At 35.1% G+C, this 65982-nt stretch overlaps 2 protein-coding genes and 1 long non-coding RNA gene across 11 annotated transcripts; 1 reads left to right on the forward strand and 2 right to left on the reverse strand.

The window, feature by feature from the left end:
* The first annotated feature begins 11867 nt into the window (after nt 1-11867).
* LOC18427164 (dual specificity protein phosphatase-like protein) lies at nt 11868-24103 on the forward strand. Of its 8 annotated transcripts, none has more exons than XR_016049401.1 (9): nt 11868-12304; nt 12591-12855; nt 13062-13218; nt 16655-16707; nt 16925-16989; nt 17098-17176; nt 17830-18081; nt 20670-20978; nt 23703-24103. XR_016049401.1 is itself a non-coding variant. In XM_088858292.1 (8 exons), the coding sequence occupies exons 3-8, from the start codon at nt 13085-13087 to the stop codon at nt 23855-23857; spliced, it is 795 nt and encodes a 264-aa protein (XP_088714418.1). In that variant the 5' UTR covers nt 11868-12304; nt 12591-12855; nt 13062-13084; the 3' UTR covers nt 23858-24103. The 8 variants fall into 8 exon arrangements, 3 of the variants coding, with proteins under 3 accessions (XP_088714418.1, XP_011620738.1, XP_088714423.1); XR_016049402.1 differs by having other exon boundaries at nt 17982-18081; XR_016049391.1 differs by having other exon boundaries at nt 12591-13218.
* Nucleotides 23523-53172, reverse strand: LOC18427165 (rhomboid-like protein 20). 2 transcript variants are annotated; one of them, XM_011622438.3, is made up of 8 exons: nt 52901-53172; nt 52651-52751; nt 51554-51694; nt 48788-48854; nt 48083-48234; nt 47842-47943; nt 29996-30106; nt 23523-24058 (listed from the first exon to the last, which is right to left on the reverse strand). In XM_011622438.3, the coding sequence occupies exons 1-8, from the start codon at nt 52923-52925 to the stop codon at nt 24047-24049; spliced, it is 711 nt and encodes a 236-aa protein (XP_011620740.1). In that variant the 5' UTR covers nt 52926-53172; the 3' UTR covers nt 23523-24046. The 2 variants fall into 2 exon arrangements, with proteins under 2 accessions (XP_011620740.1, XP_011620739.1); XM_011622437.3 differs by lacking the exon at nt 23523-24058 and adding an exon at nt 28877-29584.
* LOC148783490 (uncharacterized) lies at nt 31701-32555 on the reverse strand. Its single transcript, XR_016049406.1, has 2 exons — nt 32435-32555; nt 31701-32336 (listed from the first exon to the last, which is right to left on the reverse strand). It is a non-coding gene; the product is annotated as an uncharacterized LOC148783490 (long non-coding RNA).
* Nucleotides 53173-65982: the final 12810 nt, after the last annotated feature.

The following is a 65982-nucleotide window of genomic DNA, read 5'->3' on the forward strand; positions in this document are numbered from 1 at the left end:
TAAAATCTCTACTAAACCTTAGCCCCCAAACTTAACTTAGGCCCCTCTAATTTTTCCAACCCTTAAAATTAACTTAGGTCTAGAGAGGAGAGAGAGTACTACCTAAGGTTTTAGAGAGAGAAAATTAGAGAGAGAATTATCTAGGAGAGAGAGTGGGGCGTGTCCCTCTAGGAAAGAGAGATGATGGGAGAGAGAGAGGTTATGGGAGGGGAGAGAGAGAGGTTGTGTAAAGATTGGGGGGAGAGCACCCCTATTTATAGTGGATATTTAGGTTTAGGGTTTCTTACGGTTTTCCCATAGTTTGCCTCTTTCATGACCATTGAATCTAGACCGTTGATCAAGGTAACTTGTGGAGTGAGAGATCTGAGCTATCCATTCCTTAGATGGGCCATCAACATTAAGGAAGGTGCTTGAACCATTATCCCCCTTTCCTTAAACCATTTTCCCATCAATATATTTAAATAAAATAAATATCATGCATTTCATAAAATTGCATGATCCATGTCACATATTCCATAAGGAATGTCAAATATTATCAAGTAAATAAATACTACCAAATATAAATAAGATCAGATCAATATTTACTATCTATTCAAATTGATCATATTCCTTTAAAGCAAACTTGCTATAAAACGAATAAAGCAATGGTCAATATTTCTCTTCCAAGATTTGACCACATGCCACAAATTAAACTTACCTTAACTTAAAGTCTTGACCACAAAGCAACTAAAGAGAATCCAAAAGGGTGGGGCGTGCCACCCCTTTGTATGGGCCCCCACCCACATGCCACATGGTGGGCCCATGTGCACTTTGGGCCCCCATAGAGTTTTATAAAACAAAGTTTTAAAATTAAATAAAACAAATTAATATATATTTGAATTTTACAACTTTGTAAAATCAATAATTGTATTTTTATAAGTCCAAAAATCATAATTAAAATATTGAGAGATTCATAAAAATTCAAATAATAAAACTAAAATCATTTCAATAATAAAATAAATACATTTAAATTAATATGATGGGAAAATGATCCATATAGTTTTAGGAATTCAATCTGTAATAATGGGGTACTTCATCTTCAACTGTGGACTACAGACCACACTAGCTTTATCGAACCGACCCAGTGTTTTCCATGACCTACAGTCCAAGTAGAGGCTCATTAGCTGGTCACCAAAGTTAGGCTGATGAATCAAGGGTTCGTAATCCCAGTGTGTGGATTACATATTATCCTCTAGATACGAGTCAAGGTCACTATGACCTGATACGACCACAGCTCTATGACATATAGGGGTATCTCTCACACATACATACGCTTCACCCAAAGGTGGATATCTGGTTTTCCCGAACGATCTATCAATATGCATGCCGTGTGATGGAACATGAATAAGGTTTTGGCCCCCGTCTCAGCAGGCGTACCATCACATGCAAGGGTCACACAGTCCTTCAGCTCTCTCATTTAGGCATAAGCTCTGACTTCATCAAGGGCTAACCCAAAACCCTCATCGATCAATTCTTTATGTTCCGGTACCTTGAGTTTTCCAACCGACTGACCTGAATCGATAGTATGGTCATCGAGAAACCACACTCCTAATGAGTTTATGTTTCATTATAATAAAAGTATTTCAATATACACTCATAGGGCCTTTAAAAGCCACATAAACCCAACATCTCTCTACCAGCACGTTCTCTCTCCCTTCACCGTTTCATTCTCCTCCTCTCTTCTTCTCCTCCTGCCCCTCTCTCCTCTTATTTCCTCACCCAATCATCTCTCCTGATCTTCTCTCTTTTTCCCTTTCCAAGCTTTCTCTCTCTTCTTACTTCACTCATTTTCTTCCTCCATCTCTTTCATTGCTCCCAAAGAAAAAACTAACAAACTCAGAAGCTCCAAATAGCCAAATCAATGTGGCTCAAGAATCCCAAACAAACCCTGATGGTATGCATCTACTGTGATTTTGGTGTAGAATGTGCATTTGGCTCCAAATGGCCAAATCGGGGCTTTTGGTGTAGAAGGTGCGATTTTTTTGCACTTTTCAAATCTTATCGCTATAATTGTTTCTCTATTATTTACCCAATTTACAATGTCAAAAAACAAAGTTTGGTGAACAATGACTAACACCAACAATAACAACAATGATAAGATCAAGAAGTATTTTTTAAAACCAAATGACAAATTAGCCTTAAACTCACAATTAAAATTTTATGATGCCGTTATTAATGGATCACTTGGAAAAATCTTATGTATCACCTAGAACCACTAGCTGTCAATCAGTCATAACTGATTACAAGGGCAAAACAGCATTATATAATGCATATGAAACATGGCATTCCAACTTTACTAACAAAATGATTAGGCATTGACAAAGGGTGAAGAAAAAAATGCAACAGGGATGATCCCATCATCAAGTGAATTTATTAAATCTTATTCGAATGTGAGACAAAACAGAATGATCCTAGAATGCTGTGTAGCAACATTTCTTGAGAAACAGAAACGAAGTTTAGGAATTGAGTGGACACAAAATAAGCTATCCTTATTTTGGAAATCCCTTTCAAAATCGTGATATTCTAGTGCAGCAAGTTTTTAGCTTAAATTTAATACAAATAACTTCATAAGTTTTTGAAAATCAGCCCTGATTTGGAGCCCAGCAAAATCACAACTTCTACACCAAAAGCCCTGATTTGGCTATTTAGAACCATATGCACCTTCTACACCAAAATCACACCAAATAGAGATAAAAGAAATGTAAAAGAAAATAATTTTAGAGAGAGAAAATAATTTGGACAACCATTATAGTGATAAAAGAAATGTAAGCTTCCACTAAGTCAATAGCCATTGCAATGAAAAGATAAAAGAAAACAGAGAGAGACATGAATTTGGGCAACCATTCAACTAGTGGAATAAAAGAGCTTAAAGAGATATGGAATTGAGAAACCGTTAGAGTGATAAAATAGAAGGATTTAGAGAGAGAAACCAAAAAAAAAATTAGGTAAATAATAGAGAAACAACTATAGCGATAAGATTTGAAAAGTGCAGAAAAATCGTACCTGCTACACCAAAAGCCCTGATTTGGCTATTTAGAGCCAAATGCACCATCTACACCAAAATCACAACAAATGCCCACCATCAGAGTTTGTTTGGAGTTCTTGAGCCATATTGATTTGGCTATTTTGAGCTTCTGAGTTTGCTGGTTTTTTGTTTGGGAGCAATGAAAGAGATAGAGGAAGAAAATGAGTGAGGTAAGAAGAGAGAGAAAGCTTGGAGAGGGAAGAAGAGAGAGAGAGATGATGGGGTGAAGAAATAAGAGGAGAGAGGGACATGAGGAGAAGACGAGAGGAGGAGAGTGACGCGGTGAAGGGAGAGAGAGCGTGCTGGTAGAGAGAGAGGTAGCGGTGAGGAGAGAAGAGTTGGAGTAGAACAAATTTTTGGGGTTTTCAAATCCCATTATAAAGTAGGTGTAATCTCAACTGTTGGATTGCTCAAGGATCTATTGGCTACAATTTTGCCAACTCACCGTTCATCATGGTATAATGCAACGGTTGCATTGGATCATTGCTCATATATATATATATATATATATATATATATATATATATATATATATATATATATATATATATATATATATATATATATATATATATATATATATATATATATATATATGAGCAATGATCCAATGCAATAGTTGAATCATAGTATAATGCAATAATACATTTCCAAAAGAAATGTTAGACGCCCTGCATAAAAGATATAATAAATTTGTAAAAAAAAAAAAGCAAAATATAGGATTTTTTATATGGTTAAAAGCAACTTTAGAAGAAAAAAATATTCCAATTCCTAATTTTGAACTTAATGCATTAGAAAACCAATACCAAGTTTTCCATATGACTAAGGGAGAAGAAATACAGAGTATACACCCTCCAGAAAGGAGCCTCCAAATAAAAGGAACTTCGAAAGAAAAACCTGAAACAAAAGTTTTTCCATATAAATTAATCCCAAAAGAAAATGAACATCATAGTCATAAGATAGATGCAATACCTCATATAATTGAACAAAATAACTATACTAATTTGTATTTACAATCTATTGGTAGACAGACCAATAGGATCAAAAACATAGTAAATAAATCCAATAGTACGCATAAAATAAATGAGAAAAAGAATGTTGTTTTGTTTAAACTCCCTCCAGAAATCAATAAAGGAAGGTTCAGCTTAGAAGGAGCCAAAAAGAAGGAAGAAAACAAAGAATTGATTGACGAATTAATAAAAAAATTGTCAAAGCTTAATATAAGGGAAGATAGGAAGGGAAAAGGAATTGTGGTTGAATCAGAAGCAATGGTTTTACAAGAAGATTCAGCTATTGAAGAAATATAAAAAATGGAAGAAGCCTTCAAAGAAAACAGTTTCGATATTAACAGAATAGACTATGGTAAAAAATGGAGACCAACTTCTCATACAAGAATGTATCATACTAAGCCTACCCCTGTAGATATACAGTTTGAAGAAGATTTGATATCAAGTACTGTATCATACTCTGGTAGAACAATTGTCAATTAGAATATAGATGGTATGTCCGACCATCAAATATTAGATACTATGAAGCATATGACTATGTATGCTACAGCCTGTAAGGTAGTTGGAAACCATGACCAGGAGGTAGCTAAGGCTATTGTCTGTAGTTTTAGCGGATGGCTGAGAGGCTGGTGGGACTTTCATATGAGTGAAGCCACCAAGCAACAAATATTAAGTGCCACAAAACAATAGACAATCAAAAATAAATACAATCAAGATATACCTTAGAGTGAAAGTGATGTGGTAAATATACTCATTTATACAATAACCGTCCATTTTGTCGGAAGTACTTCCCTGTTAGATGCTAGGTCTAAAGGTCTACTATTCAATTTAAGGTGCCCAACATTATCCCAGTACAAATGGTATAAATATGTTTTCTTTTCCCGACTACTTTCTCGAGAAGACAGTAGTGCAGATCACTGGAAGGAAAAGTTTATAGGTGGACCTATTTGCTGAAAAGGTAAAAACAAGGTTAAAAAATAAGCATGGAGGAATAATCCCATATTCCCTTTACACCTTAGGAGAACTATCTGCAGAAATATGCTCAGAAGGACTTGCCCTCTGTACTGATTTAAAACTAAGAAAACAGGTTGATAAACAAAGAATGACGGGCAAGAAGGAACTAGGTGATTTTTGTGAGCAATTTGGTTATAATTCTATGCCTTCATCTGACAAACCCCATAAAATAAAATATGCACATAAAATTTATAAGTCAAGACATAAGAGTCATAATAAAGAAAAATTCACCAAGAAGTTTGCTTCAAAAAATAGTTTTAAAAGAATAAAAGGCAAAAAGAAAAATACCAGTGTGCTATAATTGTGGGAAAGTAGGACATTACAAGAATAAGTGCAAAATAAGAAAGAAAATCAGTACTTTACAAATAGAAGATAGTATTAAAAGACAATTATATCATATTTTACAAATAGATGAAGATTCCGAAACTAGTACATCTAGTTCTACTGAACCATTAGTTGGAGAGATAGAAGATGAAGATTTGATATTTAGTAGCTCAGAATCTGAGAACGATATGGAAATAGAAAATTGTTCTTGTCATACTCTTACTGAGGAAGATAATCTGATAATAGAAATAATAGATAAAATAACAGATCCAGAAGCCAAAAAAGAAGCTTTAACCCAATTCATTCAAATAGCCAAAATAAAAAAGAAACCTCCCCCTCTTATAAAACCTCAAGAAGAATATAGCACAATTATAGCACACTGATATTTTTCTTTTTCCTTTTATTCTTTTAAAACTATTTTTTAGAGCAAACTTCTCGGTGAATTTTTTTTTATTATGACTCTTATGTCCTGACTTATAAATTTTATATTTATATTTCCTTTAATGGGGTTTGTCAGATGAAGGCGTAGAATTATAGCCAAATTGCTCACAAAAATCACCTAGTTCCTTCTTGCCCGTCATTCTTTATTTATCAAGTTGTTTGCTTAGTTTTAAATCAGTACATAGGGCAAGTCCTTCTGAGCATATTTCGGCAGATAGTTCTCCTAAGGTGTAGAGGGAATATGGGATTATTCCTCCATGCTTATTTTTTAACCTTGTTTTTACCTTTTCAGCAAATAGGTATGCAGTCCACCTATAAACTTTTCCTTCCTGTGATCCGCACTACTGTCTTTCCGAGAAAGTAGTCGGGAAAAGAAAATATCTTTATACCATTTGTAGTGGGATAATGCTGGGCACCTTAAATTGGATAGTAGGTCTTCAGATCTAGCATCTAACAGGGAGGTACTTCCAACAAAATGGAGGGTTATTGTATAAATGAGTGTATTTACCGCATCACGTTCACTCTAAGGTATATCTTGATTGTATTCATTTTTTATTGTCCATTGTTTCATGGCACTTAATAGTTGTTGCTTGGTGGCTTCACTCATATGAAAGTCCCACCAGCCTCTCAGCCATCCGGTAAAACCACAGACAATAGCCTTAGCTACCTCCTAGTCATGGTTTCCAGCTACCTTACAGGCTGTAGCATACATAGTCATATGCTTCATAGTATCTAATATTTGATGGTCAAACATACCATCTATATTCCAATTGACAATTGTTCTACCAGAGTATGATACAGTACTTGATATCAAATCTTCTTCAAACCATATATCTACAGGGGTAGGCCTAGTATGATACATTCTTGTATGAGAAATTGGTCTCTATTTTTTACCATAGTCTATTTTGTTAATATCGAAACTGTTTTCTTTGAAGGCTTCTTCCATTTTTTGTATTTCTTCAATAGCTGAATCTTCTTGTAGAACCATTGCTTCTGATTCAACCATAATTCTTTTTCCCTTCCTATCTACCTTTATATTAAGCTTTGACAAATTTTTTATTAATTCGTCAATCAATTCTTTGTTTTCTTCCTTCTTCTTGGCTCCTTCTAAGCTGAACCTTCCTTTATTGATTTCTGGAAGGGGTTTAAACAAAACAACCTTCATTTTCTCGTCTGTTTTATGCGTACTATTTGATTTATTTACTATTATTTACTATGTTTTCGATCCTATTGGTCAGTCTACCAATAGATTGTAAATACAAATTAGTATAGTTATTTTGTTCAATTATATGAGGTATTACATCTATCTTATGACTATGATGTTCATTTTCTTTTGGGATTAATTTATATGAAGAAGCTTTTGTTTCAGGTTTTTCTTTCGAAGTTCCTTTTATTTAGAGGCTCCTTTCTGGAGGGTGTATACTCTTATATATATATATATATATATATATATATATATATATAAAGTTTATATAGAGCCGAGGGTTTAAACAATCAAATTAGAGTGTACATCATAAATTTCACTAGAAGAGATTGTTTTGATGTTCAAATATCTTCAAATTGATCATCTCGACATCAAGATGCATGGACATGAGAAAAAAATGGATTTCAAGTTTTGGAAATAATGCATCTTGTAATACATTTTTGGATACTCAATTTTCAAGATTTTCAAGATTTTCAAGTTTTCATAGATATACTCTATCTACACTATTTTTTAATCTTTAAATTTTATAATTAGAGATAAAAATATATTTTTCAGGCTATTACAAAGCTTTTCAATATTGAAACCACATCTCTTGACACTATTTGAAGGTGCGCTTTACTTTGATTTAGAATTTCGGCTCTAAACAAACCACTCCTATTTACAAAATATATTTAAATACAATTAAATACATAAATATTTTTAAATTTTTGGCTTGGTTCCGATTGAGTCCTATCAAGTCCCGATTCATATCCCACACTATATTTTTGGATTCGGGTCTGGGTCCGGGTCCCCGTCCAGGTCCTATGTCCTTTTGGGACCGCACCTGGACCCAGACCCGAACCCGACACGACCAATTACCGCCCTTAATAACTGCTACATCTTTGGGAGTGAATGGATGATATGCTTCCACATGACCATATAATATGGTATTAATGGCAAAGTTCAAAGTGACATTAATGTCTTCTACAAGGACCAGGAGCGAAGTGCATGAGATATTTTCATAACCAAGGTCCCTCTCTCTCTCTCAAGCACTTCTTTCTTACTTGCCTAACTTTGAACTCCAAAAAGCAAGTTTGCTCAAGTCAATATGCTCGCCATCAATCATTTAATTTTGAGATAAATCTTGATATTCATGTAAGAAAATCCCATGTTTCCTAGGAAAAATGAAAAGCTAGCACATAAGAGAACAAATGGAAAGGCCTATAGGAGCAAATTTACCTAGACAAATAAAGCTGAAGGCCAAAGTAAAAATAATCATAATAATAAATAAATAAAAATAAAATTGCTGTTTATCTTTATTGGACTTGCACGTCCCATTACCACTATTTACTTGCTACGTGGCTTAGATTGTGTTTCAAGGTGGACCCCTCCATGTTCATGAGGGACCCACTCATTCGATGCTTCAATGCTGCTAGCATTTTTGTTACAAAATAATACATAAGAAGGGTATGTGAATTTGAAAAGTTCGTGCTTGAGAATTCTTGAATGACAACAATCTCCTTTAATTTACAATTAAAAGAAGGAGAAAGTTTATATAAGGTGGTAGTCCTATGCTATAAAAGTAAGGCCCATCTCAAAAATCTACTTGAAAAAGACATTCAAGTGATCATTTAGATATCAAAATGTATAGATATTGAAAAAAAAATTTAATTTACAAAAATAGTACATATTATTTGGATTGTCTATTTTCAACTTTTAAAGTTTTTATATATTCGAGTGATATACATTATTTTAAAAAATTTAAATTTTATATTTATGAGATAAAATAGATCTTTAGGCCATCATGGAGATTTCTCCCAAAAGAACTGTTTCTTTCGGCGTGGTTTGGAAGTACGCATTACTTTGATTATTTAACGTTTGCTCCTTATACAGACTGCACCTTGAATTGAAATACACAAAATAAGATTTAAGACGAGTAATAAGTATTTTCGTACGACTCGATTTCCACTTCAAAACCTTGAATTTAGTGCTCAAAAAATAATTAGATCATATCATTGGCAAATTGAAATAAATAGTTCCCAAAAAATACAAATAAATTATTTTTAGGACTTAATTGTTTTTGTTCAACTCATGATTATGGTGGTTGAGATGATAAACCTACAAATTATTGAACTTACAAGTCATCTCCAAGATAAATTTTGAAAGGGTAGAGAAGTTGTTATAGGTGTGCTCCAAAACTTAGCTAAGCCTTATCCATCTTTTAATGATGTTATGAGAGACTAATCAGGGCTTTGTTCAAACTAACGTTTAAACATACCATACTTCCTAGTGTCAAACAGTCCATGTAAGAAATAATGAAAAATCAAGCAAACTTTGTTTCAAATATTTTATGTGGTATTTTCCCAAAGCAAAAATAGTAACAAATTTGCCTATGGCAAACATGAGAAACATAACTTCATAGAAGTACATTTCATGTTCCTTGTTCAATCTGATGAATGGTATCATACTATTCATCATATACCATATGGGAAAGTGTATGATAAGACCGTTTACTTTTAACACAAAAAGGTCACAATCACTAGTGGCAATTAGATGCAAAATAAAATCGGCAAATGTGTGATTGACTAAGTTCAAAGCCATCAGATTCCACCTTTAATGGTGAGGAGTAATTGTGACCTCCTCATATAATAGATAAATGATCTTACATTATACAATATCATTATATTATATCTATAATGCATATTAACTTAATGGAAAGTTTTTTGAGAGGCTTGTAGCCCTATCAAAATAAGCAAAGCCTCACTTCAAAACTCATTGAAAATTTTAGGTTCTGGCATCCGAAGGCCTTCAAATTGATCATCACGCCCTTGACCATTATGGTTGAGAAAAAAAATTAAGATTTCAAGCTCTAAAAATGATGTGTATTTTAACATATTATCTATAACGTCTATTTCCCCTAAGAATAAGTATTTATAGATCCACAAGATCTGTACCAATTTTTTTAGCTTCAAATTTCATAATCGGGGTTGGAAGCTAATTTTAGAGCCATTATAGAGATTTTCGATGCCCAAAGTGCTCTCTAGACAAGGATTTGAGGTGAAACTTTATTTTCATAGATCCTAAGCCTGACAAGAACTGCATCCTAACTTAATCCTATAATTCGAAAATAAACACACGTGGACATATTAAATTTGAAGCTTCAATAAAGGTGCATATTTAACAGGTTTGTAAACATTTAAAGATGGACTGTTTGAGTGATGTCTTACAAGAAATACTATTTTTAGGTTTGAAATTTACTTTTTTTTATATTCATACTTGTCACTCTTTGGATTCATAATTGCTTGGTTCAAGATGACCAACTTTATTTAAGTAGGTTAACTTTATATGGGTATCACTTGCATATGAACACATATGGACCCAATTCCCAGTTGTCAAATTTGAGTGGGTGGTTGTGATGAATTCAAGATAATATGACAAGTTAACTTCTGATCGTTTGATATTTGATTGGATAACTCATAGAATTTTATTTTTATTTTATTGTATAAATCATTTACAGTAAAATTTAAGCGTAAACAACCCTCATAGCAACTTATCTTAATATATTAATATGCCTTTTTTTAAAATGTTTTTTGTTGGTGTGCCCTAATAAGGTGTGAGCACGATACGAAGATACACAAAAGTAGAACGCTTAAGCAAAATTAACTTTATTCATGTCTAAACTAACGATTTTTAGGAAAAAGGCTCTTGCTTAATTAGTTAAGCGCTCGACAATTTGTGATGTTACATCCTCGGCTCAATTCCTATCAAAGGTAGTGGCCCTCACTCCATTGACTTACCAAGAGGAAAACGTTGAAGTAAAACTAAGTCTAAAAGAATGTGCTTGAAAGTAGTAAAAACTGTATATAAACTTATGGCTGAAGATAGAGCCCTAAATACTAAATCTAAAAGAATATGGTTGAAAGTAGAAAAAAACGTATATAATCTTATATAAACTTATGGCTGAAGACAGAGCCCTAAATACTAAATCTAAAAGAATATGGTTGAAAGTAGAAAAAAATGTATATAATCTTATAGTAGAAGATGAAGCTTTTAATGGAACATAATGACAGATCAAGATTCGTATAGGGCCTCAATTAATTGAAAAAAGACTTTGATGATGATTACGACCAAAGCTATTCTTGCCATCCATTTGAATTGGACGGCTGGGAATAAGGACATACATATTTTATGTGTGGATGACCGATATATAAAGCCCTAGATTTTTTGTAAACTTTTTCTATCAATTACACCCAAATTGAGCTGACTAACAACAAATAGCAGCCGTCCGTCCGTAACATCTCACGGTTAACGTGATATGAAATTTCCATCCAAATATTTGCTCTCAAAAAGAGAGAAAATGAAAGGAAAGAATTTTTTTAAAAAAAAGGTCCTTATTTGGGCATTTGTTACAAGTACTGGGTCATTGTGGTAAATTGAACAAAGAGAATTCCGATATTTCGGTCCGCAACGCGCCGAAACGCCCGCCTAGGCGGCTCCACCACGTGGAAGGGATGAGCCCCACCAGGATGGGCCCCACCATCAGATACAAATCGCGCTCCCCTGGGCCTTAAATGCCACGTCATCATTTTGGTCCCCACACATCGAGGCCAAGACACAAAACCGTGACAGAAAGCCCACCGCTCTTTCCAACGTGGCAACGCCCGTGTCAAGAAGGCCTCTGGTTGGAGGATACTTTACTTCGCACGAGCGGGGCTCTACCCAAACCCTATAAATACCGCGACCAATAACGGAAAGCAGCGTTTTTCTCTCTCTAAACTGCTTCTCTCTCTCTCTCTCTAAATCCTCCTCCCCTCTCTCTCTCTCTCTAAACCCGTCTCTCTTTCCGACGGCTTCTCTCTAAACCCTTTCTCTCTGTATATTCGCTGTAGCTTCTCTCTCTCTCCATAGATTGTCATCTCGCTCTCTCTCTCGCTCTCTCTCTCTCTCTAAACTCTTTGTCTCTCTATATTCGCTGTAACTGCTCTCTCTCTCTAAACCCTTTCTCTTTGTATATTCGCTGTGAAAGCTCTCTCTCTCTATAGTTAGTCATCTCTCTTTCTCTCTCTATCTAAACGCTTTTCTCTCTGTTTTCGGTTTCCCCTATCTCTCCATAGATGCTCTTTCTCTCTCTAAACCCTGCTTTCTCTGTATTCAGTTTTGTTGCCCTTGCCCTAAAGATTGAAGTGTTTTTCTCTCTCCGTTCGGTATTGTTTCCTTTGCCCCAAAACTAAAGGTGTTTCTGCTTTTGATGATTGAGTATTAGGTTAACAGGTTGGTTCCTTTAGTCTGCAACTTTACAGAGAAAAAATTAATACCCTTGCTTTCTTTCTTTACTCATTTTTAAATTAAAGGAAGGAATTTGCAAGGGGATTTGTTGTCTTTCCTTTAAAAAAATAGAGAGAGAATCTGTTTCTCGCTCATTTGTTCCCCGTTTTGTGCTGCACAAGCAGGCTTTTGCTTTTGAATATCAGGGCATTAGGGCGAGTTACGTCCCTGAACTCTGCAAGTGTAGAGACAGAGAATCCACTCTCTTATTTATCCTCTTTATTTCTGACAGAGAAAAGAATTTGCTTGAGAAGAGCAAGAATAAGGGTAAGTTCCTGCAGAAAGATGCCAACTTTGGTGAGAAACGGTCTCTTCATTGGTGACATCAATGATGCAGCTGAGGTCCTCTGCCATGGAAGCTCTGGTATCACGCATGTTCTCTCTCTCCTCAGCTCTGCGTCCATCTCCTTCTTCTCAGACTGGCAATCAAGTATTGTGATACCCACAAAGGAAATACGCCGGGTTTTCGCAAACCCTAACCCTAATTCTAAGGATCGGTCAGTTTCTCAAAACCCTAGTTTCAGTTTGCACGATCAGGTTCCAAGTTCACAGTTTCCAAAACCTACTCCTGAGCACACACAATCTCTTGCTTCCGGTTCCCAAACCCGAACTCCATGTAGTGTTGATAAGGCCATGGATAAGTTGTCTTTAAAGCCTGATTCGAGTTCGGGTGAGAAGCTTCTCTTTGTTTTGGAGATGGCAGGGCAAGACCTGAAGCTTGCGAGGATGGCTGTTCCTTTGAGGGATATGGAGAGTGAGAATCTATTGGATTATTTGGAGGTCTGCCTGGACTTCATCAATAAGAGTAGAGCGGATGGTGGGACAGTCCTGGTGCACTGCTTTGCTGGCGTGTCTAGAAGGTATGGCCAATTCATGGTGCTAAATTTCATTTTTAGTTGCAACTCTTAAGAAAAAATGACTTTGTTCAATTAAGGTAATAGTTTTGCGTATTTTACAATTGATTAATCCACTATTATATGAGTGGGAGAGAGGTTATTGACATGGAGTAGGTAGTCCCATTGTTATTACAAGGAAAGTTCAGTTTTATGGCTGAATGTCATTTATGGAGCATAATTTGGGCATTTTTTGTGGATTTAGTTGTTAGAATACATATGAAACTTGCACAGATTTTTTTTCTTCCTTTTTTCTTTTTATGATACATTCAGTTGAACTATTTACTATATGTTTTAGGAAGAGATACCTCGTTTTTCTTGTAAATCCTTATTTTCTTCAAATATTTTCATTATTAGTTTTATATTGCCGACAAATTCCTGAAAATTTCATTTTGAAGAAGACTTCTCTGACATTATCCAACAAAAATTGTTCCTTGAGAACAACTAGACAGGGTTTTTCTTTCTCTATTTTTTTTTTTTTTTGGATGGAACTCTGTGCGGACTTTCTAAGATATTCTTGTACAGTTAGGGACTAATGATGTCTTATAATTTATTGACTAGAAAGTAGTTGTTTTTCTTTGTCTGCTGCATATCCTTCAGTTTCTATTGCTAGTATTTGTTATTTCATTGTACTTACTTTTAATTTAAGGGCCATTTGGATCCTTGGAAAAGGATTTCAACGAAATGGTTCTCCAGAGAGATTGCTCATTTCTGCTGGTTGGATCCAGAATCTGTGATGGAAAAGTTTTTTGCCAAAAATTGTTTTTCTCTATTTTGAGCGCAAAACATAGAGATTATGTTTTCTCCCTCCAAGCTAAAAGAATAATTTCCTTGTCAGATTTCCTTGCTGAGTCGAACGAAATAAATAAATAAATAGAACCAGCATATAGCTCATTGGGACTTCTCGTTGGAGCTCAGACAGAAATGGGCAATCTACCCATCTCTCTACTTTGCCCTCCCTCCCTAACTCAACAATCTCTCTCCTTGCTAACTCAACGCCCCTAACCCAAGTCTCTCTCTCTCCCCCCCCCCCGCTTGCTAACCGAACTCTCTTTCTCTCTCTCCCTGCGTGCTAACCGTGCTCTCTTTCTCTTTTTCTCCCCGCTTGCTAACCGAACTCTCTTTCTTTCTCTCCTTATTAACCTATCTCTCTCTCTTGCCCCTTCCCTTCCACCCATCTTGCTCTTCTCATTCTAAAAAGTTCTTGTATCTTGTTTGTCATAGCCTTCTTGTCTCTCCCCACTCATAGAAATCTCTTTCTTCTTCTATCTTGCTCTAGCCATTTCCTTCTTTCTATCTCTCGCATATATTCGTCTCTTGATAGTTCTTGCATTTAATACCTTTTCCAGGTAGAAAATGTAATTTCCAAGTTACCTCAGATTCTATCCAAATAGCAAAAAACCATTTTACAGGAAATGTTTTTTGCAAGAAATATATTTCCCAAGAACTAGTTTAGGATCCAAATGGGGCCTAATTGTTGGATTAAAGACATTTATTAACATTTCAGTTTTGCATAACAAATTAGCAAATAAGAAAAATTCTTTCATATGTACATATTTTTGGTTTTTCCTGAGTAATTTTGACTTGACAAAATTCAAGACATTAAATGACAAATTGTAGAGTTAGTCGATCTAAGGAATTGGTACCATGTCTCCTTTTCTATATGATTCTGTATGTAAAATATAATTTTAGCTGAGTTAAGCTTCTTAAAATCTCTCATCCTTATGGTCCTTAAGAGGACAACTTTGTATGCATGGGTATATTTATCCTCAAGTTTTGCCTTTTAAAGGAAATTTACTTGTGTTGGCCATGACATTTAATAACAAATTGTAGAGTTAGCATCTAAGGAATTGCTATTTTTTCTCCTAAAAAACTTTTCTATGATACTTTATGTGAGAGGTTTTCAGCTGGGTTAAGCTTCTTTAAAATCCATCTCCCATCCCCATGGTCCTTAAGCAGGCAGCTTTATATCATCATCGTCATCCAAGCTTATCCCAACTATTTGGGTCGGCTACACAAATCTTGGTCCTCCATTTTACTTTATCACGGGCCATACCCTCAGTCAGAGCATTTCACCATATCTTTTCTCACTACTTCTATTCAAGTCCTTTGGGTCCTTCCCCTTGCCCTTTTAGAGGCTTCCACTGGGACCAAATTACCCCTTTCACCGGTGTTGTTCTAGGTTGACGTTGTGCATCAATAGCTTTTCATCATCATCATCATCATCATTTTATCCTTTTCTCAATTAATTGGGGTCGGCAATATTATAAGTTTATCAAGATCCATGATGGGTTTTGGCAAAATTTTACGTTGGTTGCCTACTTAACACAACCATGCCCTTTTACCCGAGCATGAGATGGGTTAAGGTCATCACCCTTCTTAGACCGTATTTATCTGCCAAAGTGTAGCGTTTTAAAGGTTTTTTTGGGGTTGTATTTGCTTTTTCACTGGTGGGATGGGCTTTGAATCCCTAACGTAGGGTGCAAATTTAGGAGCCCCTAAACCAGAGACCATTGGTTAGAAACTCGATTACCCATGTCTGTCACATTAGATTATTTGCTTTTCTATTGGGCTCAATCTTTTATGTCAACTGGTATGTGGACTGTTGTAATGGTAGATTTGTTTCTTATATTATGGGCAATGCGTTTCAATCAATCTTGATTTTCTAGTTTGTATAAATGAAGAAAGTAATTTTTGCAGTAGTTGAATATTTGCATGCACCATTATATTTCATGCTCAAAAATACTTAATTTATTTATTTGTTGTTGTTATTTTTGTTACCGTCATCCAATTTCTATGTACTGAGTTTTTCTTGCTAATCTGTACTGTTACTTTATTGAGATTTGTTTCTTTTTCTTTAGTTCTTTTCTTTTCCAAACATAGTGGGGAATCTACTATTGGAAGCTTGGAGAGACAACCAGCAATATTTCTTTCTTGCTCCCCAAAGAGAACATGCCCAGCTTCAATAGTTTTTTGCTTTTTGGCACATTTTTGGCTTCATATAAACTTCCCCTGTTTAGCATTTTCAGATTGATGGATGCTAGGAAATGTCATCTTCTTAGCAGTTATGGAGGGATGCCCCAGAGACTTTGGTTTTTCTCCCCTATAACATGTAAAATGTATTGGAAAAGTGTGGATGGCAGTTTATGCTCTGCTTTGGATATTTACATGTGTTTTTCTTATTCATTTGTGTCTTCTATGAAAGATCTATTCTTCTAAGCTTTATCAAAATATCTGAAATTAGTCAAGAACATAATTGTGTGAGCCTATTGAGTCAAGGTGATTGAAAACAAGATATATTCTTGACTGATCCTTCAAATTGATTCGAGCCCTGTTAGGGCAGGTCAGAGCTGCTTGTTTTTTCTGGGTATTTATGCATGGCTTTGCCTGTATTTGGTTGCAGTGCCGCTGTCATTACAGCATACCTTATGAGAACAGAACAACTATCACAAGAAGGTTTGAACACTTCTATCGTATTTCATGGGATCCATTTCTGTCCTTAATCTTGGTAATTCTCATATGGGTGTTACCACTGGTCCCATATAATGTCTTTGCTCTTTCCTATCAGCATGACTGATGGGTATGAGGCTCTTTGAAGTTGTTTTTCTTTTCCGTGCCAAATTCAAAGTTCGTATCTGGTAATCTAATGAAATTCTTCAATATATTGCTGCAGATGCACTGGAATCTTTGCGGCAGTGCTGTGAATCTGTGTGCCCGAATGATGGTTTTTTGGATCAGGTTAGACGAGTATCATTCATATGGATATGTTAACCAGAGAACTTTACTTTGTGGACATATTCTCTAAATGATTTGGTCAAAGTTACAATGTCTGTTTGTTTATTGCAGTTGAAAATGTTTGAAGAAATGGGGTTCAAAGTGGATCCTGCGAGCTCTATCTACAAGCATTTCCACTTGAAAAGATTGGGTGCGGCTTGAGCCTAGCATGCTTTTCTTGAATAATTTAAATCATGAAATTTGTTTTATCTTTCTAGTTAGAAAGAACATGTGGCTTCTCTTCAATATGAACCTATTTTGCGAGAGATTTTCCATTTTCTGATGTTAATTTTAAAGAACTGAAACATCATATTTCAGAATGGCATCTAACAAACAACATATGTATTTTACAGATAAATTTCTTTTCCAGTAAGGAGTTCACTTTTTATTTGCTTTTGATGGAATTAGATATCCTTCAGTGTGTTGTTCATGATACTAGAAGACATGAAATTTATGCAGTTGGGTTCCCTTTAAAGGACTCTGAATTGGATGAATAGAAGCCCTACATAAGGCAAACATCAGGGATTTACTGCTATCTCCTTCCCACTCCCAGTATATCATATGAGTACTTGATTTTCGATGAGTAGAAATTGTTAATAGTCGTCTCTGTTCAATCAAGAAAAAACAAAAAGGAAGAGTCATCCTCACATCAGCTAGTTTTTATAGTTTGCTTTATTCTAACAATGCCAACCTACTGCATTTCATATCGGAGTTTACAAAAATATGGCTCCATTTCCCTTTAACTGGGGAATAAAAGTTGTAGACATTAAGATTTCTGATTTGTCAATTTGATATCGTTTGCAGAAATCAGCTTCAATGTTTTCAGTGAGGTCTTTTCTATACCATTTATGTGTGACTTAGAGAAGAGCGGAAACCGGAAATCTGATTCTATCCCTGAAGGTCTTCTGTAGGACTTTCTTTTCTTCTCAACTCTTAATACAGTGGTTACCTCGCAGTTATCTGGAATTTCCTACTGCTTCTACAGAAGATTTGCCTAATGAAACCTGTGCACATGGGAAATTAAAGGAGCTTAATGGTCGCATGATAGAATTTCAGGTGCTTATACTAGTCCACTCTTTAAGAATAAGAGCTCATTTACCCATAACTACTGTAGAATCTTTTAAAGTAGGTGGACATGATTTTTATTAATTATAAATTAAGAAAATCTCTCTAATAATTTTTATTCCAAGTGAGCTATTTCTAAATGTAATATATCAGAGTTTTGTGGTAGTTACCTAGCATTTTTTATAAACAATATAACCAATATAATTTCCTTTAGTAAAGTCTTTGTTATTAGAAATGATCCTAACAAAATTAAAGTATGAATTAATGACAGTGATTCCCACTACTTTTGATGAAGTGTTGCCTTATGGAGGTATTATATGTTAGAACGTAGATTATGAGTGTCTACTATGTTCATCTTAGTTTTTCATGCTCAGTGAGAGGAAGGTGCAATAGAGCATCCAAGCCTTGTACAAAGGGCAGGGAGTGTTTCAAAAATTAGAGCATCCATTGATTTTTGTTTTTAGTTGACATCTAAATGCAGAGTTGGATTGTAAAATTGGTGTAAAACATTAATGTTCTACCATGAGTTAGATACATGGTACTCATGTTACATGTATGCAACTAAATACAGATGATACTGGTTACTGAAAAATAAGAGCTTATTAACATATAGTATCAACTGTAACATATAGTATCAACTTAGTCCATTTGGTGTCTCACTATTAGCCAGGTATTCAGCTGTAACATATAGTATCAACCCTTGAATGGATTTGAGTTCACATCATGGGATTATATCTTCTGGGTTAACAACAGCTATAACTTTTGCATTCTGATGAGATAATGTTAGGGCTTTTTTGGGGATCGTGGTCCACTTTTGGGGGATGTGAGAGAGGTTATAAGGTTAGGAAAGTAGGTTTTCTGTGATGGGGAAAAGCTGCAATGGGAGTTATCCTTCTTTGCTTTGGAGGATGTGGAAAAAGAGTATCATTCAAAGATGCTATACAATGTAGTCATTGGGGCATGCAGACAGGCCCTTCCAAGCTTCATGGTGGTGTATAATGAGTTGAATCAGGCTGGCAGCAGCCTTGGAGTGAAGGAGAAGAGGCTGTCCTCTGATTCCAATACGTGCCTTGGCCACAATTTCCTCTGTTTCATGGCTTTTCTGGAATTGAGGACTCACTTGAGCATACTCTCTTGCATTGAAGATTGAACCTTATCTTGCACCTAGATCTCACTTTCCTCTCCATCTGGTCCTTGAATGCTGATATAAAAGGCTGGTGATCCTCCATCAGCTGTTGTTTATGAGGATCTTAACGCTATGTAGTTAGGATTACGCCACAAACGTGAATGTTGTTCGTTCCAATAGAAAACAAATAATGAATGAGCGCAAACCCATTCGACTGCAAGCCAAGTTCGACCTAGAATAAATATATGGATGCGCACAAAGCCATTCGATTGCAAGCCAAGTTTGGGTTAGACTTTGCTCTTGAGGTGCTAAAACTCAAGGAGTCATAAGACAAAGAGGTCAACTATAAAAGTAAATTAATATGGGAGAAATAAATTCATGGGGATTTTGGTTTAGTCTGCCTCTTAGGGTGCCAAAAGCTAAACTTCTATGGAATTTCAGAGAATAATTACAGCCTGACAACTGCTTCGTGTGGTAGTCAAATATGAGAATTGAGAAGGAGAAGGTTGCATATTTGAGAGAGATTGGGAAAGGTGAACTTCCCAGAAGTAGAAGCTTTTGCCTGGCTCTTAGCCCCTAGAGATTAAGTGAGTTTTCTTTTGAGGCTGCTAATCTTTGGGGGGCACTCTTCAAATGTATTTAAGGCAGTTTCTGTTCCCTTGGAGACTTGGTGATGTCATGGAGGAGATTTGGGGTATCTCCATATATTTTGGCGTTCTATTGTGTTTGTAAGGAGTCCCATTTGCTGGTAATTTAGGTGTGATTTGTTTTGGTCGGAACTATTAGGATTTGTTCCTTTTGGTGTAATCTTGGGGCTAAAACTTTGTTTGTCCATTCAGCGCTTGTAATAGTTACGCTGTGACAAAGCATTTGTATGATTTGAATCTTTATAATTGCATTTAGGTTCTGAGGCATCTTCCTTTCCCCCATATCTTCGACATCTTTTGTTAGTTCTTTTAATTGTGTTTTGTTAATGTGGAGGTTAACTTGTATTATTTGTTTGGGAGTATTGAACAGTGTTATATTTCTTTGCTAGATTTTATTTAAGAAAGACACAACTGGGACTCTGAAATGAATGAAATACATTGTTGTACTAGATTGTTGCCTGTTTCTTATGCTACTTTTCACTTCATTAGAGAAGCCACCAGATTGAATATAATTCAGGCATGGTTGTCTATATTAAAAGCTAATAATCACTTTCTACTAATGAAAGTACTTAATTGTTATGCATATGATTTGGTAATGATGAGAACATCCATATATTTGTTATTAATATAACATAACCTATTTTTCTTCCAATATTGTGCACTATGAAAAGCACTTTCTCCTTTTCCACAATCCTCTTTTCCCAATTGCAGTTGGGCATTTCAATTTATTCTTAAAAAGAAAATGAAAAGAAATAGTTTGACCTTTCATTTGATTGTTCAAAGTTATTGCTGTGATGGGTTCTCAGGCGATGCATATATTAAGGGAGAGAAGATCGACAGTATAAAATTTGGGGCAGATCCTGGTGCGCTTGTGCTTCAAGATAAGACTTCTTCCCAGGAGCAAGAAACCACTCAAGATAAGCCTAAATTGTCTTATCGCTGCAAAAAGTGTAGGAGAGTTGTGGCATTGGAAGACAATGTTTTGGCTCACATGCCTGGGGAAGGGGAGACATGCTTTGGTTGGCAAAAGCGGAAAAGTGGCAACCCGTTCGGTAGGCATGATGAACATGAGTGCTCATCCATATTTGTCGAGCCCTTGAAATGGATGACTATTGGTAAGCATGCCAGCATCTCTGGATACTTAATTTTGTGTTTTTTTCTATATCACTAGTTGATGAGAATTATCAAAAAAAAGAAGTAAAGAATCAACTAGTTGAGATTCTGACTATATATTAAGATAACGTCACCACATTCAAAAAAAAAAAAAAGTTGAGATTTGTGTTGTAAAAAAACTGAATACAATCTTGCCCGGAATCTACTACCATAATACTAGCTATTATTGGATGAGGGCCACTTTTTGTTGGGACTTTCTCACTTATTGTAAGTCTGCTGTATTAGAATAGACCAGAATTTATCTAATCATTTTTTGTTCAAAATGGTGAGACATGCATATGGACTTATATAATACATAGCAAATGGAACATAAATGTGCCAAACAACTTGTAAATGAGCAAAGTTTACTCCTTAAATCACATATGAACTTAATTTGCTTGAGCTTCCTTCTAAATATCAAGTACATGTAAAAGTTGATTCTTTGAATGTATGTTCATGAATGCAAGAAGCACATAGACTTTTCAGTTTTAAACTTATTGATCTTCAAAATATCATATCTTCAAAATTTGTTCTAAAAAATAGGATACTTAATGTCTCTTTTTCTGTTTTAGGGAGGTTACTTTGTAAGTTATCAAATTCTCAACATAGTTTTGAAGGATTAATATTACTTTATTTAAATTTCTGAAAAACTCTCTAGCCACTATGCAATGTACTTTCTTTTCTTCTTTAGATAACTTACCTGCCTATTCTTATTGTGGTAACCTTGTAAATTCACCCCCAACCCCTTCCCTTCCTGCCACCCATCCATCAATCCACCACATGCACGCATTCACAGTGTATATGAGGCAGACTATGAAATGCTGCATGACAAGCACATCTATGGTCCATTCAGATGCTTTTGCAACTAAAGTTGAAAGTAAATATTCAATATTTAATGTACCATGCATTTTGCAAGAGGTACATATCATATATGTCTATATTATTAAGCCTCTTTATATGTGTGCTCACACATTCGACACACCAACCACAGTCATTGAGTAACAAATAGCATCCACAAAAGTTGATTACCCATTTCTAACTTAGGTGCAACTGTTTCTAAATAGTACTCCTATTCTGCTTAGGATAGAGTCTCTTGAATTCACCAATAGGCTTATCCTATTTGGTGAAAGATAGAGTTTCTGTATAAAACCTATTTTGGTAATCAGAGATCCTATTTATACAAGAGAGCGAAAAGATTAAAAGATACAAAGATGAGACTGGTGAAGATTGAGAGGGATAGAAAAGAGGATATTATGGTACCACAAAGATAACGTGGATGTGTATAATTGCAAAAAGACTGCCGACTTCCTCTCACTTGAATAAACAACTCTCTCTCTCTCTCTCTCTCTCTCTCTCTCTCTCTCTCTCTCCCTCTGAACATTTGGGAAGGATGACTATGTAAGAAGGCCTTTTCACAGAGTTTGTGAGAAAATTCTTCTAAAGCCTTTAGATAACCCTCATCATCTCAATGAGTGGGCCTGAGTTCTTATTCCATGATGACTATGTAAGAGGGCCTTTTGACAGAGTTTGTGAGAAAATTCTTCTAAAGCCTTCAGATCTCCCTCAACATCTCAATGAGTGGGCTTGAGTTCTTATTTTCTTTGATTTAATATCAGCCATTAGATGTCAAATTCCCACCCTTTATGGCACTTTTACCTATGTGAATTAGATTTCACGAGAGATATGGATAACTTCATGAAAAAACCCCTAGAATCTTGTTTCTTAAAATCAAATCCAATTTTTCCTTGCACATAGGGTCAGGATAATCGGATGAAAACTTTGTTAAGTTTCTAGTATCTAATGCTTCCCTCTTTATAGGCTTAAGATGAGATGTCCCTAATTTTCTAGATTTCCTTATTTTTCTATCTTAAGTAGAGAATTGTGAATAGTTTGAGTATTTTTGGATTGTTTGATTACAATGTTTTAATTTTTTAACAACTATATATGTCAAGCTAAAATAAGAGATTGGAAATCAGAAAACAGTCATATTTATTTTCATGATATATAAAATTTCTGAGTGTCGTTGAGAATTTAAGCAGAATAGGAATAAGAAACTCCATAAGTTTATAGATTTTCTTGATTTTCTGTTTCATGTAAAACTTTGGATTCTGCTATATGGCTTGAAGCTTCTTGCACAAAGATTAAGACAAGAGCTTCATGAGTTGTCCAACATCTCTCTTCATCTCTTGAACCCTCAAATCAATTAGGTCAAGAGTCCTAAATGGTGATCGGAATCACATACCCCATGTCTGGTTTTGAATCAACAAAAATCAGGGGTTATTGTTGCATGGTGATGACTGGTTAGCATCATCCCTGACAGGCTTAGAATATGTAACAGAGGTAGTTTCACATTTTTTGGTATATATCTAGTTAATGTCCTTAGTTAATGGAATTGTTTCTTCAGTACTTTTCATTTGTTATTTCTACAACCATTAGAAAAGTTGTAGACACATGTATTTTTAATGTGCTAGAAAGAGTATAGAACTACATATGAACACGAAACTTGGTTTACAGCAAAAGCTTGCCTTAAGTCTCTACCCGAGTCTTGTATGCTCTTTTTTATATATTTAATTTGGAATTTATATAAATAGTGCATTCTGTATTACTCCTTTTTCCCCAAAAAACTGTTATTTTGAAACATGTCTTAACAAATGTATGCTCCTTCTGATGCTTTTCTGTTTGAACAGTTGAAGAGGGTGCAATTGAGGGCAAGCTCTTGTGCGTCCACTGCGAAGCACGCTTGGGATACTTCAACTGGTCTGGTATCCAGTGCAGCTGTGGGAGCTGGGTCACACCAGCCTTCCAGCTCCACAAGAGCCGGATCGACATTAGCACCGCCTAGTCCTTTAGGGAATTATCATCTTATAATATGGTTGAGAGAGAGAGAGAGAGAGAGAGAGAGGTCTGATGGAACTCTCAACACAAGTTACTCCATTTCTTATAAAAATGGAACTTTCAATAATATAAATTCCATGTGAGTTCTCCGCTCGCTCTGCTGTGACTTTGTGGAGCTGTAGCTGGAATCCTCATATCAGTAAATATTCTGCCATGAATCATGATAATATATGATATCAGAACTTAAAAGCAATAGTGTTGTAGTTTCTCTTAGTCTTGTGGTCATAGTAATACCAGTTTTGCTTTTAAGTTGATATGTGTGTGTATTGTTTGTGTGTTGTGTTGTTAGAGAGAGAGAGTGTGTGTGTTTTTCATATCTATATTTCATTTAAAAATCATGATATTGAAGGTTTGATCCTTCTTGTGCAGCTCAATCCCTTATGTTTTCCGTGTTTTCTCACTATATTAAACTTAGGGCGCTTGTTTTACTCTTGGAAAAACTTATCACCTAATTTATATAAAATTATCAAAATACTTGTGAGATGAAGTATTTATAATTGTGCGTTTGATTTAATTTCACAGTACCCATGAAAAGATTCATGATCATCAGTTGGAATAGTGTCAAAGCATAAAATGTTAAATAATGCATCTCTCATATGTATTTTGATAAATTTTTCCCAATTTTACAACTAGCTTTGTAGAAATTGATGAAATGGAAATAAGACAAATAAAACTAGGAGTAAGTAATTACCTAAATAGGAAATTTCATGTCATTCAAAAATTGAAACGATATTTACGGCATAAAAGAGTATTGGGATTATATAGTTTAGGGAAATTATTAAAATTCACCTCATTTATCAACTATTTAACATTTTACCTATTTTCAACTTGTTCAATTTATGATCATGTGTAATTTGATAGATTTTTTTAAATTAAATCACAAGATATTGGTAACATGTTCATCTCTTAGGTGTATTTTGATAATTTTCCTATATTTTAAAATGACTAGTGCGCTTATTTGAAAAAATATGACAAATGATGTTGACAAGCATCTCACTTGGGGTGGCAACAGGTCGGGTCAGGGTTCGGGTCAGGCTAAAAAAAATGTTAACAACTTGGACCGACTGGACCCGAATTCACCGGATCTGATCGTACCTGACCCAAAAATTAAATTATTTATGTATTTAATTATATTTAAATATGTAGTATAAATTGGAACTCGAAAAATATACTGGACTTGGACCTGAATAGTATTTGGGTCCCAGATTTGGAACCAGCCTTGATTTGCTGGTTCTAATTTTTAAACCAATACTTGGATTCAGATCAGGTCTATGATCAGTCTTTTAATTCTCCTACTTATAGCAAAACCCTTTTGGCCACTCTTTTTCAATAGCATATGGATGTCAATCTAACCAACTACATGAGGCATCAATGACATATGGATCTCAATTTATAATGAACTCTCAATTTATAACCAACTACCTAAGGTCTCAATGCCTTAGTTTTGTTCAAGCCCATTTGGCTTGATCGGCCTCAATGTCTTAGTCTAGCTCACGTCCATTTGGCTTGATCTTTGGAGAGATGAGAGAGAGAAAAAAGAGAGGGAGAGATCTTGATCTTTGGAGATATGAGAGATAGATAAAAAAGAAAGAGAGAGATCTACTAACATGATCTTTTGAGAGATGAGAGATATATAAAAAAGAGAGGGAGAGATCTACTAGCAAGAGGATTTTTCCCTTTGCTACCCAAAAAATAAAACTACCACAAGCTAACTTTAGCTTGGGCCTCCACATCGTTGGAGTCTACCCAAAAAATCAAACCACCACAAGCTAACTTTAGCTTGGGCGTACCACATCTTTAGAGCGATGAATCAAACCACCACAAGCTAACTTTAGCTTAGGCGTGCTACATCTTTGGAGAGATTAATCAAATCACCACAAGTTAACCTTAACTTGGGTGTGCCACATCTTTGGAGAGATGAGAGATAGATCAAAGAAAGAGGTAGAGATCTACAAGCAAAGGGATCCTCCCCTTTGCTACCCAAAAAAATCAAACCACAACAAGTTAACCTAAGCTTGGGCTTGCCACCTAAAAACAAAAGAGATGACTTGGGCATGCCCCATAGCAAACTAACCTTAGCTTGAGCATGCCACCTAAAAACGAGAGCGATGACTTGGGCATGCCCCCTTGAGAGACATTACTTGGGTGTGCCCTCTTGGCTTGAGAGAGATTACTTGAGCGTGCCCCTGGTTTGAGAGAGATTACTTGAACGTTCCCCTTGGCTTGAGAGAGATTACTTGGACGTGTCCAGATTTTGGTTGAGGTGTGCCCCCTAAAAAAAACTTGGGAGAGATTTTGAAACCCTAGGTGGGGTGTGTCACCTATAAAACTTGGGAGAGATTACTTGAGCGTGCCCCCTCGTTTGAGAGAGATTACTTGGGCATATCCAGATTTTGATTGGGGCATGCCCCCTTAGAAAAACTTGAAAGAGATTTTGAAGCCCTAGGTGAGGCATGCCACCTATAAAACTTGAGAGAAGCCCTAGGTGAGGCGTGCCACCTATAAAATTTGTGAGAGATTCTGAAGTCCTAGGTGGGGCATGTCACCTACCGAGATATCTTTGATATAAAGATAAATCTTTAGAGAGAGAAGAGAGTGTAGGTCTAGATATTTTATGAGGTGGGAGATCCTCTTTTTATAGATTTTTTATTCCTTGGGATTTACCTCAATTCGTAGGACCATCGATCTATGGAGACTTGTAGGGTAAGAGATTTGCATCATCAATCTCTTAGATCCACCATCAAGATTCAAAGAGATAAGCTAGAGCTTTATCTTCTATTTCTTAGATCTATTCCCATCAAATATTTAAATAAATAAATAAATATATATATATATATATAATATCCAATCATTATTTCTTGGGTCAAGCAATCTTGATTGAAAGATTTACTAAATATTTCAAATATTTAATCTTATAATACAAATTGGCTAAAGATAAAAAATAAGCCAACAAACAAGGGGATAACTATCACCCAATCTTGAAGAGGAAGTTAATCCTTATATGGGTAGGGCATGCCACCCTTTGGTGGCCACACATGGCACTTCATCCCACATGTTCTAAATTGGCCCCCATATTTATGGAGGGTCCCATATAATTTTATAAAATATTTTATTTTGTATTTAAAATTTTTAAATCTTATATTTTCTTTAAAACATTGAAAAATTAATTTATCTTAATTTATAAATCCAATGACAAAAATTCAAATAAACATTCCAAAAATCATATATCATAAAATTAATTAATTTTGATGGGAATCGAATACATTAAATCTAGAAATGTATCAATATACGGGAGCATTCCACTTTCAACTGCGAACCACAATCCACCTAACTTTCTCAAACTAACCCAGCAGTTCCCATAATCCACAATCTATTGTAGAGGCTCATAATTGGACTACCAAAGTCAGCCAACAAACTAGGGAACACAATCACAGTTTATAGATTTTAGGTTTTCCTGTAGAGGCATGATGCAACCATGACTCTATGGTGCATTGGGGTAATCTCTCGCATATGTATACGCTTCACCCTTATTGGTGAATCTCAACACGTACATGCCGTGTGATGATATAACGATGAGGTTTTAGCTCTGTCTCTAAAGGCTATTCATTACCCGTAAAGGCCACACGGTCCCCTGACTCTTATCTTGGCATACTCCGACCTTATCAAGGGCTATCCCACTAACCCTTCTCAGTAGATCCTTATGCCCAAGTATCTTGGGTTTTTCCAAACTCGGCTGGCTTAGCATGTCAAGCATAATCCGAGTATCGGCAAAATCATTTGCTTATTATGGTCCACAAGATCACCACACTCCCACTGAGTCTATGTTTCACTATATAAAATGTTCATACAAGCTTGCATAAAACCTTTAAAGGCTACGTAAACCCAACATGACGGCCTACTTAAAACCGAAATACAAATTGCCTAACTAGGCTTTTATTATGGTCTAAAAAATTGATAGAAAAACGTTGTTCCAATGCTAAAAATTCTTCCAATTAATTATCTCAGCTTCAAGATGTATGGATATGAAAAAAAGACAGTTTTGAGTCTTAAGATAGAGCACCGCGTACCACAATATCTGGACCATCCATTTTCAAGACTTAAAGTATATATACTTGATTTGTACTATTTTATAACTTTAAATTTTATAAAAGATATACTTGATTTGTATCATTTTATAACTTTAAATTTTAATAAAGGAAAAAGTTTATATAAAGGAAAAAGTTTATATAAGGTTGCAACATTAAAATATAGAATTAAATATACACCTCAAAAATCCATTGGAAAAGATTTTTTTAATATTGAAAAATCCTCTAAATGAACATCTCGACATCGAGATGTATGAATATAAATAAATAAAAAACTGAGTCCTAGAAATAGTACGTCTTTCAACATATTATCTAGCCCGTTCACTTTCAAGATTTTCATATGTTCATTGATCTACTTGATTTTAACCGTTTTTGGAGTTTAAAATTTTATAATTAGATATGAAAATAGATTTTTAGATAATCCTAATAATTTCGTACACCAAACTTACATATTATGATAAATTTTGGAGGTGCGCCTCGATTGAATTGTTTAAGGTTACAACCTCATAGAAACTGAAATTTCTAGTTATTATAAGGTTTTCAGCACTGAAGCGGCATCTCTTGATAAAGTTTAAAGATACATCACTGTTTGAGGTGGATATGCTTAACATGGCCCTTGCTCAGTGAGACTCTTATCTCCTCAATAACGTATACCTCACTGAGGCTACAAGCTCAGAGAGAGAGTGTGAGAGAGATCCTCAAAACACCGAAGTCAAATTTTAGCACTGGCATAGTCGACATGTTTTGTTCAATGTCACTTTACAGGCCACCCCTTTCCTAGTATCACAAATATCACCGGGATCTCAGTAATATTTTCCAGGTGAGTATTTTCTGAACAATTCTCAAACTCAATATCAGAGAGAGAGAGAGAGAGAGAGCCATCCCCAAAACACCCAAGTTGAATTTCAGCACTAAGCACAGCACATTTTTTTGTTCAATGAAACTTTACAGGCCACCCCTACCTAGAATCATAAATATCACCAGGATCTCAGTAATATTTTTCCAGGTGAGTATTTTCTGAACAATTCTCAAACCTAATATGAGAGAGAGATCTATCCCCAAAACACCCAAGTCAAATTTGTGCACCAAGCACTGTCCACAATTTTTTGTTCAAAGAAACTTTACAGGCCACCCCTACATAGTATAAAAAATATCACCAGGATCTCAGTAATATTTTTCGGGTCAGTATTTTCTCAACAATTCTCAAACCCAATATGAGGGTCAGTATTTTCTCAACAATTCTCAAACCCAATATGAGAGAGAGAGAGAGAGAGAGAGAGAGAGAGCTAGTAAATATCTTCCAAGCTAAGCAGATTGTGCCAATCTCCCGCATACAGGTGGGCTGCAACCTTTTGCACATGAATGAAAATAAGCCCCCATTTCCTTGGAAAAAAACAGAAAGAGCCTCTGAATCTCTAATGAGACTGGGCCTCGAGCAAAATATTAGTAGCCATATTCATGTCATTTCTAGCCTCCACGAGTGCTTGCCTCGCTGAATTTTGGTCGAAGCCCATAGACACCAGTGTGGCAACAGCATCCTCCACTGGCTCAACTACTGATGCAAGGCCAACAGCTGGAGCATAATTTCTCTGCCATGTAAATGCAAATATCAAACCAGTTTTTTCTCATGTTCCATGGAGAGAGAGAGAGCCAACAAAGGAATTCAAGTAGGGTTGTACAGGTTTGCATCCAACATGAGCAAATTCGGCTCAGGTCGGTTTGGTCTGGGTCGACCTAACCTTACATGTATACACGTAATACAGACACACAATCTTGATCCGGCGGTAGGTCAAGTCTAGGTTCAATTGACCTGGACCCAATTCAGTCATGCCCCGGATTGACCCGACCTGTCTGAAGCCCTAAATTTAAGTGATTGATGGTCCCCTCCAAATTGGGACACAATTTTTCATTGATTCATTTAGAGCCAAAATGGAATCATGAGAACTAGCTGTAGTACATGAAAGAGACTCAAAGATAACATGTAGAAAACAAAAACTTACCTCTATTTGACGACCAGTGTGAGAAGGTACATTTCCTGTAGGATTTCCAGTCAATGCTGAAGATGAAGGCCATGATAGCCGTGAGAAAAAGGATGCAACAAATTCAGGGAACTGTCAAGAATCAAAACAATAGAACACCAAAACCCAGATGAGAAAGGCAGTAGAATAGAGACCGTTTGTCTCAAAATATTTTGAATATTTGTACATAAAAGAATGAGATCATAATGAGACATTTCCAGACTAGTCTACAATTATGCCAAGAAAATATTTAATTCTTTCTTCGTAAAGCATTTTTGGACCCTTCGGGACTGTATACGGTACCCTTTCAGATGGCCTCATTTTTTGTGCACCTTATTATTCAGTAATACAATTATACAACTTTCCTCACAAAAATTTATATTTGCTGGATATAGCACATAAATAAATTTCCCAGCAAAATAAGGACTCAAGAAAAAAGAAAAAAAACAAAATTCAAAGCTTGTTCCATAAGTCTCATCACAAATGAATATTTCCCACTTATTAATGAACAATTTCTGCATTTCCTGAAGGTAACAATGGCATTTGGTCAAGAGGGTAACATGCACACATAGGGGTCAAGATCCATCTAGCCTAATGGCACCAGCTCAGTGTGTCAAGCCCAAGGTTCCAGTTCTAGTCAGGCTTACAAACCCAAGAAAACAAAATATGAAAAACCAACACAAATAATTCAACAAACAATACTATAATGGACATAAGTGAAAATACACAGGTACCACAAGTCTCATCACAAATGAATATTTCCCACTTACTAATGAATGAACAATTTCTGCATTTCCTGAAGGTAACAATGGCATTTGGTCAAGAGGGTAAACATACACACATAGGGGTCAAGATCCATCTAGCCTAATGGCACCAGCTCAGTGTGTCAAGCCCAAGGTTCCAGTTCTAGTCACAGGCTTACAAACCCAAGAAAATCAAAATATGAAAAACCAACACAAATAATTCAACAAACAATACTATAATGGACATAAGTGAAAATACACAGGAACCAGCTAAATTATCGCAGGACTGTCTTCTTTAGACATGAAAACGTAGCACACATGCCAATACAAGCTTTAGACATATACAACCTGGCACAAAGTTGCAATAAAATTGGAGCACACTGATAATAAATCTATTAAAACGTATCCAGGGCAATTGTGAGTTTCTTATAATAAATCTATTCAACTGAAGTGAGGAAAGGATCAAAGGTTAGATGGCTTTGACATTGATGGAAAGGTTGGAAAGAAGGTTTTGATAAGTCTAGGTGTCAGTGTTTAAGCAGAGAGAGAGTGCCTTGATGAAAATATCATGGAAAGGTTGGAAAGAAGGTTTTGATAAGTCTAGGTGTCAGTGTTTAAGCAGAGAGAGAGTGGCATGATGAAAATATCACAATACAATTCCAAGATTTCCGGAAGTTAGTAACACGCAGTGTTTCAAAAAGCGCTAGGCGGGTCCTAGGCTGCCTGGGGGGTTCAGGCCGCCCAGCGCCTAGGCGGATGCCCAGAACCTGGGCGGCCCAGTTGAATCCAAATAAGGATTCTCCAGTGCAGTTATCTCAGTACCAATTATATGTATTGCAGTACATAATTCAAATTATACTACATATTAGCATTTAGCACACACTTCATAAACATAATCATATCCATAAGTCGGTTCATACTCCATATCCAATTAAAACTTAAAATTTACAACCAACCAAATTATCAAACCAAGTTATCAAATAGTATCACACCAGTACTGCAGTACACCACCACGAGGAAGAAAACAAAATTGAATTATGAAAATATGAAAGTAACACTTGAAGACTCAAAAGAATCTTCAATAGTTCAATACACAATTGACAATACTTCAATCAAAGTTCAACTTCAAAGTTTACTAATTATTCAACAATCAACATTCATCATTCATTCAGCATCAGAAAATCTTGGGTCAGCTGTATTGGCATCATATTCATCTGAGTCGACGAAGTCATCACCATCCTTGACATATTGGTCGTCCCCGTCCTTCTCCATCTCTTCTGAATCAGCCTCTTCTTCCTCCTCTTCCTCCATCCTTGTTCTCTGTGCAGAAGATCTAGTGACCCTAGGAGGGCCAGCTGATGTCCCTGAAGCATCCATGACCATGTCCCATATCAATCCTTCATGCCCCTCAACCTCACATCATCAACTAACCACTCCATAGCATGGTCCATATGTTTTGATCTGCTGGGGTCTCTCTTATCTCTCTTAGCAAACCTATCCTTCAAGAATCGATTGTACTTGACATAAACTAGGTCATTGAGCTTCTTTGATTCAAGCATGTTCTTTTTCTTTGTATGAATCTAACAAAATCAAATGAAAGTATGAAACTAATTAAAATCTAATTCCTATAGTTCATGTATTATTTATAAAATTATACAAATTACCCTTACAGCCTTACCCCTTCAAAAGTACTCCAATTGTACTCACAACCAGATGAAGAAGTGGTTAGGTTTAAGATCCGAATGGCCAACTTTTGTAAATTTGGAGAACTAAACCCATGTTGGCTCCACCAATGGGCTGCAAAGATATAGAATAACATCATAAATAAATAATATAATTACTTGATTACTTTAACTTGATGAACTTAAGAACATTATTAATAGCTGGATCAATTTTGGCCCCTTACCTCATTGTCATTGGACTTCCAAAAGACTTTAATGAGAACTTGTAATTTATCAGCTCATCAACGCATATAATATCCTGCATCAGGATCAGGGACTAGCACCTCTACACACTCATTAAATCCAATCATAATTGTGTCATTTGTTTGTATATCCTTGTCAATATAAAAAAAAGCTTGGTTCAAATAATAACCAGCTGCATGCAATGGCCGATGTAGCTGCCTATCCCACCTCCCATCAATAATCTCAAAAACACGTCTATAGCGGATTTCTTCATCATTGAAATTTTGGGCTATCTCTCTTTTGTATTTCTCCATAGTATCATATATGTAACTCATAGAAAGCTTGTCACTATCAACCATGCGAAGAACTTTGACAAGAGGAAAATACCTTAAGAACGCCTTTCACCCTTCTCCAAAAAGCCTTAGAAAGTATAATATCTCTCACCTTCTTCCCAACTTGATCCTTAGACCACTTGCATGCTCTCCACTCATCTGAGATAAACATTTGCCTCAACTGCACTCTCCTCAAATGTATGCTATCTAGGCATAAATACCAGGTTGCAAATTTTGTGACCCCAGGCGTCACAATCTCTTTCTTCTTTGTAAAGGTACGCATCATGCTCAGGGTTAGATGGTGGCTATAAATGAAATTTGTAACTAACTTGGCCTTCTTCACTGCACCTGATATCTCGATTAAACAGCCAAGAGCCTCAAGCATGAGGTCTATACAATGTGTTGCACATGGTGTCCAAAAGATTCTAGGACAAGCTATGCGCAACAAATTAGATGCAGCAACATTAGGAGCAGCATTGTATGTGACAACCTATACAACAAGATGCTACCCAACCTCCTTGATTCCCTTCTCTATCACTTGAGATATGTAATAGGCATCATGGATATGATTAGAGGCAACAATAGACCTCAAAAAGACAGTCCATGCAGGATAATTCACAAGCAAATTCATCTGACTTCTTCTCTTCCTATCACTCCAAGCATCAGTCATAATAGAAACCCCATGCTGGGCCCATGCATCTTTCTTAAGTTCTACAGCTTCCTTCGTGGCACTCACTGCCTTTTTTAAAAAAGGCTCTGAAAGCTCATATGGGGTTAGCGGTTTCATCCTAAGGCCAAATTGACCAACTGCCTCTATTGCAGCATAAAAGCTGCTTAAGCGAGAGGTATTGAAAGGAATGCCCATCTCATAAAACCATGTAGCAAGATAATACGCAACTTTATCTCTCCCTTCTTGATTCTATTTTCAATGGTGGTTTGCTTTTTTGTTCTCTCCTGCAACCTCAGGGTCAAGCCGAGGTAAAAAACTATCCATAGGGCCTCTAGCCCGAGGCTTCGTAGTCCCAAAACCAGAAGCAATTACAACTCCCTTCCCCTTTCCCTTAATAACGGATTGCTCAACCTCTTGATATCCATCCCTTTCCTCATCACTATCATCATCATCAAAATTGACCCGAACCCAAAAAAAATCTTTGCTATAGAGGCAGATCTCACATCTTTTTTCATTTTCACCATGTTCAAAAAATTGTTTATTTCCTCTTTAACAGCATCAAGAGTCTTTTTACATGGGGCAACATCCCCCCTGATACCGGTAAGATGTTTCTTGAACCGGTTTATGCCCCTTTTTGTATCCTTTTCATAAAACTTGCATCTTATGCAATTTTTATCATTAGGATATGGGTTATAGTCATATTGCCAACCGGGATCACCACTCCTATTAGATCACGAAGAAGACATCCCAAAAATAATGCAAATTACTAAAGCAATAAAAAAAAATCACTTACTTTGAGTTTGATTGCTCAATCTTCAAACTTTCACCTCAAAGATGCTTCTAAATACTCAAAATCTTCTAAAAAACCCCCTAATAACTTTGCAAAACATAAAAAAGTAGCTAGCGATATGCAGTGTTGCCGGATAGCCCTATCTTATGCACCCGACTTTCTTTTGAATCCCCGGGTCAACTAATCGATGCTGCTGACTGCTTGACAATATCACAACTGCTTCAGATAGAGGCACAGATGGAAGGGGAAATGCTGCTGGCAAGGCAGACTCTGCTCCCGATCAATCCCCCCTTATTAGTTGGTCCCCTCCAATATCTGGATTAGTGTGGCTTGCTGAACGATAGAGTGATCGAATGAAAAGCTGGCATTAGTGAGTGGATACCGTCGCCGCTCCTATTGTTGCTCCCCTTGCCCTTGAAGAGTTAATGTCGATCAATAAGAATCTGTATAATCGGCCATACTATTAGAGAAGTAGCTCTCCCCTCACTTTCTGATTTTTCGCCCTGGTGTTGATGGAAGCAGTCAAGAGATCGAAGCCCCTTCTTAAATGATAGGGTTGGGTTAGCCGCAGTGAATGATGCGTTAAAGAAGTACATACGTATTAACAACCTTGCAACTGAGAAAGAAGATTCGGTAGAAAAGCGATTTGCAGTTGGGTTGGGAGCAATTCCAGGAATCAAGGTTGTTCAGCCATCTTCCTATTTCCGTGGTTAATAGAATATAGAACTAGATATAGATGAATCCGCCCTAAAAGAAATCCCTTATATCGAGAGCAAACTGGTCTACCCTAATATCAATGGGTGATGTTTTGATCAATTTTTGTTAACTTTGAGATACCCTTCGATCATAAAAAATTCACCAAAAAGTAGATTTTTGGGGGCTCTCTCTCTCTAAAACTGGATCCAACACGTTTTAGGGTTCAAATGAATCTAAAACCCTAAATTTTGGCCCTTAAAAACAAAACAAAAAAAACCAAAATTGCCCCTACTGAAATCAGTTTCCGCTCCTGGGCGGCTGCCTAGGGATCGACTGCCCAGGTTGGCCGCCTAGGCCGGGGCGATTTGCCCAGGCCTTTCGGACCGCCTATGCGAAGGACAGTCCGCTTTTTGAATCATTGGTAACAGGACACCTAAATGAGCTATTCCACAAATTCCATGAGAAAGGCATGACCAACAAGGCGTGAATGATACTTCTATCACTAATATCCTAAGTATCGACTGTGTGACTTTAAGGAAGTACTTACACATGTGTTTGTTCAAAATCTGGATCCATAAAGAAAGTGGATAAGGCAAAAGATTCACACATCGAAGAACCAAATTTCATCCCTGGAAGGATTTCTATTAATATAGGCATCTTTATTAATTACATCTATCGAAGTAGAACACCTATGCTTGATGATTACGTATTTAGAAAATATTAGAGAGAATACAACTAAATTAAGAAGATCAAAGTAAGGTGAGCACATCAGAGATGTCATATCAACGTCATATGAAATGTCTTCCTCTAGTGAATTACTAATCCTGGAATACACTCTCTCTCTCTTATCCCTATGCTCTATGCCAATGCTCTTTGCATAGGCTCACTCATGTAACTCTTCTCTTGCTTGTTGCTTGTCTCCTACATGCTCTTTTGAATATGTTAATGTTTGTATGGAGTGTAAATAAAGTGTACATTGTACCAAAAATTAGGCCACCCACAAGCCGGGAGCTTTATACAAGAAATATGCTCCCCATTAGCAGAGAGCACTATACAAAAACCATAAAGCGTGAACTATACAAAACTCGCCCATAAACATCTTGAGGGGAGGGGACCCCTGCAAAAAGAAGATTGCAATAGATGGCCCAAAGTAGGGGTGGCAATTGGAACCCAAGACCTGATACGGAGACCCGACCTAAGTCTGCCTATGGGTCCAATATTTGGACCCAGCGGGTCAGGTCTCGGTCCAAATCCTGGACCCAAATAGTATTTGGGTTAGGGTCAGGGGCCAAGTCCAGGAGGAACTAATCCGGACCCGACCCAAATTTTATTAAATAATTTTACATATATATATTTATAGTTATAACCAGTGGTTTAAAAAATGGATCGAATCAAGCACCCCAAAAACCCATCCGGATAGGTGAATCGGCGATCTGGATCGAGAATCGGCCGACTCATTCAAATTAAGCCTTAAAAAAAATCCAAAAAATTATTAAAATTCATTATAAATGTTGTTTTTTAGGAATTCAATAAGAAATGGGGGTACTACATTATTAATTTTCATTTTTTTCATCAATATGCAAATATTGAGATGTTCTTTCCCTATATGAACTTATGTTTACCATTAAATTTGCATCACACAAAAGAAAAATCATAGAATTATCATGGATGAAGTATATAATCATACATTGACTACAATAAAGAATTGGATTAAATCGATGAAACAATGGCCACCAAAATCTTGAATTGGCGGAAAACCCTAATCCGCTAAAAAAAACGCAAATTATTACAACCTAACTAATTATAATCCAAAATTAATACAACCTAACAAACTATAATATTATATACTGAAATTAAAATTGTTGGTTTATATTTTATAGTTTATTTTATTATATAAATAATGACAAATCCAAAATATCTTATAATATCATCTAATTTAAAATGTATTATTAACTGTAAGAAAAAATAGTACATCACATAATTTATAATACAAATAAATTAAAATAAATAAAATAAAATATTTGGTTATCAATGTAGAAATAAATTCTAAAGTGGTATCAGTTAGTGTTACTTTTCTCTCTTAAAATATCCTCTACACTAATATTTTTTAATATTCAATAAACTAGAATTAGTATTTATTTATTTTTTTAATATCCTATGAGCTAGTACTAATATTTAATCTCAATTAACTACTTAATTAATTATTAATCATCTAATGAAATAATCCCTTGAGATAATAGCCTAATAGAATTTTTATGTTTTATTTGGGTAGGTAAATTTAGATTTTTTTTGGAAATAGCTTAATAAAATCAAAATAATTTAAAAATCTTAGAACAAACTTCCATATAATTTAAAAATAATTTAGTGTACATAAACATAATTATATTGACATAAATTTAACATAATTATATTTAAGTTATTCACATAAACAAACAACAATTTCATATAATTATGTTAATTTTTGTAAATTATTAAATAGCATTTTATTTTTGCAATTATATGTAACTAAAGATTATATGCACTTTATATTTGTCTATCATAAAAAAGAAATAAATATATAATTAATCTTAAAAAAGATTAAATCTTAAAAATAAATAAATATAATTTATCTTAAAAAGATTTATAGACTATTTCATTTGACAGATGTCATTGTATAAGTGAGAGATCTATTTATAAAATATTTAATTTATACACCATTATACATATGAGAGAGAGCTATTTATAAAGTATGTAATTTACTTTATAGTATGTAATTTATTTTATACATATAAAGTATGTAATTTACTTTATACGTTATACATATAAGGAGAGAGAGAGAGCTATTTATAAAATTCACACCACTTTGGAATTATCCCACATCAAACTTTTGAAAAAGATTTAGATGGTATAAATTGTGTGGTTGCTGCTCATTAACGCGTGTACGCTGGCAGGTGCGTGAAAAGCATTGTGAATGACGTGTTGTGTGTGTTATGTGGTCCCTGTGGAACACGGTTGACGTTGTTATGCCCCCAAAATTTTAAAAAGTCCAACGCTTTTGAATTTTTGAAGAAGCTTTTGAAATTCCTTGTGGAATGATGGGAATTATCCCACATCGAACTTTTAAAGAGGATTTTTATGGTATAAATGGTGTGGTTGCTGACCATTAACGAGAGTGTGCTGGCAGGTGCACGTGAGTGACGTGCTATGTGGTCTCCGTGGAATACAGTTGACATTGTATGTCCTGAAATTTTTAAGAAATTGCAAAAGTTTGCCCTTACCATTCGAAATCGCCCGTCACTGTAGCGACTTGCCCGTGTCACTGTAGCGAATCGCCGAGTTATCGCTGCAAATCCGCTGGTTCGCTTCTAGACACGTCCGATTTCCGATTATAAGTGAGAATCGGCATGGGATTATCAATTCCCTGGTCAAATCGGCCGATTCTGTGCCGACTCGGCGATTTTTAAACCATTGGTTATAAAATTTAAATAATGCATATATATATAACATTTTTATGAAATATGTGTTTAATCCCCACCATTATTCAAAGATGAACGGTGTGGATTAATCCTCTCATAACTAACTTTACTCTCTTTTTTTGGGGTTTCGATATCTCTCTCTCTCTCTCTCTCTCTCTCCTGTCTTTGTTTTTTTATTTTCAAGTTGGGTCCAGGTCGAATTTGGGTTCCTTATAAACAATTCAGGTCTGGGTCTGGGGACTCTGGACCTAGTCGGGTCTCGGTTCAGAGTCAAATATGTCTCCATGAGACGTCCATAACCCTACAAATGTAAGAGATTTCATCAAAAATATGGGGGAACAACCAGGGGCAGGCTGAAGGGTATGAGGCCTAAGATATGACATTACTGGAGTCTCCTTCGACGATCAAGACTTGGCTCTAGAAGGGGTCAAAGAGTTTAAGGCCTTCGAAGCAGGCAAGGGCCTCCACCAATTGGGAAGCAAGATGGCCTATGTGCTTTGAGAATGAACCAAGGATCAGTCCTTCGTGGTTTCTAATAAGTCCACCAATGCCCGCCGGGCTGGGGTTGCCTAGAGAGCAACAGTCGAAATTAAATTTTGATTGGCCTGGTTCAGGTGGTCTCCACAGGGAGGCTCGGGGAACATGGGGGCACCTCAGGTGAAGCATTGCCTTCCGGTCCATGTAGAAAGCAGAGTAGGAGAAGCGCTTGAAGCATTTGGGGTTGAAGGCCAAAAGATGACAGAAGTTTTGATCTTTTCGACCAAGGTTTCAGTTGAAGACCTATTGCCTCGGAAGATCCTGTGGTTTCTCTTGGTCCAGATAAAGTGTGGCTGCCTTTGTATTTATAGAGATGTCTTTAGAGTTTTGTTAAAAGATCGTGTGCGTACTCAAAGAGTGGAGCCATTGAAAACAAGCGATACCAAGAAAAATGCGATTAGTTGGCATAAGAAAGCCATGAAACATTGCATGCATGACAGACTAAATGTGCTTTAACCAGATGGCTAGAGCATGCTATAGCAACATAAGTGTCTTGTTGTGAAGTGCACATGGAATATGAATTCTGTATTATAGAGCAGAAGTGAGAGAGGTGTCGCACAAGGATGAGCTTATGCTCAACTTCAATGTTTCGTTAAAAACAAGGTTTGTTAGTCACATTTAATGTCCCTTATCCATATGAATTCATGGTGCTTAGAAGCTGCATCCTTAAGATGGCTAGACATGATTGTGCCACCATATTTCTTCCTTCGTAAATTTCTGAGATGTTGCCACCATAGCAGAAGCTACAGCACTTTGAGACACTTTGATTGAGAGAGAGAGATGCTCGTAAAATGTAGGATATCGGTTATGAGCCTACATGGCATCAACCTGTGAGACATGAGCCGTATTGGCACGAGCCACGAGCCCAGGGACATTCTTCGCATATGCCATGAACCAAATGAGGCATGGGTTGTATAGGATATGAGCCGTGAAAGGCATGAATTGTATAGAACTAGTGCATCATAAGATTGCCTTATCAAATAATTGATTCACAAGTGATATTATCAAATATGGCATCATAAGATGTCCTTATCAAAGTAGAGACATTAGCTATATATGAGCATTAGTCTCACAGGACATTAACCATATAGTATTAGAGTATACTAGACATCTTAAAAATGCTATAATCACTCTAGGTGTTTGTTTGTGGAATGTGGAAATGTAGGTTATATCTCCAGGCTCCAGTTGGCATTGATGGTAAACATTAATAGAGTTCAGCTTAAGTTAAACATATAGCATATGTGTCAGCCTCACAGCTATGGTAAGCCGGTGATTGTTGAAGAGACATGTGGAACTCTATCCTCAGTGTGGCCATTGTTTTATCTAGCCATTATGACTATAATAAGTTCCCTAACGATTTTGATAATAATCAAGTTGTCAGTCAGTGTTGACTCATAGAACTTGAAGGACCGTTTGACAAAAGATGTCAATATACTTTGCTAAGTCGTCTTAGATTTGTAGATGACGACCATCACCTTGTCAGGCAACGCATATATCGTCAGATAATGCTTTGGCCTATTGAAGCCATCGGACAATGACAGCACCTTGTCACCATGGGTGATGGCGACGCATAGTTTGGCAGATGACATATTCAACGTTAATAAAGCTGTGTTAGCAGGTTGCTAGTTACATTTAGAACTCCAAGCGCATATCCCTAGCCATATGTGAAGACATCTCTTATACAATGCATTACAGTAAGAATGGTATGACTTAGGTCATCTTATATAAAACTCTAGGGTTACAAAATCACCCCAAACATTAAGATATACATTTTACAGCTTTAATGTGGAGACCATATTTCAAATATTACTAGGGACTTGGTAACTTACAGAGAAAATCAGTTCAACTCTGGTTAAAATATGAAGCTTGTAGCCTTCGTAGAATGCTACAAGAGAAGAAATCAATTTCTTTCGTCTTTAATTTTTATCTTTTATTCAAAGTATCTTGAAGATTCAATGAGCTGATATGCCCATATATTTAAGCATACTTAACAAGGGACTGAAATGAAATGACAGGGAATCAATATGAGGAACATGAAAGAACTCGAGAAAAAACCTATATTTCCATGGCACTATGTGCAAGTGTACCAGATCGAAATACAGGATCCAATGGAAGAAAGTCAAACCAGCGGCAAGCCAGAGAACACTAGAAGATACTAATTATACTCAGGTATAAAACAGAGAGCTTTTTATTAATATACTGGGTCCAAGAGTTTCAAGATCCAGAGGAACCTCTTCTCTTTTACATTCGATTAGTTATGTCGATTGATGTGATATAAAGCTTAATTCAAGAAAAGAAAATACAGATTGTATAATGCTCGAAAACTTATCGCATCTCCATGACTTTGCTTATAGGTTGCAAGTATGTGCTTTCTTGCTCTTGTCATAAACTCCTGATTGTTTCATCAAACTCGATCTCAATTTCCGCTTTCTCTGAAAAAATTTTGTAGATCCCTAATGCTCTAAGGCTCTGGAACGTCTCTGATTTCAACTTGGCAGAGTCTCCCCTTCTATGACCACATCTCTCTACTGAACATCATGATTCGCAGCCTTTTGTAGAGGCTCCAGTAAGTTGTTGGAGAGATAATTGTCATTTGAGCAATGGGGCGAATCCCATAGTTCAATATAAGATCTCATCTTCATCATTATCATTATCATCAGAGCCGTTTCCCAACTAATTCGGTAGGCTATATGAATCCAGGTCCGCTATTATGTTTTATTAAGGGCCATATCCTCAGTGAGACCATAAGTCTTCATATCTTTTCTCACTACTTCTAACCATGTCTTTTTTAGCCTACTACCCCTTCCCCTTTTTGAGCCTTCCACTAGAACGAAATCACACTTCCTAACAAGTGTTGTACTAAGTCTGCGCCACACATGGCCAGCCCACCTAAGTCTACTTTCTCTCATCTTATCGCCTATTAGTGTCACACTAAATTCTCCAGAATGTATTCATTTCAAATTCTATCCCTTCTTGTCTTGCCACTCATCCATCTCAACATCCACATCTCAGCTATATTCATTTTATGGGTATGTTGTTTCTTGACCGCCCAACATTCTACCCATAAAGCAAAGCAGGTGTCACACCTGTCCTATAGAACTTCCCCTTCAACATCATTGGTACGCGGGGATCACATAAAACTCCGGTTGCACCTCTCCAGTTTGCCCACCGAGCTCTAATTTTATGTGCGACATCTTCCCTAATCTCTCCATTTTCATGAATTATCGACCCAAGATATCGAAAATGCATTCTTTTCAATATTTTTTGGCCGTCAATCTTAACTACTCCGTCGTCTCTATTTCTATTATTATTAAACTTGCATTCCATATGCTCCGTCTTAGTCCGGCTAATTTTAAAACCTTTAGATTCCATAGCATCCCTCCAAAGTTCTAACTGTGTTGACACCATTTTTTGTCTCATCGATCAAAACTTCTGCAAACAATATGCGCCACGGTACCTCATCTTATAGGTACCTAATTAAGTCATCCATAACTAAGACAAAGAAGTATAGGCTCAATGTTAACCCCCGATGTAAACCTATTGTCACTGAAAACTCACTTGTCTCTCCACTAGTTGTTCGTACACTAGTTAGCGCTCCCTCGTACATATCTCTTACCAAGTCGATGTAGTGTCTGGAGACTCCTTTCTTTTCTAACACCCATCAAATCAAATCTTGAGGTACTCTATCATAAGCATCCTCTAGATTAATAAAGACCATGTGGAGGTCTATTCCCTTCGCCCTAAACTTCTCAATCAGTTGCCTAAAGGAAAATAGCCTCAATTGTTGAACTCCCTGGCATAAAACCGAATGGGTTTTTTGATACACTCGTTTCATGCCTTAAGTCATTGCTCACTCACTCTCTCACAGAGCTTCATAGTGTGGCCCATATGTTTGATCTCTCGATAGTTCGCATAATTCTGAATTTCTCCTATGTTTTTGTAAATAGGTACCACAATACTTTTGTAAATAGTTCAAAATAAGATCTAACAATGCTAATATTAGCAGCTTAGGTTCCCAAAGGATAAAGATATATCATCTTGATGTTTATCCCATGGCAACAACCCTGAATTTTCAGATTGAAAGCCTCGAGTTCACTACCGTGTGGCAGAAATATCCGAAGAGCACGCAATCTTCATCCTCAAATCACTCCAAAACATGAAATTTTTATGACCTAATATCTTTATAAATTGATTGGGTATCCAATAAGGAATAAACCTAACCAATTTATATGGATAATTATGGAAGAAACTCGAATATTTGAAATCCTTGCAAATCCATCATGGTATAGTGTCAACTCTTTAAAACCTTGCAATTCAATCATAAAATCACTCAAATATGGAAGGTTCAGTGCTCCTGAAATGAGACTTTTCGATCTTCCACAATGATGTTTGCTACGTATAGCAAATAATCCTTGGTTTATGAAGGTTCTCTCCGATTTCATTAAGATAGGGCTTCTTACAACAGTGCAGGTTGATCCTTATCACATTCTCACACATTTCTTTGATCACAACACATGTGGATCCGAAAGTTATCAGAAATCATTACTTCCCAAAGTGATAAGTTTCAGTCATGCTCACCCTTATCTAGAACTTAACCTCAATTCCAAAGATTTTAAAGCATTGGGAAGTCTAAAGATCCTCGAAATCATTTAGTCCTTGTCCAAGGAGGCCATCAAATGAATACCACCCTGTAGGCTCAAGCAGACAAAGCCGCACTGAACTTCCCTAGATCCACTTTATGATCTTTAAATCAGACGAAATTTGGCATACAAGGTCATGATGCATGTTTGCACCGATTCTTAAAGCTTCAAATTAACCTAAGATCAATTAACCTTTTAAAGTCAAACCACAATCTGGTATATATTGCGAGAACGAGGACCACACTAAATTTTGTTTTTTTTTATGCTGTTAACTGACCACACTAAATTTTATTTAATCCGCTTTTTGATGTCCAAATCACATGAAATTTGGATAGATGGCTTCTCACACATTCCTATTAGGATTTGTGGCCTTTAAAGGCCTAGAGAGCTTGTGTGCACTTCAGTGGGAGTGTACTATGGTAGTGGCCTAGGTCATTCCAAAACCCTTGCCCTGAGCATGAAGAACTACCGATAAGGGTTTATTGTGGGTCAACCTTTGTTGAGGTTGGAGAGATGCCCAAAGATGCCGTTTGTAAGCTAGGAGAGCAATATGGTCTCTCATGTGTAGAGGAATGGCCCAGGAGAGTGAGGCTAAATCATCAACAAAACTTTCGCACGACATGTACATATGACAACCGTATTTTAGAAAGCAACTTTGTATAGAGGGACACGTGTACATGTGCATAGAGAGAGTGCCCATTTGCATTATGTGTGCATTTGACTTGCTCGTAAGGGGAGAACCTATAATCCACATATTGAGACTATGGTAATCCACATACTGAGACTATGGTTCCATTGTTTATTAGCTAATATAATGAGTCAATCATGAGCCCTTGCACTTGACTGCGAGTCATGGATCCCGTTGGGATAGTTTGAGAAGGCAGTAGTTACCGTGGATCCTGACACGGGTATAGTGCCTTGATATTCACTTGTTTTTTGACCCATTAGGTATCTATCCATTTTTAAATTGTATTTCTACGTATTTTAGATTTTTACGAAAAACTCTAAAAATATTGTTTTCAACTAAAAATGTGTTACTGTGAATTTTAGGAATTTTTTAGAATTCTAAAAACGAATTTTAAATGTATAAAAACCCTAAAAGCGTATTTCTAGAATTTTTAAAATTACATGGGCATTCTGGAAAATCTATAAATTTTAGTGGGACCCACATTGAGGGGCTAAGGGCCCAGCCCACATGTGTTGCCCCCACTAGAGGGCATTACATGGGGCCCACTAGGGACCACATGTCCCATTAATTGGGACACCCTCTTTTATGTGACACGCATTTTTTTAGTAAAATATTTTGAGGAATATTTTCTAAGAAATTATTTTGGTTGGAAAATATTCTTTAAAGATTATTTCATAGTTGCTGGAACCTTGTAGGAAAGGTCACGGACCTACTCCGGAACCTTGATCCCACGATTCCAGCTAGTGATATTGGATGGAATGTGGATCCCTATATTGTGATCCTAATTCCCAGCAGGTTTGAACCGCAGTTCTCAAGTGTATAATTCAATGCATATGATGTTTTCTCTATTCGGCACTGATTCATATGCACTTATTCAAGTTTGTGCCGGATGGTACTATAAATCCACACATCATTTGCGATCCCTTAAAACTTATTGTTGTGATTCCGTCCTCATGGAATCACGCTTCCCTATAACAAGGATTCTGCTCCCTTGATATAAGACCGTACGGACAACGAGCTTCCAGCAATCCACGGTTTTGCGGACTCGAACTAGCTCCTGCTCTTGGGAATGCACCCGCAGCCAACAACAATGGACTTAGTGATTTTCTTGTTATCCAGCTATCTTTGACCAAGTTTGAATAATTTGAAATTCTAATTATCGCTTTGTAAGAAAATAGGGTTTCTAGATTATCCTAGATTATTCTAGAGGATAAGTTTTGACTAGTCAAAATTCTAGATGGATTAGAAGTAGATATGGCCAAATCTCAAGGGATAAGGTTCCTACATATTCACTCTACATCATGATGGATGATCTCACTAAATAAAATCCTAGATAATGTTGAACTCCTAATCTGACTGGGACTCTTTGCCCTAGAGGCCTATAAATCGAGGGGGTCCCCCTTATTTTAATACACAGATCTCTCTTCTCTTCATCTCTCCTTTTCACGCCACTCTGTCTCATCTCTTCTCTCTAGCTCCTCTCTCCTCTCTCTCTAAAAGGTGGCACGCAGCCCCTTATAAGTGGAGGGGTAGCATGCACCTCAAAGAGAGAGACAAGGAGGGGCCCAAGCCTTAAAATTGGGGAGGTGTCAATTGTGGCATGCCCCAAGGTAGAGAAAGGGTTCTTAGTGAAACCCAAATTGTGACCCTAGTTCTCTGGCCCCATAAGTTTCAAAAAGGGAGCTAAAGAGGTGCTTCTCAGTTTCAGATTGGTAGATTCAACAGGTTTTAGGATCAAGTGCACCATTGGTCAGGTGATCGAATGAGGGGTACGCTAAGCCCTAGGGGGTAACCCTAGACAAAAGTCAGTAAATCTTCCCATATTTATTTTAATTTTATTTATTGTTGTTCTTGCTTATTCTTTTCCTAAAGTTGTTAAGTTTTATTCATCTTGAATAAAGTTTATTTTTGCCAGTAAGTTATTAAGATGACGATTGATGATGAAGTTATTAAGAACCTAAATTGTAGTAGGCCTATTTTATTGTAATTGTGGCACTTGTAAGTAGAATTTCCAGCAATTAATAAAACAAATGAATAAATTTTTGAATTTATGGCCTAGAATTCTACACTGCCACTACTTTCAGTCACCTATAAAGTTTCATATCAAACTGAAACCATTGGGGAAGGTTTTTTAAATTGACTACGTACCATATGTAGGCCACAGTGAACTTATAATAAGGTATTAAGTTCAGTTAATTCTCACTCATTCTATAGTCATTAATCATCTTTTGATCAATCCAGAAGCCATTGAACCTCATAATTAATTAAGTACAACAAAAATACCACCCGACCCAGGCCTCTGCATACAGAACCACACTGACCTTGGTGTACATATTCTCCACTCCTATTTGGATTTCAAGTGATCCAAAACAGACCCAAACAAATACAATGCGCACATGTGCTTCAGCAAGTGAAATATGCGTGGACTCTGAAGCCAGGTCTATTTTCACAAGTATTACGCCCTTTCACTAGTAAATCAACATCTTGAAAATTAGTGTGAATTCCCTTGAAGGTATACCATAATCCAACGGGATATGGTACATGGTACATGGTGCTCTGAAGGGGCCTCCACTATCCATTCCTTACTAGGGAAAGTGGAGATTAACCATAGTGGAGACCACCACGACATTTGACGAGTTAAAATTAATATCCATTATTCATCTTCATAAATGAACAGTGGATGTTCTTTTGGAGTACTACATACCATACACCATTTGATTGAATTATGCTTATCATTTTCCAGATGGGCAGACAAAAAATAATGTAACCATAAAATAAGTGTAGCGGAGATGAAGATATTGAGATGGATGAGTAACAACACAAGAAGGGATAGAATTTGAAATGAATCCATTCGGGAGAATTTAGGTGTGGCACCAATAAGCGATAAGATGAGAGAGAGTAGACTTAGGTGAGTTGGTCATGTCTGGAACCGACCAAGTACAATATCTGTCAGGATGTGCGAGTTAGTTCAAGTGGAAAGACTGAAAAAGGCAAAGGGTAGGCCCAAAAAGACGTGGTTGGAAGTAGTCCGAAAAAATATGAGACTCATGGCCTCACTGAGGGTATGACCTTTAATAGAATAGAATCGTGGATCAGGATTCGTGTGGCCGATCCCAATTAATTGGGAAAAGGCTATGATGATGATTTTCCAGATGTGCAACCTCATGATAAAAAAAAGTTACATCTTCATAAATGAACAGTGGATGTTCTTTCGAAGTACTGCATACCTTACACTATTTGATTGAATTATGCTTGGCTTATCATTTTCCAGATATACACCCTAATGATAAAAAGAAGTTACTGCTAAACTGTATCAATTACTGCATTAGCTTAATTCCAGGGTAAAAAGGAGCCACCTAATTCAGTTAAATACCTTTATTCTGCGAATACCAAAAACATTGAGGCGATATGATATGCCAGCCAGAACCCCACATATGCCCGGTAGGAGAGATCTCTTCCAGGATGACAGAAGCAGCTACAAGGGCATAAAACTCAAATAAAATCATTTTCTTGACCAAAGAAAGCTTAATCCCCAAATAAAAAAATTATAAGGTAATAACCATTAAAGGAAAAACAATATAAAATAAATAACAAGCTAGTATGATAACTTCTACCTGAAGCCCTGCGAGATATATAAAGGACTTGTCTGAAAAGTGAATACCAAATATACGGAACCTTGTTGTAACCGGAATATCAAAGTAAAATGGGATGAAAGAAGCAAATATCAGACCGTAAGGTCCAGGTGCCAGTATGCCTACTGAGGGATCTGCACAAAAAGCACAAGAATCAGAATGTAACACATTGCAATGATGGGCGTGCTTGATATTGGAGCATGTTTTCTATTTCCGCAAAATGAGAAAGGGCTTATATGGTATAAATGTTGTTCTCTAACATATGATCTGCAGATCAGCCATTCCCCATCGGTCCTCTTCAATGGATGGTGGAGATGTACCTGTTCAACTGATGGGACAATATGGACTTAAAAATGGAACAACTGCTTTTTTCCACCATTCATTGATGAGAACAAATTATGGATGGCCAGTTTGTGAACCATACATAGACATGTAACTCGTATAATATGTTTTTTAAAAATTAAGATTGAGAGCTCAAATTGTCAGTAATTGCGCATTATGGCATGTTTAGAATCCTATGATGATAGCAAAGGAAACAAATGTATTCATTGCACTCTTTGATTCTGTAATGTTTGTTTGACAACTGCATATCGCACGTATGAGAAACCCAAATGAGCGGTTAAACCAATATCCAAACTTAAAAAAAAAAAGAAGAACATCTATCAAAGTTTAATTAGCACAGCATACCTTTAAGCAGCAACAGAGCAATGGCCTCAAACAGTGCTGTAAGTATGACAGATAACAAGATAAAGACCTGCATGATTAAAGAATTGGCTCTAAGAGAAACCCATTGAAAACTATTTGCACCAAAAGGATTGGTAAAACCAAATTTACCTAACTGGTCAAAATTTATGTCTCAGAAAAGTATTTGGCACAAGAACTAGTTTCAAGTTCTGCACATATATCTCTGACCAAGGTTCATATGGCACAAGAACTAGTTTCAAGTTCTGCACATATATCTCTGACCAAGGTTCATATGGCACAAGAACTAGTTTCAAGTTCTGCACATATATCTCTGGCCAAGGTTCCTAATTTTATTGAAACTTCACTAGACTGGTACAGGATAACAGTTCAAGCCAAGTATAGACGTGAGTTGATGTCAAATAAGCAATCTAACTAGCAGGCACCAGAAAAGTGCTGACAAGCAGGAACAACCTGAGGATAACTTAAACTGCAAATGTACGATTTTCAATCAGCATAAAGTAAAAAATATGGACTGGGAACAACATTCTATGACCCTAGACCGTTACTGATAGCATTTTCGTTTACAAGCAAAAGAACAATCCATAATAGGAAGGAAATATAATAGAGTATAGTATAATCCAATGAAATGTAGAAAATTGCATTTTGTGTCAAAAGTACCCAATCCCAACATAAGGAAATAAAATCCTGGAGTACCATTAATTAATAACTCACATCTTTCAAAAATTAGGGCAACAACTAAGGGACCACGGGAACAAATTTGTATCTGATTATATGCAGAAGTACATAATGAACTAGTAAGGGTATGCTTTGACAAGGGATAATGCGATATAAAAACCACAGCTAATACTGCGTTGAGTAGTTGACCAGTTGACATGATGCTAATCTAGTGGTACTGGGCAATGTCTTCTCCTGTGCACTAAAAGCCCTGCATGCAGATGCATTTGGATGGCAGTATTTGGACCCAAATAACATGGCAAATATGCAATTCAAATTAGGTACTGGAACCCAATTCGACCAATCGTGTAATACCCAGTCCCCTCTCCCCCCCCCCCCCCCCTCTCTACAGTCCGACCAATCTTGTCGTACCCAGTCCATGCCATGAGCAATGCTCTTGCACCCAATTGTGTGGTACTCATTCCATCCCTCCCTAGGCAGCCTAGGCTTCACCTGGCATTTTAATAGACTGGCCGTAACATGAGGCTTTCATTTTTTTCTTCTTTCTTTTCCTTGAGCATTAACTTTTCTTCATTAATTTTTGTCCCAATTTTCAGTCATAAGACAGTTGGTCAAGTAGAGGATATTCATGCTTGGGAATGAAAACGAAAGTTGGAGTATTTCAATAGTGACTGGGCTCTCAATTATAAGATTGACACACCTTCTAACTCTGATTTGGTGGCTGGTGGGCGTGTTGCCAGGACTTTCATAAATTTTCATGAACAAAGTGCAGGCATTTGTCTCAAGCAGGTAGGGTGACTCTCATTAGAGTGATTATCCCAGCATCCATATATGATACATTTTCATACTTGGTTTTTGAAAACTTGAACCAAATGATATCTAAGTTGTCTTGTATCCAGAAAACTGCCTTTGTGATGGGGGAGTACATAACAGTCCAAAAGATAATTTGGGAAGAAACATGCAACCCAATGACTAAGGAAAGGTGGGTCAAAGGTTGGTGTCTGTCAACTAGGCATTGTTGGACAAGGGACGTTGGTGAATCTTATTGGAAAGTTTATCCTAGAGAAAGAACATCAACATCATCATCATCATCATAGCTTTTTTCCATTTAATTGGGGTTGGCTACACGAAGCCTGGTCCGCCTACTTTAATTTCAGGATTCATGATGAGTTCTGACAAAATTTTACATTGGCTGCCTACCTAACACAACCCAGCCCCTTTACCCGGTCCCGGGCATGGGACGGGTTAAGGGAAAGTTGGGGCCATAGGCTTGCTATACTTTACTATGTAAAAAAAGATGAGATTTCCAATACATGATGGGCCTCTACGTGGTTCTGGATTGATAGTAAAATTGAAACATCCAGTAACTTGGGAGGTTCCTAAATCTTATTGAGCACCTACATTTCATCATGAGAGAGATTGTGGACCATTTTTTCTATTGCACTGATGGTAGGGTATGGCACATCATTAGGTGATGAGTGTTTTCAATACTAATGATAGAGAATAATTGATATTTTGCAAAGAAGATTTGGTGACACAAAAGGAGTGTTTTCGGCGGTTGAGTGCTTTAAGAGTCTATCACTGAGAGATTGATGATGGATCGGCTAGTTTAAGAATCCTGCCAGGTTCAGGTGGTTCCTTTGACTTATTCTACCACATGGAGTTAATACAGTCAGCTTCTAAGGTTTCGCCAACATTCTTGAAAGGTGGCAGTCTTCTCATACCTCATTTTCTTTTGACAGATTGAAATATACCATTAAAGAAAAATTTACTAAACGATCGCTGAAGAAGAAAAAGAGAATCACAATGTGACATAATGTATCTTGCTCAAAAAACTACGACCAAAACAGATTATTCGCTAGTCAACTGTTCTATTTTAAACATGTCAAGTCATTTACAATAAACTTTAACATATAGCACCTACACCCAGTATCTCTTTGTGGAATCAAGAAAAGATATCACATCATAACCACAAACTATCATCGACATAATGAGCTCAAGAAGATTCCCTCTTCCTTCTAAGCAGGGTTTCTAGTTCATTAAATCACAACGTTGGGAGGGATCAACACTTACTGAGTATTTGTTTGAGCCTATTTGTCTCTCAAACACCCGGAAGTAATATAGCAGGTATATTCCAAACATCAACTCTGGAGTAGATGAAAATGCAAATATAGACGAAATTAACCTCCATAACCGAAGCTTTTTAAAAATGTCCTGCCATACGGAAATTCAGCCTATTAGAACTCCATCAAAGAAATGTAGGAAAACAGAAAAACACCTCAAGCAAGGTTGATGCACCCGGGAAGTATAGGTGATACTGTGATAATTAAAATAAAAAAAATAGAATGCCGTGAACTATATTATCTTTTGGGCAGTTGCCATGAAATTTATTATCTTTCTACAACAAATTGAGAACAATGTTGCCAAGGTTGACTAGAGCTAGAATGATGAAGCTATAAAGAAATAAGCAGAGCATTTTAAAGAAAGAGAGTATTTTATTATAAATTGACCCATCATGCGCATCTCTGTAAGGGCTCAATATAGAGTGAAACAAAAAGAACAGTTTAAACAATTGAACCGTTTATCTAGTGCTGCATTTTTAGTTAAACAGAACGTATGTAAACACAAAGTACGTCAAAAGCCCAAACAAATTCGCGTGAACTAAAATTTCAATATTAAGTTTCAAGAACTGTGTATAATATAGCTATCACTCCATTAGTTAAATAATAATGAAAATAATCATTAAAAAGAATAAGAAAAGAAACCATCAAGGGGAAGCACAGACCAGTCCCAAATTTTCCTTTAGGGAAGTAGAGAACCATGATCTCACAAAATGGCTCCAAAACAGCACAAGAATGAAAATTTCTCCCAGTTAACCATCATAAGATTCCATAATCGCATTACAATAAAACCCAGATCATTAAAGGGTTCTAAATTCCCACTTAAGAAGTTTGACATATTTGCAATGCATCAAGCACATAATTTTCAAAAAAGGAAAAAGTACCAAGCACAAAAAATTTACAGTAAATTTGTTTAGACAATTACATCTGGCATGAATTTCATGATTTATTCCCAGATATGAAAATATAGAAAACCACAAATTCCATAAAAAAATAAAAAAATTCAAGAAAATTTAAAAAAAATTGCATAAAAATGAACACAGCACCTACCTGGTTTGCAAGACCCAACGATGAAGAACGACCTTGCATCCCAATAAAAATCGTAAGGATAGTGCATGCGATAACGAATGTTCTGGTAACAGGAGCATTGTCTGCAAAAAAGTTTTTTTTAAAAAAAAAACCAATTTCATAAATTTGATAACCAAATAAGAACAATTGAAAAAGGAACCCGAAAACCTAGATTTCAAAGGAAAATGAGAGATCTAGGTGATGGGTTTTTCGAGGGGACTAGAATACATACGGAACCCAGATGGCCCGTTGTTCATCTTGTGAGAGAAAGTCCAAACAGTAGCTCAACCTCCTTTTTCTCTCCTCTCTCTCTCTAGAAACTACAACCAGTTGCTCCACCTCCTTTTCTCTCTTTTCTCTCTCTCCCCCTTTTTTTCTTCTTCTACTTCTTCTGTGAATACGGGGGAAGTCGCAAATTCTTGCAGAAGGCCTGCGGCGAGTCAAGGGCACTTTGGTTATTTTTGACTGATAAAGTAGTCGTGCCCTTTATCTCTGCCTGCAAAATTCCATTATCTCTCCCCAACTCTCTCTCTCTCTCTCTAAGGCTCTCTCTCTCTCACCTTAATAGTTTTGGGTACCTACTAAAAGAGGTTGTTTTTTTATACTCTCAGATTGACCATCCAGACCTCTAGATGCAGGCACATTAGAAAAAAAAAATTAATTTTAAATCTTGAAAATAATGTATTTTATAATATATTTTTAGATAATCATTTTTAAAATTTTTTAACTTTTATAGATATGTTTGATCGACATTATTTTTTAAACCTTAAAATTTATAATCATATATGAAAATTTATTTTTAAGCTATTACAAAGATTTCCAACATTAAAACCATATTTTTTTATACTATTTGAAAGTGTACTTTATTTTGATTGTTTAGTATACAAACCGCACCCTTCATCCTTTTAATCGTAATAATTTCTAATAAATCAATTTAATTTATTTCCATTTCATGAAATATACTAATAAGTTATTCAAACCACCTAAAAATATGAAGAGTGCAGTTTTTACTCCGTACAAGATGTAATCTTTTTTATAAAAAGTAAAACATTTATATAAGCTTGCAACCTTAAACAATCAAAATAAGATGCACATCCAAAATTTATTATAAGTGTAAAATATTCTTAAGATTGCCTAAGAATCTATTTTCATTTCTTATTATAAAATTTCAAATACTAAAAATATTTCCAATCAAGTAGATCCATAAACACATGAAAATTTTTAAATGGACGGTCCAGATAAAATTTTCAAGTTGCAATATTTTTGTGAATTGAAATCTTTGTTTGTTATTTTTTTTCATATTCATATATCTCGATGTTGTGACGATCCATTAAAGGATTTTCTAACATCAAAACAACATTTTCCTATAGATTTTTGAGATGCACCTTAATTCTACATTATATATAAACTTTTTACTTATAAAAATAAAGTTGCAAAGTTCTACACCATGTATTTTAATTGGACAATGAAGATTTTTATTTGTCTTTTAAGGCAATATGTAAAGTTGCGAGCACCCATACTATGCTTCCTCAGGAGAAGAATCAAACTTGAGATGTCGTGTTGTTTGATGTTAATTACTAACTACTCAAACCCAAGCCCGATTCATAGAAAATGGTTAGTTAATGGGGATATGAGCCCCTACCTTTTAGTAAGAATAGAGTTCAAGACTTTATCATATAGTTTAATGGTACTACCGTGAAGGCCTCATCCCATTCTCAAAAGACCTACTTGGGAGGATTGTTTCAATCTAAAATTTTTTGGAACCACTTAAGAATTATTAGACAAGTATTCTCAAAATAAAACTTGAAATTTGGGTTTTTTAACAATTAGATCTCACAATCTAAAAGTTGGATGGTCTCTATTCAATCTCGAGACATTGTTTTTTCAAGTGCCTAGAGGGTACAATTAGAAAAAAAAATTAATGATGTTCATCTATAGGTTGAAGAGGATACATCTCCAAAATTAGGGATCCTAAAATTAATTCTAGGTAGATTTTTACCCGATGCACTCTTACAACCACTTATTTTAAAATTTAAGGTATAAGAATGATTCGTGACCTCCATATGCAAAAGATAAATTATCTATTTGTAAACAATCCCCCAAATAAATGGATAGCATAGATTGTTGTAACCTTATTTATGCAAGTAAGGTTTCAGTTTTCAAAAGCCTTTTTCCAAATATGAATGGGGTCGTTAAATAAAACTAATTTAACTTTCAGAAATTATTTCAATAGCTTTTTTAAAAAATTATTTTGTTGAAAATGTTCAAACTGTCGTTGTTCTTGGGCTGGAATCCTATGCACATGAGGCATTTTGGTGATTTAGCCACTCTAGATAAATGACCTATAGATTTTTTCTTCTTTCAATTCTAATTCAAAAACATTTTTTTTGGGTTTGGAACTTATGAACAATAAAGATGCATATGTTTTTTTTTAGCTCGGTAACTTTAGTGGGTCAAATTATCAAAATGCCTCAATTTGTTCATCGTTCTAAACTCCAAATGACGTGTATCAATTAAAAAGCATATTCTGGTTTTGAATTTGGAATGAACATCAGTATTTAGATCATTAAACACAAATTGCATAATTGGGCCATAATATCAAAATAGCCTTATTTTTCCAAAGTTACAAACTGGATAAAGAAAGCTTCGGTATTCTTTTAACATAATTCTTGAAGAGGTACTTAAATGAAATGAATTCTACAGAAGTAACATTGTCGGCCTAGCCACCTCATTCTTTTCTTGGGGTTGATATTGTGTCCAGAGCTACACATGCACCTTTTTAATAGTTCACATTGAAGCATGCTCATCTAATGGCCGATAGTAAATCTCTTTTTATTTTTAATTTAATTTTTATTTAAAAATAATATTAATTCAAAATTTTGGTTTTAGGTTTATTTTTATAAGTAAGATTGAATAAAAATAAAAAACTATTTTGAATAAAAATATTGATTAGATTAAATTTACTGGTACTTTAGTCATTTTTATTTAAAATATTTTTTAATTATTTTTATTTAATTATGTTTGTTGAAATTTACATACACTCCAAAATTTAGATAAGTTTTTTATTTAAATAAAAAATAAAATATGAGACTAGTTTTCGGTCGTTGGATATGGCCATATGGAATTTCAATTCTTGTACACCGTTCCACCCATCCACATGTTGTGGACGACATACTTTTCCCTTTTCTAGAGGGGGTTTAATCATTTTAATGATATTTTTCCTTTATATAATCACCATAAATTGTAATGCCAAGAATAATTAAAATTAAAATATTGCGATAGTTGAAGGCTTCCCGTTATTATCGCGATAAGAAACTTGGATAATATTAATTTGTATTTTTGAAATGTGTAAATAAATTCCAAATTTATTTACATATTAAGAAAAAGAATGTCAATACCTCGAACATGGGGCAATTTGAAAAGATAGAACAATTACATTGTAAACTAAAGTATAATGTTGGATAGTGTTTTTTATATTTAATTTTGATATACACTTGAGGTTATCGTCAACTTTAACATTTGTAAAATATATAACATATTCATGTTTTTTAATTATGTAATAGTTTGATATTTACATATTTTAATAGAAAGTTATTTCATAATAAGAATAATATTAATCTTGATTTTAATAGAAAGTTATTTCATAATAAGAATTACATTAATCATACATTTTTAGGAAATTTATGTAAAAATATTTTTTATTTTTTAAATTAAAAATTTGGCCATAAATTTCTTATTGTATACCAAAAGTCCCGGTCTCCCATTAGTTTTTCTTTTAGGTTTTCATTGGTTTGGCACTCGCTGGATACGTGTCGAAATACGCCTAGCACGTCAAATGCCAAACCCATAAATATATTTAATACTTTGAAATATTCTTTCACATTAAAAGTAGTACATTGTATAGTGTGATTGCGGAGTTCGCCAGTATTGGCACTTCAACGAGTGAACCCAAACTCACAAAAAAAAATGTTTTGGTTGTGGTCGGTTGGACCACCTGTGTTTAAATGATCCTCCAATTTTAGGGATTATGGTCCCTTCAACTAAAACATTGGTCCTATTGATCAAACCCATAAGACAATACAATTTTTAATGACATTTCGTTAAGCACTTCTTAACTGAAAACATATGGGTTCCACAATTGAAATAAGGAATCCACAGAGACAAATTCTTTTGGCAGTTTGGTACTTCATTTACCGAGTCCATCTTTTTTTTCCAAAATAGTAGGTTTTGCAGTTGAAGTGCCGAACCCGTTTTATCACAAGAAGAATAATTAGGTGCACCACTACAAGTGCTACATTGGGGGCAATTTGGGCAAAAATATGATAAAAAGATGGATTGGATGTAAAGTATAAAATTGTAGGATTTTTTTTATTTAAAAAATGAGTAATGACACTATAAAACCCTCCCACATTCATGTGAGTATGACTCCAAAGGATCACACCATTAAATTTTAACACAAATCTTTAGAAAAGTTATCACATAGGTGTGGGACTTAGGTGAATGGGTTTATTGATAACTTTTTTAGAGATTTGTGTCAAAATTTAATGATGATCTTCTGGAGTCCTACTCACATGTGTGTAGGAGGATCTCGTAGTATCATTACTCTTAAAAAATATAAAAAAATTATATTGATTTCCCCAAATTTTAAAGTCCAATGATTACCTAGAATATTACCAATAAAAAAGATAAATATAATAATAAAAATTCATATGGTGATATGATGAAGATCGGATGACTTGGATTCCTCCTATATTACTATTCATTATAGTTGCCCAACTGGTGTAAGGTTTACTATATATATATATATATATATATATATATATATATATATATATATATATATATATATATATATATATATTGAATATACTAAAAACCCATATAGGAGAAAATAAACAGTGATTTCGCCTATCCTCATCACCGTCCAAAGTTCATCCCACGGTCACGATTGTCCAATAGTGTTTCATTTTTTTTATTTTTTTATACAAATCAGAATAACTTGAAATTTGGATTGTGTGTTTATAAAAAATAGACGAATCTATGAAATATATCAAAAAAATAATTTACATGAAAAATATTGACAAAAATACCCGAAAAGTTTTGTGGGTATTTTAATCAATTTATTTGTACGAATCATTTTTTTTGTATTTTTATTAGGTGTAGCTCACTAAGATGCATACATGTTCCAAATTTCAGGTCATTCTTATTTGTAGAAAAAAATTTTAAAAATAAAAAATGAAATACTACTGGACAATCATGACCGTGTGATGAACTTTGAATGGTGATGAGGGTAGGTGAAATTACTGCTCATTTTCGCCTATAGGCATTGGGAAAACTTTTCTTTTATATATATATATATAAGTAATGATCATATAGAACCCTCCTCTATCCATGGGTGTAGGACCCTAAAGGATCGCCGTTAAAGTTCGCACGGATCTCTAACAAAGTGATCACATAGGTGTGAGACTTGACTTTTCTATAGATCCGTGCCAAATTTAATGGTGACCCTTTGGGGTTCTACACACATGGGTAGGAGAGGATCCTATAGGATCATTTATCTCTCTCTCTATATATATATATACATTATTTAAATATTATAATCATAAGGGTGTGGTTTGCATAAGGTTGCAACCATAAACAATTCAATTAATGCGCACCTCTAAATTTTATCATAAATGTAATTTTGATGTAAAAAGGTTTAAGGATGGCTTGAGAATCTATTTTCTTCTCTAATTATAAGATTTTAAACTCTAAAAATGGTTCAAATCAAGTAGAATCTAAACACATGAAAATATTAAAAATAGACTGTTTAAACACATGTAATTATTGCTGTCTCTAAATCTTTTTTCTTTCTCTCTCCAAGGAGATTTGTACAACGACCTCTACTTACCTTACCATCCCCTATAAAAACTCCCTTCAACCATTCCTTACGAAAGTTAGACGGAGTTGGATTTGTATCGCAATTTTTTTTCTTTCTCTCTCCAAGGAGATTTATATAACAACCTGTACCTACCTTACCATCCCCTATAAAAACTCCCTTCAACCCCATTCCCTATGAAAATTAGACGGAGTTAGATTTGTACCGCGTTGGAATCGTGTTTGTTGAGTTGATGAAGTAAGTAGAGAGATACAGAGAGTTAGTGAGAGAAAATATTTAGAGAGAGAAAAAGAGATAAAATTATTAGAGCGAGAAAGAAGAGATAAAAAAAAAGGAAAATTACAAAAAAACCCATTCAAGCATACTATCTATGCAACTTACCCTAGCTTCACTTTTTTTCCCATAACCATCTTTCCTCGCAAAAACTCCCCAATCAAAACAAAAGGAAAAAGACTAAACTAACCCCCTCTCTCTCCTTGTGGCTTTTACCCACGACTCTCTCCTCATGCACTCCGGCAGTACATTTAAACGTGCTCCGGCAGTACATTTAAACGCTTTGGTAATGAAGACACACACTTCGGCTATGCAAAGACTCGCTCCGGCAGTACACCTTCTGGAGCCATAGCGCTCTGACGGTTAAATAGGTCGCTCTGGCAGTACAAAGACAATGCTCCAGCAGTACACCTTCAGGTACCACAGTGCTCCCGCAATTGAATAGGTCGCTCCGACAATAAAAACAAGCGCTTTGGCAATACAAATACGGGCTCCAGTAATATGCTACTTGAGATTGCCAATTGACTCTCTTTTTTGTGGGGAAAGGCATTTCTGTCAAAAAAAATAACTTTTTACCTTGGGGGGTTTTTGCGAAGAAAGGTGATTGTGGGAAAAAAAGTGAGAGGAAAGGTTAGATGGAGGTAAGTTGCATAGATAGTATACTTTGGGGAGTTTTTGTAATATTTCGTACAAAAATTAGAGAGCCAATATAGAGATAAAAAAAATTAGAGAGACAAAAAAAGACAAATATTAAATTTTATTAGAGAGAAAAAGAAGAGATAAAGATAAAAATTTTTTAGAGAGATGAAAGAGATAAATATGAACAAGAGAAAAGGGTTACAGCATTTTGAGTGCCGTATAACATGGATTAGTTTTTACGGTAATTAAAATTCCGTATAACATGGGTTAGTTTTTACGGTACTTCAAATGCCGTATAACATAGATTAATTTTTACAGTAATTAAGGTACCGTAATTGGCTTACACCCAAAATTGAAGAAAAAGGTGAAGAAAAAGTGCGACTTAAACTGAAAATTGAAGAAAAAAGGTAAATAAAAGGTGAGGTTTATGAAAGTTAAGGTTTTTTTTTTTTCTTTTTAAATAGGCAAAAATTAAAATATATTTATGATAATTTCCAAAATCAAATAGATAAAAAGTGCCCTTTCGCATTTGAGTTGCAACTATTCATTTTAGGCATTTTTGAAACATCATACCTCTTAACTGTTTAATAATCATAATGCTCATATTGTTAAAGTGTGTGCTCTTGTTGCGTGCTTCCCATAAGCATTCTTTCCTCATTCTTTCCGTGCTTCCACCCAGGCTCGACTCAAGATCCGACGTCCGCACCTGGCTCGGGTCTGGGTCAAAAAATTGAACCCGACGGGCTGGATCCGGGACCATGTAGGCCTAACCCGACTCAAATAGTGTTAGTTTCTAAATTATATTTAATATATAATATTTAAATAAATATAATTATATATTTTTAGTTATAATATATATATATATATATATATAGTCTGGGTCTTATAACTTCGGGTCCAATCAGGTCTGGGTCCCATTAAATTTTTTGGGTCCGGCCGAACCCGTTGCCACCTCTAAAAAAGTGTTTGTTTTTATATTTTGAATTTTTCAATGTGAGACTAAAACATGTTACTTTTCCCTCTACCATAAAATTGCTTTTCCAAAAACTATAGTTTGAAATATATTATTTTTAAAATAATATCTCCTATTCTTCCAAAGCAAATATACTAGTGAAGCAGAGGTAAAAGTACCCATTTCCCCACCCATCAATCTACTTTGTGAACCTTCTGGATGGATGTGAGAGATTAGTGAATTTAATTGTCAAACATTCCCTTTCTAAAACATGGTTAGAAAATTCCATATAACTTCTCTAATTTTTTAAAAATATTTTAAGAAATAAAAATTGCTTATAAAGAGGAAAATTAGCCCAAAAAAAGTACACCTATTATTAAAAAAACTTCGGGTGGCGAACTTCTACAACATTAGCCACTAGGTTAAAGTTTAAATGGAAATCATCAAAAATATCATTCTATTCTACAAAATTTTTAAACTAATAAAATAATTTACAAATTTCAAAATACTAAATTTTTTTAAAAGTGTATCCATACCTCACAAACCTTTTTTAGGCCAAAATGCACCCTAGTAGGGCAGTGCCCCGGATGCCTCCATCACAGCTTTCTTTGGGCATCACAGCTCTACTAAATGCACCATCACGGCCCTAATAGAACCGTAATACACCATCACGGCCCTAATAGAGCCGTAATGCACCATCAAGGTCCTTGATGCCCAAGGCACCCTATTGCGGGCCTTAGGAGCTATGGATGCACCAAGGCATCCAAGGGGAGGGGCCCTTGGGCATCATGGACCTATTGGGGCCTGATGGTGTATCACTGTTCTATTGGGGATATGATAGTGCATCAAGGCTCCTATAGTGTCCTGATGCCCAACGAAAGCTGCAATGGAAAGTCCTTGGGCCTCACGGCCCTATTAGAGCCGTAAAAAGTATTTTGAATTAAAAAAAGGTTTGTTGGGTATAGATGTAGTTTTAAATTTTTTTGGTATTTTTTGAATTTTTGAAAAATATAAAAATATTTTTTATAATTTCCCGTTTAAAACTTTAGTCCAGTGGCTAATAGCCTACAACATAAGCAATGGTGGATATTGTTGTTTGGGAACTCCACAAGCCCACTATACATTACTTGTGACTGGTCATGCCTTCAGTCTTTAGAATAACATGTTTCTAATATGTAAGCATTTTCATTTTTTGTTTATAAAAGCCTTTTGCGCAATTGTCTATCTATAATTTTGTCTAATTTGCGAGATCAAATTAAAAAATAGAGAAGTTCAGAGAAGTTTGGTTAGTAAAATAAAAGGATGGATAAATATATAATACAATACACATTGGACGATAAATATATTAGGGCATTGGAAGAAATTGAAAAAATACAATGATTTAATTCATTATTTGTTAATTGTTCATTACGACTATGGTGTGTATTTTTTATATTATATTATGTAATTTATCTTTCAACAGTATTATTTATCTTTTAATAGTATTATTTATTTTATATAGTGGTATTACGTGTTAATGGGGATTTGGCAATACCACCAAAGCTCCAATTCATTCTCGAAGATTTTAAATATCTATTATCAATCTAATTAATCTCCTCTGAATGGTTACCCTTCATTAAAATTCTATAAACTTAGTTTTAGTGAAACTAGATGAGAAAAATCGGTTTATTTAACTCTCAAATTTTCCCTTTCTAGATTATATCAAAATTCTCTTGTAACTTTCATATTCTTTAAAATATTTTATAAGTGTCCCGATTTACTAAATAATTAACAAACTATTTTTTGAAGAAAATGAAATATTATTATAATTTGCTTTTTTTAATATAAATTTTATAGAATAAAACTTTAAAATAACTAATGTTGGTTTATTTATTGATGGCTTGGAACTGAATTTTTGTATTTCTAAAAGTTAAAATAATTATTTTTTACATATATACATATATATTCTTCTTTTAACTCCATTTTATAACAATAAAAAATAAAAAATAAAAAATATAGCAGGTGGAAAGTGTATATGGAAATATTGGCATTCTAGAAAGCCGGAAAGTGTATATTGAAATATTGTCATGGTTGAAGGTAACAAGAAAAGTGCATATTATATGTAACAAAATAGGAAAATGAATTTTATACCATTGTCTTATTATTATATCTACAATGAAAGAAACCACTACAAAAAATCAATGTGGGGCACAATTATCTTTTCAAAAGTTCAAGTTCATTTTCTCCCTCGAGAATTCTTTAATTTGCACCAAAACCATATTAATAATGTCTCTCTAATTTACTCATATATCATAGTTACATATTTGGTAACTTGCTTTAGAGTTCCTTTATTTTTAAATAGGAGAATTACCGCTAATATCTTTCTAAATTTCTAATGTTTTACAAAACATGAATATCAGTGAAGAAGAATTACCGTTAATATCTTCATAAATTTCAAGTCTTTTGGAAAAAAAATAACAGTGAAGAAAATTTTTGACATTTCTAACTTATTGGATCAGGAATAAATATTGTTGGAGGAAAAGCCAAACAAGGGGACTCCGTTAATATTATAAAATGGTGTAACACGACCATAAAATTCCATAAAATGTTTGGCTATAAAATTGCTGAACCTAGTACCCAATTTTTTATCTCATTTTTACATGTTTGGGAAAAAATAGGATTGGCCCACTAGTTCATATGAACATATGAGCTTAATGGCCCAAATTGAATATGGACCGATCTGACATATGAGCTCAATAGTCCAAATTCAATCTGGACCGATCTAACGATTACGGATGTCCGGTAGTGCTTAAATTTTAGTTTTTTTTTTTTTTTTTACAGAACTAAATCACTTTAAATTTTAGGTGTATATTCTTCTCATCAAGGTGCACTTAATAAGAATATAAAAAAAATTATTCGTGAAAAATAAAATGACCAAAATACCTCCTGAAATATTTCGGTAGTATTTTGGTTAATTTACTTCATGTAAAATATTTTTTTGATATTTTTTGAAGATTCATCTATTTTTGATGAACGCATCCCTAAAATTTCAAATAATTTGGATTTTTAGGAAAAAAAAAAAAAAACTAAAATTCAAACACTACCAGATATCCGTGATCGTTAAATCGGCCCAAATTCAATCTTAAACATTGGGCTCATATGTTCATATGAGCTAGTGGGCTAATCACATATTTTCTAATGTTTATAGGTAGAGAAGCAGGTGGTGGATGTATTACCGCATAATTCAATCCTCTTTATGCTATTTGTTCAACATTTATTAATAGTATAATTACCTTTTTTAAAAACCAAAATCTATCACCGTCTCTTCTTGCCATTGGATTTTTTTATTAATAATATGATTACCTTTAAAATAAAACAAAATCTATCTCTCTCTCTTCTTTTAATGCAGTTTTAAGAAGTTTATCGCAATCTACAATTTCAACGCACATTTTGATCAAGCCATACTCTATAAAAAAAAATAAAAATTTAAGTTTGGTCGGGCCGTATTTAAATAAATTCTCTTTTTTTGCAGTTTGATCAATAAGTTGATCTTTGAGATCTTTTTCTCCTAACTAAGAGTTTAAAGAAGTTGATGGCAATCTACCATGGCAACTTCATCATCAAATCAGGTATATCATTACAATCTCATCATCAAATGAGGTGAGCAAAAAAACTTTAACCTATCAAAAAGCAAAAACTTCTACTTATCAAAACCCTAACAAATAATAAGAAACACATTGTATTTATTTATTTTTATTTTTACTTTCAGATTTTTGTAAAAATCTCATTAGATCAGCTCCATAATAAAAAACCTATGATAAACAATAGGATATGTTTCTCCTTTTCTTTTCTTTTTTATCCTAAAAATCTCCCGGAGTAACAATTAAAGTTTTTAAAAATTTACAATTTTCCTTTAGATAGAATAGGTTTTTTATCTACAAGTAAAATTTTCAATGCATTTTTTTTTTGTTTCAATACAATGCCAATAATTGATTTATTTTTCTGTTTAAATATTATAGGGTTGCTAATAATTGTTTTTATTTACTATTTAAATAGTACACTTGCGAGAAGAGAACAGCTATTGTTTTAGCTAGAAAAAACTGATTAAATACTACACGGAGGGAAAGAGCTACACGAAATCAACAACTACAATAATAACACGGACGGAAAGAGCTACATGAAATCAACAACTATTAGAGTCAATAAATCCCCTATTTGAATTATTTTCTACAATTAACTATTCATAAAACATAAATTAAAACTAAAAATAAATTTCTACAATTAACTATTCATAAAACATAAACATAAATTAAAATTTTAAAAAAAAGTTATTCCGTTTGTAACAAGAGCTTGGAAACTTATCTTAAGGAAAGTTCGAAATTTAGTTTTGTACAATCATCTATCGTTTTGGCTAAACCTGTGGGCTGTTGAATCAATTTGGATCAGTAGGAGTCATCTATCAATAAGTTTTAGCTAAATCTGTGGGCTGTTGAATCAATTTAGATTAGTAACCGGTCAGTTCTGATTCAGCTTTCAAGAAAAATTGTATAAAAATTAAAAATAAATATTATCACTAAAAATGGTATAAAAACCAAAAATAAAGATTAAAAAAAAAAAGTGAGATGAGCAAGTTTAGGGGATCTTAAATTCGCTGACAAATTTTAAATACAACTGGTAACTTTTGTGTGTATAAAAATGAGTTGACATAGGGATAAGATTGGGCTTGTCTCTCTCAGGTCATTTTTTTTTTATTCTCCCTATTGGTCTTCCAAGATCTAAAATGAGAAGATAATTCAATATTGAAGATTGGAAGTTACGGCTTGGTTTTAGACTTTCAAGATGGAAAGCCACTTGATAAAAACCAATATAAAGTGTTTTTAGATTTTCAATCAAAATTGTCAAAATGACTACTAACTTTGAAGATCTGCACATCATTTTTACAAAGCTTAAGACTTTAGACCTTGATGGTAAAAAATCATTGTGTTTTGAACTACCATCCAATGTCGTCGTTGCTTCGAAGTTCGGACTATGAAGGTTTGAAGTGAGGGAATTTTGGGAGTGGGAAGGGGGAAAGAAAAAAAATGGTATGAATATGAAAAGCAAAAATTCAAGAAATTTTTATAATAAACTTACATTAAGAGCATCAGAATCAATTTTTCAAAATCCTTATGAAGTGGGATGACTGTTAAGGGATGGGGCTCTCCATTTCTACAGTATTAGCCGCCCATCCAGGGGTATCCATAAGAGTTGAAATTTTCCAAATACAAGTTCCTCAATTCTTAGAGAAAAAAGATTTTGAGCACTCTAAATATAGACCTTGTTAGAGGTCTAGAGTCATAGTCCGAGAGGGATCCAGTCTCATGTGAAACAAATAGATGGTCCTTAGGGAGTATTGACTCAATGCTATAGAATGGAAGAAAATTTGCCAAATATATGGTTCCTTGGTAGTATTGACTAAATGTTGAATAAATGGAAGAAAATTTACCAGAAGCATGTTGTACATTTACATTATTAGGTAGAATCAAATCTAGAAATATGTTTAAGATTCTTAATTTTGGGGATACAGCCTCTTCAATCTAGTGACTGACAAAAT

Source organism: Amborella trichopoda, chromosome 1 (assembly GCF_054954075.1).
Source record: "Amborella trichopoda isolate Santa Cruz 75 chromosome 1, AtrichopodaSantaCruz75HAP2 v2.0, whole genome shotgun sequence".
Classification (NCBI taxonomy): domain Eukaryota; kingdom Viridiplantae; phylum Streptophyta; class Magnoliopsida; order Amborellales; family Amborellaceae; genus Amborella; species Amborella trichopoda.

Coding starts and splice junctions, on each gene's coding strand:
- LOC18427164 (XM_011622436.3), top strand. CDS start 12,644: ATGCCAACTTTGGTGAGAAACGGTCTCTTCATTGGTGACATCAATGAT. Junction 16,990..17,097: donor ATGATGGTTTTTTGGATCAG/GTTAGACGAGTA, acceptor TGTTTATTGCAG/TTGAAAATGTTTGAAGAAAT. Junction 17,177..20,669: donor TTTCCACTTGAAAAGATTGG/GTGCGGCTTGAG, acceptor ATGGGTTCTCAG/GCGATGCATATATTAAGGGA.
- LOC18427165 (XM_011622437.3), bottom strand. CDS start 52,925: ATGAACAACGGGCCATCTGGGTTCC. Junction 30,107..47,841: donor TTGGTATTCGCAGAATAAAG/GTATTTAACTGA, acceptor GATTCTTGACAG/TTCCCTGAATTTGTTGCATC. Junction 29,585..29,995: donor ACACTGGTCGTCAAATAGAG/GTAAGTTTTTGT, acceptor TTTACATGGCAG/AGAAATTATGCTCCAGCTGT.